This window comes from Protopterus annectens, chromosome 12.part0 (genome assembly GCF_019279795.1).
Source record: "Protopterus annectens isolate FY-2018-M chromosome 12.part0, PAN1.0, whole genome shotgun sequence".
NCBI lineage: Eukaryota > Metazoa > Chordata > Ceratodontiformes > Protopteridae > Protopterus > Protopterus annectens.
The window spans coordinates 979,836,796-979,908,884 of record NC_056746.1 but is presented as its reverse complement, the minus strand read 5'-3'; positions in this window follow the sequence as shown (position 1 = coordinate 979,908,884).

Here is a 72,089-nt window from a genome sequence, read left to right as displayed (position 1 = left end):
TTGACATAGCTTTGTATGTTAGGCAGAGATCGCCTCTGAGTAGGCAATATGCGACAGAGTAAAGCTGGAGTTTTTTGAGTCAGTCTGCGTAAGACATCTGTTTGAGGCCGGATGTTCATACATGATTTCAAGCACCTTCACTACTGTGTGTTGCTATGGCAGAGGCATTTCACAGACTAAGGCCACTTGTGTTTGATCATAATATAGCAGAAAATTGGAGAGTATTTGATTAGGAATATATTTTCATACAAGCAGTTTTTTCTGACAAAGATGCATGTACAAGGGCATTCATTTTGCTTAACTTAGCTAGGTCAGAGGCCATTTGTGTATGAACCAGCAGTATATGCAGAAGAAGGGGAACCCACCATATTGTTGCACTGGCTGAATCAAGGGAGGACCCTGAATGCTTGAAACATAAATTTAGAGAAATGTGCAACCCCCAGACAAATGTTACATTAGAGACATTTATTTTATACAAGAGACCAAAAGCCAGGTGAAACTTTTCCAGCTTATATCACTGACTTGAGAAATAAGGCTAAAACTTTCAGATTTGGTGACTTGAAAGATGAGTTAATAAAGGACAGGCTTGTGTGTGGTGTTAATAGTGCTGCACTGAGAAAGATTTTGCTTCATGACAGTGATTTACCATTAAGCAAAACCATAGAGATTTGTCATATCCATGAGCTTACAGAAAGGCACACAAGTATGCTTGCAAGTGATACGTGCATGGTTTTGACAGCCCCTAGAGCAAATGCAGACAGCATGCAGCACGTGGCAAGCATAAGCGGGCCTAAGCACATGGCAGCTGCAGCCCCTGCGAGTTTTCCTGGGAGAAGTAATAGCTTTCTAGCAAGTTCCAAGACTAGTTCAGTAAAAATGACACGTTCAGTGCAGTATAAGGGTGAGTCAGCAAAGTTGAGTCTTATTGTTAACTGTCATAATTGTGGTGCCAATCATGAGTATATAAGAGAGAAGTGCTTAGCATTTGGCCAGCAATGCCACAAGTATAAAAAATGGAACTACTTTCAAAAGTTTTGTAAATCAAGCAAGCCTCATTCAGTATTTAAGAAAAGTCACTCAAAATAGTAAGTTGATCATGTAGAAAGCTGCAACCCTACTTTCTATGTAGATGGTGTATCTGTGGTTGGTGAAAAGGTTAATACAGTAGATTTGTTTGCAAAGAATGAAGCATTTTGCACTGTCCTGATCAATGGCAAACCCACAGAGCTCAAAGTAGACACTGGTTCAAAGTGTAATGTGATGCCAGCAGAACATTTGCTAGAGTGAGAGCTGGAAAGCAACTTAATTTGGCCAATTGTGTGAGGCTTCTTGCTTATGGGGGTGAAGAGATTCAAACCGAAGGCTTAGTAGTGTTGTCATGCTATTCAGCTGGGAACAGTTATAGCTTGTAACAAACAAAGAAGCCAGCAAGTGTTGGTAGTAACCATATCAAAAAACATTTATTGTCAAGAGGGAAACCCCCCCCCCCTCCTGAAATACTGCTGTTGTAAATACCAATAGCAGGAAAAGCTTTTAGCAAAAAAGCAACAGTCCCCAAACCGGTTTCGGCTCCTCTGAGCCTTCTTCAGTGAGGTGTAAAATGGAAAAACAGAGTATCACAATATATGCACATATATATGGATGGGTCCAACTCAAGGGCCAATCCAAACACAGAATTCACAATTGGTCATTAAGACCAGGTGCAAACAAAGCTCCAAGTTTGATAATCCATTTTTTCTCCTTGGAGCTGAGTAATTCCTGCCAAAACTGTTTGTCATTACATTTCCCCCTGATGCAATCAATGACAACAAATTTGTATGAAGCAGATACATGTTGCAAACAATGTTTATACAAAGCATTGCTAATACGTTTCTTTTTTATGTCACTCAAATGCTCACAAATTCTGAAACGGAAAGCTCGGGAAGTCTTTCCAACATAGAAAGCAGAACAATTGCAGGTCACCAAATAGATGACCCACTCAGTGTTACAATTAGCCCAAAACTTTATGTCAAAAACTTGTGAGGTGTTTTTACTGGTGAATTCATTAGTACGTGAAACACGAATACAAAATGAGCAATGCCCACAGGGAATACATCCAACAATGGGTTTCCCTGAAATAGACCGCTGAATTTGTTCAGAAAAGTCCACACCCACTCTCTTATAATGACTCAATTTTGAACCAATGGTTTGTCCCCTTCTAAATGAAAAAGAACATTGATCTGGCAACATAGAATAAAGTTTTGAATCAGCTTTAAGAATGTTCCAATGTCTCTGTATGATATTTTTAAAGCCCTGTGTGTTACGTCCATATGTAGTTACCAAACGTAAAGGTTGTAACCGGTGACAATTGCTCTTATCTTTATATATTAATAAATCTTCCCTATTTAGACTGGACACAGATCTTTTGGCTAGATGTACCGAACCTGGACGATATCCCCTCTTAATAAATCTACAAGTCAAATCATCTTGGGCTTCAAGGAAGGATTGTTGGCTAGAACAGATTCTCCTGGCTCTAAGAAACTGAGATTTGGGTATGTTCTGGATGACATGTTGTGGGTGGAAGCTGGTAGCATGTAATATTGAATTAAATTCAGGAAATTTTCTGAACATCCTAGAAGATAGGGTATTATCCTGATTCCTAATGATTTCTACATCGAGAAATACTATCCTTGATTTATTATAAGTCAATTTAAATTCAATCCCCCATATGTTGTTATTCAGATATTCAAGAAATTCCATAAGATACTGTTCATCAGCTTTCCACACCAGCCAACAGTCATCCAGATACCGACGCCAGATATCCATCTCACACATGTATATATTGTGTTTAACATCATAAATCACAATCTCTTCAATGTATGCCATAAACAGATCTGCATATATGGGTGCAAAAGATGCACCCATAGCAGTACCCTGCTTCTGCCAATAGCAAAAATTATGAAAATAGAAAACATTGCTTGACAGCACATATTCTGTTAGGCATACAAGAAAAGTGTTAAATCCCGATGGATATAAACCTGATCTAGCCAACCAATAATCCAACGCTTGTAAACCCGCCCAGTGTGGAATGTTAGTATAAAGAGAGGTAATGTCCAGGGTGCATAATAGCCAATGAGGTTGAAGTTGGGAGTTATTAATAATATCCAAAAATTGGGTGGTGTCTTGAATCCTAGCTCTAATTTGACTCAATAACGGTTTTAAATATAGAGTCAAATATTCAGATAGTGGTTCGGTAAGGGACCCATGTCCCGAGACAATTGGACGCCCAGGTGGATTCGTGGCATGTTTGTGGATCTTGGGTAACAGATATAAATACTGTTTTTTAGGTGACCCAACCAATAGCTGTTCTTTAACATCTTGAGTAATGATGCCCTCATCCACTGCCTTAGTTAAAAAACCATCAATTTGGCACTTAAAATGGGGAGAAGGATCCACAAGCATCTGCCGATAATATTGTTTATCACCCAATTGTCTCATAGCCTCACTATCATAGGCAGTTTTATCTAGTACCACCACCGCTCCACCTTTGTCAGCTGGAATAATGACAAGGTTTTTATTATTGATCAACTCCTCCAAACAACATAGTTCCTCAGTAGTCAGATTATTATAAGTGACAGGAAAATCCTTAAGATGACAATGTATGTCCCGAAGGACATTTTTTTGAAATACCCCTACTAAATGATTCATAGGTGGAGTAAAAGTGGATTTTTTAAATCTAAAGTCACCAACTATATCACCAGGTGCATTAGAAACATTGCTATCAAAAAACACCTTCAAATTCAATATACGACAAAAATTAATAACATCCTGGGCCAGAGACTGTTCGGAGACAAAAAACCCTGGGACAAAATTGAGCCCTTTATTTAATAATTTGATTTGTACATTAGTTAAATCAACAGACGAAATATTGTGAACATTAGAATCGAGACTTAGTGCTGTGTCATGATCTTCATAAGTGTCTCCAAACTGTGTTTGGATTTTATGTTTCCTGTGCTTCCGCCCCCCTCGTCGGTATCTGAATTGAGAGGGTGTGATAAGTTGTCTCTTTTGGACATGGGTAGTCCCTCACATGAGTGTGAATCAAATTCTCCTTCTGTATTGGAAGAATTATCTTCCCCAGATGTCTCACTTGACAAACCAGTTTTTGTCTTTAAAATGGACCTAGGCCTTTTTCTTTTGGGAGTAGATGATCTTTTATCATATTTTTGATCATCCTGGGGTAATCTAAATGATACATTCTTAGAAGTATCAAAAGGTTTACCCCTATCATAGTCACCCACATCACGAAGAAATTTTTTAATTTTCCTGTCTTTGAGAGTGGTTTCCATTTTAGACAAATCTGTAGTAAGTTTCTTGACTTGTGTCGTAAAGGAATCACAAGCTTCGAACTTATTCGTCTGCAAACTTAAAGTGTCCAAATCCTTGATACCCTGTTGTACCTTACGCCCATAAAAATCGGCCAAAGCATCCACAAATTGGGATGAGGCCAACTGTTGAATATGACCCCAATCCTGGATGAGCTGGTCATCAATGTCAGAGACCAAAGGTTGTATTTTGACCCTTAAACCCCGTTGGGTGATATGTTTCTGCTGATATGCCTTGAATAAGCGTAAATGCCACACATTGGTCCTGACCATCTTCATATGTTTACCCAATTTGTTAAAAAATATATCACATTGTGCATTCAAATCAGACCCAACCACGTCTGTCACAGTTGATGAACTATTCTTGTCCAAACCAAACACAGATAAATCATCCATGTCAGATGATAGACCCTGTATAATAGGTGACAATGCCATATTCGTAATTTAAAAATTATTGGTCCAACCGAACCAACCAGATCGTGCTTCAAAATAAGAACACCTGAAACAAGAAAATCTTGCTTTGAACTTAATAAAAAGCTGGTGTCAACATTGACACACCAATGATCCAATATATATATATAAACCAAAAGTCACTCAATAGAATGTGATCCAAAACCAGACCATTATACTTCCAATAACAGAAAGCAAGTCATATATAAGGTAACCTGGTATATATGTATAAGTCTGATGGATCAATGACCAATCAAGTGGACCAATACAATAAACAGCCCAAACGACCTCCAGAAGAACCCAAGGTCATATTACTGTGTATAGGACTCAATATTTCCAAAAAAGCCTATATAGGCTATGGTTATATATACACCAATCAAAATATATCAAATGCAATATGTAATGTAATAAATTAAATCACATAATATTGATCATGGACCACCCTGTCCAACAAATGATCAATCAAAAAAATTTTCTGTCAGTAAAAAAAGACCCATCTAAACTAGACTGTGTTCACTGAAGCACGATTGGACAGGTCCAACTGGCCCTAAATATAATATTATAACAGACTGATATATGTCCAAAATAGGCCACATTATATCTGGTGGACAAAAATGGTTCAATTCAACACCCAACCAGTTATAGCTTGCAATTTTATGTAGTCAGAAGACCTGTACAGTCAATGCTAGGTCTCAGAGACAGTTTGAGAATGAAACTGCTTTCTTTTACCAAAGAAGTACATCATGTAAGCACATGTCCCAGTTCCAGATTTACTGATGCTATTTTCTCTGAGTATGCTGATGTGTTCGACGAAAGTTAGGCAACCTTCCAGTTGTGTACTCCATGAAAGTAGACCCAGAGGTCAGTCTAGGGGTCAGACCAGCAAGGACAGTTTCAATAGCTATGTAGGACAAAGTCAAGGTCCAGTTAGACAAAATGGTGCAGCAAGTTGTGATTTGTCCAGTCACAGAACCGAGTGGGTGTCTTCCTTGGTAGCTGCTCATAAATAAAATTTCAGATGAAATCAGAATATGCATTGACCCAAGAGACTTGAAGAAGGCATTAAAGAGACATCATCATATGCGTATAGCCGAGGCGATTGCTGCCCTTATGCCAAATGCCACTGCTTTTTCTGTCTTAGATGCAAAGAGTTCATTTTGGCAAGTAATGCTTGATTGCAAATCTTCACTGCTGACTACATTCAGTACCCCATTTGGTAGATACAGATTCCTCAGGATGCCTTTTGGAATAAATTTTGCCAGTGAAATCTTTCAGCATGCAATGGAGCAAATTTTTTCAGGCTATCTGTGTGCGATAATAGTTGATGATTTACTGGTTGGAGGCAATGGTGAAGCAGAGCATGACAGAAACCTCAGGAAAGTTCTGGATAGAGCACATGAAGTGAATTTAAAGCTCAATCTTCTGAAATGTAAATTCAGACAACCAGAAGTTACTTATGTAGGTCATTTATTTACCAGTACAGGCTTATGACCAGAACCTTCCAAGGAAGTAGCCATTCTTGAGATGCCAGCTCCAGACAAGGTTGAAGCCCTACAGCATTTTCTTGGTATGATTAACTATTTGGGCAAATTTATCCCTGACTTTAGTGAGTTATCAGCGCCTTTAAGAGAGCAGACATGCAAAAATGTTGCCTGGTCATGGTTAGAACAACACCAGAGAGCATTTGATAACCTCAAAAAGCAAACTGCCAACCCGGCTACATTAAGATACTATGATGTCCACAAACCAGTAGTTCTTTCCTGTGATGCGTCAAAGTTTGTTCTTGCTGCAGTTATTCTTCAAGAGGGCAGACCTGTTGCTTATGCATCTAAAACTCTTACCCAAACTGAGATGCAGTATGCTCAAACTGAGAAGCAACTTTTGGCAATTGTGTTCACATGTTTCAAGTTCCATGATTATATTTTTGGCCGAGATATCCAGATAGAAACTAACCATCAACCTCTAGTCACTATTTTGAAAAAGCCTGTGCATTCAGCTCCAGCAAGACTAGAAAAAATGATGCTCAAATTGCAACAGTATAATTTAAAAATGGTCTATACAAAAGGCAAACTTCTTTATCTGGCTGATACTTTATCCAGATCGCCCAGAAATACCACGAAACAGCTTGATGCAGAGAATTTTGACTTTGATGTCATGGAAGTGCGTCATTTTTCTACCACAAGACATGATGAGCTGAGAGATCATACAAAGACTGATCCAATTTTGCAAAAGCTCAACCACTTCATCAATGTTGGATGGCCATCAAAGCAATCCTGTGTACTGCCAGAAGTACAACCTTATTTTCCATAGAGAGATGAGATGCTGATGGAAGATGGTATCATCTTCAAAGGTCCAAAAGTTATTGTTCCAACTTATTTACAATGTGAATACATTCAGATTTTGCATCATGGCCACCCAGGTTCTGATTCTTCCAAAAGAAGGGTGAGAGGACTAGTAATTTGGCTTTCTCTTTTGAAAGGCATTGATAAAGTTCTTTCTTCTTGTTCAGTGTGGAACAGTATTAAGCAGCATTTGCAAAAAGAGCTACTTCAGCTAAGACAAATTCCTGAACTACCTTGGTCAACAGTAGCCACTGACATATTTGACTGGAAGAATCAGTATTACTTAGTGTTGGTAGAATCTTATTTGAACTGGTTTGAGGTTGATTTGCTATCTAACTTAACGTCCATTGCTGGTATTATTAAAATGAAATGTCTTTTCTTGGTCCATAGTAGTCCTCACAAAGTTATTTCTGACAACGGTACTCAGTTTACCAGTCAATTGTTTCAGAGATTTGCAAAAGAGTGGGACTTTATCCATGTTAGTAGTAGTCCTGAATACCCACAGTCAAACGGCCTTGCTGAATGTGCAGTACTTGAACTTGTGCTTTATAATAACATGTTTATGTTTGATGATAAGATTTTTAAGCAACATGAAGGCGTAGCAATGGGCACTCCTTGTGCCAACAGCTACGCCAACATGTTTCTAGCATTTTGGGAACAAGAAGTTTTGTTTAAAGAAAAGTTTTTTAAGGAATATGTCATCTTCTTTCGTAGATTTGTAGACGATGTCTTTTTTCTATGGAATGGAACAGTAGATAACTTAGAAAAGTTTTTAAACATCATGAATAGCTTGACAAATTGTTTGAAATTCACTATGCAATACTCCTATGAGAAAGTGGTGTTCCTAGATGTTTATGTAGAAAGGTTACACAATGGTCTCATCAACACAGGGGTATATCAGAAACCTTGTCACAGCAACATGTTACTACATAGAACAAGTATGCACCCACCCCACATTTTTAAAAATATAATTAAAGGACAATCTTTAAGATGTTCTAGGCTAAATCCGTCAGAAATAGGCTTAGAAAAGATCTGTCATGTTTACGAAATAGATTAAAGAATAGGGGCTACAAAATTAGTGAAATAGATCAATACACTACTGAAGCCCTCAATTCACGTGATGCTAGAGGTAAACCTTATTTTGGTCCAGTACAGGATATCATTAGAACTGATATTTCTTCGACACCCTTGAATGTCAAATTTGCAACAAGTTATACAACAGACTTATTTGAAGTCATGAATATCATATGTAAACATTGGGATATACTAAAGGCTGATGAAGAGATTTCTAACATAGTTGGCAAAGAACCCTCTTTTATATATAGGAACAGAAACAACTTAAAAAGACTCCTATGTTATCCTAAGAAAGCTATACAGCATGTTAGTTCAGGACATACAGAAAAATGTGGTCATTGTAATTTTTGTTGTTATATTGACAGCAATACCACATTTATCCATCCAGATAATGGTAAAACATTTTATTTTAGAACACATGCGAATTGTATGACACCTAACATTGTTTACCTGGCAGTTTGCAAAACATGTTCATCATTTTATGTGGGTAAGACGAACCGCCCACTACGTGACAGGATAAGAGAGCATATTTATAACATCAGAAAAAGTAATACACAGAATGCTTTAGCCAAGCACACTGTCTTACACAACACTCAACATGAATTTCAATTTAGGGTACTAGAAGTAATAGAACCTAATGCAAGAGGAGGTAACATAATGACATATACAGAGGAGAAGGAAAACAACTGGATTATTTTGCTAAGAGCAGATAGAGGCTCAGGACTAAATGACAAAGTCTCTATCAAACCTGTACTTAGAAAACGCAGACACATAAAGATATGAGAATATTTAGTCATTTTTAAATTGTAATAGATATATATAAATAATTTTTATAATGCATTTTAACAAGAAAACTTTTATTAAAGTTTTATACTATCATTTGTTGTATTCAAAGGATGCACTATTTTAAATGGAGTTAGTTTTTTATATATATATTTTTTATATATATTTTTTTTATATGATTAGTAGCAGTAATGAATGCACTGATATACTTTTGTATTTGCTGCTTTAAATGTTAAGTGAACTAATTGATGTGTGATGATGATTGGTTCATTTGAATTGTACTCACCATGTGCTTTAGTATTTAAACTGTCTATGTTAAGTAAACATTGTGATCCGATGAAGCTATTTTTTAGCGAAAGCGCTTAAACATTGTTTTACTAATAAAAGTATCTGGCTTTGAATATAAGATTTGACCCTTGCTTTTGCTCTTGTGCTACATTTTTTATTATATAAATACTGATATCTTCTTGAATTTACTTAATCTCAGAAATATAACCAGTGACAATCTACTTGGCTCACCTGCTCAGAGACGTCAGTCTAGGCAAACCAGAACAATCTTGCCTATTAGTTCTAGTTTGTTGGTGCCTAATTCTAAAATTAACAGAGCAATCAAAGCCCAGCTTTTTAAGAAGCATTCTTCTCAGAAGTCCAGCTATGATAAAATGAGCAGATTTCTTCATCCATTAAAAGAAGGATAGACAGTGAGGATGCAAACAGCAAAAGGGTTTGATCGAATTGGTCAAGTGAGAAATATATATGCCGATCCAAGAACCTACTTAGTGGAATCTGACGGTAGAGAATACAGGAGAAACTGCAGACATGTTCTTCCTGTATCAGAAACAATATCACAGAATCATAACTGTGATACAGACTCTAGATTTCAGAGCAACCCTGACAATGTTCATACCGAAGAACGTGTTTCAGTATCCATTCCCATTCCTGATGATGTCCCAGTTGTCTCCAAAGTTGAACATTCCTTGAAGGCAGTCCCCATTGCTAGATCCAATTCTGACTCTTATGTTACATGATCAGGTCATATTTCTAGACCTAGTGTAAAATACACAGCAACCTTAACATGATTGTTTTATATGTGTCTAATTTTGTATGACTGCATGTCAAAGAACTAGTTCTGTAAATTGCATGTCATTGAATACTGTCATTTCTCAAAGAGGGAAGATGCAGAAAAGAGCGTGTGTATGTACCTTTAAGAAGCATTTCCAGATGCAGGCACGTGCATATAAATAGTGAGGACATGCAGATAGCAGTGCCATTTTGAGAGAACAGCTAGAGTGCTAACATGTATGAGTGTGGTAGTCAGTCTGTTTATAAGTTTATTTAAGTTTAAGTTACAAAACTTCATTCCTGATGTGTTTGTGTGTAATAAAGCTGCTTGAACTAAACCCATGAATGTTCATCTGTTTTATCCTGACCAGACGAGCAACAGTAACGATCGACAACAACATGAGGTTTGACATCCATATTTCACAAGCTATTAAAAAAGTACACAAAAAACTAGGTTTACTTTATAGAAATAAACATTATCTAAAAAAGGCAAAAAAGCAACTCTAGCTCAAACACATCTCATCTTATCCCTCCTCTATGCCTCACCTATTTTCACTAACCTCTGTAAATCTGACTTAGTAAAATTAGACTCCTGCTACAACAAAACTGCAAAATTTGCCACAGACTGTCCCTACAGGTCACATCGTTGTACAGCTCTCAAGCAACTCAAATGGCTAGAACTTCCTCAGGTCCTACTCTATAATCAACTAACTATGGCCCATAAAATTCTCAACCAACCGCAGAAAACTCCCACCCTCCAAAATCTACTATATCCATACTCCAGTAACAGGACCCTTCACCCTAGCTACAAACCCCTACTAAATGTAACCAAATCCAGCAATGTCTCATGTGACTCTCTCTCTCTCTCCCTCTTCTCAAACTATATAGGTAAAATCTGGAATACACTGCCATATAATATAACCTCTACTACTAGTATATCTCATTTTAAAAAATACTAAAGTCTCACTTAACTAACTCATGACTATGTTCATGCACTACCCCTGACTAATACTTCTCTCTTCTCACAGCTATATACACAACTATGACATTTCTTAACTCTCTTTATGTCTCTGAACATAACATCTAGTATCTTAATCTACATATGGGTCAATGCCCACTCTTGAGTTCTACTTTTTCCCTCTCTAGCTTTCATTTCAGTAAGTATGCCTACTATCCTGTGTTTGCTTCATCCCCACTATGGCATGGGATATTCCTTTCATATTGTTTATATGTACCTAGAAACTCTGAATGTTACTCGTACATTATAAATTTGTACATTCTCTTGTATAACTATGTATGAATGCTTTATAACCTGTTATGTACTTTCACTCTGTGACTTTAGATTCATGCACACAGATTCTTTTCATTGTCATTATGTAATGTTATGTAATCAATGTACAGCTGCATATTTTATGTGGAGCTTTTCTCCCCGGGCCTCCGCTGAAAAAGGACTAGTTTCCAGTTAGACTTTCCCAGTAATCAAATGTAGAATAAATAAATAAATACAAATAAATGTCTGAATACTCTCCAGAGTTTCACATGTAATGTATAGAAAGAGGTAAACAAGGATTCACAGTACACTTTTTTAAATCCTTGCATCTATTTATACTTTTAGAGCCTGTTCACTTTCAGGTTTACATCTTGAAAGGGATTAAATAGATTTTATAGTGTATTTACAGTTCTTGTCTCCAAATCATATGGTTTGCAGTAATACGTATGAAGTGAGTAGAGAGTGTACAAACATTACCTCTTGTAGAATGAACTGCGGAGTAAAGGAAATGTGGATCAGAAAATCAAAGAAAGTAATCATAGTTTAGATAAGTGTTTTAGCATCTGAGAAACTATATTTGCAATCAGAAAATCAACACTGATGAGAAGAACTGCTTTTCTACTTAACATTGTTTCACAATCCTCATGTCTGATTTGAGGTGCATTTTGAAAGTGAATATCTGCTACACAGTGTTTTCAGAAAGTGATGGTAGTTGTAGCCTTCTTGATCTGCCACCTGTCAGTAATAAATTAATTTACTGCATGATGCCCACAAACAAAAAGGGTATTTTACTTTAAAATGTGATTTTATGGGAAGTTAGGGCAAGGTGACCAATGAGATTAGAACTGTCACTTATTTTGCCATTATAATGTTGCTTTTAGGCCATTCAGCTGGTTTATTAGAAGCAGATAAAGAATATGCATCCACTTTGAATGGTGGTACAGCTATGTTAATATATTTGTATTTCAGCTGGTTTGCATGCTGATTGCTATGCTCTGACCTGTGAGGATGAACTGCATTAAATGGAAGCTACGCTGGCACAGAGCACCTTTCCTTGGCATGCATATCAGTCTGCTCATACTGCTTCGCAGCAGATTCATATGAAAGGTGGTCTCTGACTGACGTGTATGCTGGGGGATGGGGCCTATGATGATGAAAATTTACTGAATGGAAGGCTAGGTTGGCACATAACATCTTCTTCTCCACATATGAAAATATGGTCACTAAACAGGTTATTTGTAGGGTCTAAATTAGAACACCGAACATTTAAAATGTAGAGTGTTCTAATATCGAACCCTATGAATTGAAAATTGAAAACATCGAACATTCAGAACAGCAAATTTTTTCCTAGGGAAAAAATTTGCTGTTCCAAAACACATACACACAACACAAGCACACCAAACAAACAGCAATCCACACACATACACCTAAACTCTTACACCTAACCCTACACTAAACTATACACACACCACTAACTATCCACTTACCTTAACCCAAACCCTAACACTAAGGCCCGTCACTATCGCACATTCACCTTACCCGCGCCCTAACTCACCTACCCCAACCTAACCCTCACATCCACACAATCGCACACTTACCTGACCCGCGCCCTAACCCTAACTTACCTAACCTGCCCTAACCCTCACATCCACACAATCACACACTTACCTAGGAAACAATTCGGTGTTCGGTTTCTTCAATATTTTCAGTGTTCGCTGAAAATGGGTCGATATTAGAACACTCGAAATTTTGAACGTCCGGTGTTCTAATATAGACTCTATTTGTATACTGCCTTGTCTGCATAGCTGGAAAAAGACAATGTTTTGGCCTGTGCTAATGCTGTAAAATTAAGCATCCTTTCCCACTGTGGACAGCTGACTGTTTGCACTGGGTTACCACACCGTATAAATGATAGCATTCATTAAAAAAATTGTTGTCATTGCTTAGGTGGTTGTGTATGGTTGGAGATTGTATTATGACCTTCATAATGACTCAGAATGAACATATGCCTCTAATGCCTTTAAGAATCAGTCCCATCATGTGTGATCTAAGAAATATGAATGTAAGCATTTAATTTTATTCTTAGAGGACATGTGATGGTCAGACATTCGTCACGTGTGTGTGTGTGTGTGTGTGTGTGTGTGTGTGTGTGTGTGTGTGTGTGTGTGTGTGTGTGTGTGTGTGTGTGTGTGTGTGTGTATGTGTATGGGTGTTTTTTATGAATTCAGGTAACACAAAAACATTTTTTGCATGAAAGCAACCCCCCTGCACCCTCTACACCCCTTGTACAATTATCCATACCGACTGGGAAATCGCAACACAGTGGAGAAAAAGTAAGCACCTAATCCCAAGAACTACCGACATTCAGAAAAAAGGTGTTTTGATATCTTAACTACAAACTAATACAGTTTGAGATTTTGGTTTATCAATCACCTGAGTTAGACACACATAGATTCATAGGTTAGTACTAGGCTAACTGCCCTTGCAAGCCATTTTAAGTCTAGTCAATTATCCCTTGTGAGACTCAAACCCTGCAACCTTGTGCTTGTAAGGCAAGCACCTTAACCATTAGGCCACCCTCCCAACATACAGATATAAATACAGATATAGATGTGTCTAACTCAAAGCAAAAAAACATTGAGTATAACATAATTAAACAAATGTGTTTGAAATCAATGTCATTAAAAACGTTCACAAAAAATAATTGGAAAGCAAACAAAAAAAATGGAGACTTTTTTCTTTGTTTAGCCTACATTTGAGGTACAGATGTATATTTTTCAATGATGTCTGCTGAGTACAACAGACCCAAGCTTCTTTTCTTTTCTGCATTTTTGATAGATTTTTTCTTTTTTTCTTTTTGTTGTACTTTTTTTATTTGCTCAGTTGTAATAAAGCTTTTGCCTACATTGCCTCTCATTTAATAAATCCATGACATTCATCTGGCATTCTAGAATTACAAAAGATTAAGAAGTCTGTTATTTAGCTTTAAGTTATTTGCCTATTAGCATTCATACTAGAGAAAGTCCTACAGACTGAAAAAATCATTAAACAATCAGGACCTTTCTCCCCAGTTGTCCATTAGTCTGCACATACCTTGGATAAGAGTAAAGATTGTTAAAGTGAAGCAAAATGGCAAGGTCCTTCACTCAGATTGTTGACCATTAGCAGATATTACTTCACCTGGAATATCATGTGGAAACAAAGCAGATTTCAGAACTATAATGACATTATCAATGGCGGTTTCACACAGCTGTAGACGTTTGTGATGTTTTGAAAGATACTCAGCATGCAGAAGATAATCATTTCACTTACAATAGGACAATCTTCAGCAACATTCATCCATGAAATGGTTGGCATTTCATGGGATAGGAATTCCTCACTGGTTCTGACTGTGAGAAACTACAGCTGTGTAAAATCTTTCCCTAACAATAGATGTTCTTGCCTTCACTGCTGCGGTATTCTTAAAATATGGGATTTCCTGTCATGGAAGCCTGAATACCTGGCCGGTCTACCAAGGATTATTTGCTGCTTTTAAAAGGTATGCTAGACATTATACAAATGCTCCTTGTGTAGCATAGGGCATAAAGTTGATATTCAGGCCTACCATAATCATATCTGAATGCCCCAGTAGGAACACAATCCAAGAAACCCAAGAGGTAACCTGTACATCCAAGAAGGCAAAAGACTAGGGAGATGGAGGGAGGGAGGGAGCAAATACTGCAGCAGTGAAGGCAAGAACATCTCCAGCTATGGTAAGATTTTACACAACCATACTATGTCCTTACATTCATTGTGGCAGTTTTATTAACAGATGAGAGAGGGCCAAAGCTCAAAAGGAAACTTGGAAGGGGGAAGGCACAGAAGACCCCCTAAAAAAGCCATGAAGAATGGCACTAGCAAAAGCAGCCCTAGCTCTAGAGATACCATCCAACTTGTAGTGCTTGGCAAAAGTATGCACAGAAGTCCAGGTAACTGCCTGAAGAACAGAATTAATAACTAAGCCCTTGAAAAAAGCACCTGAAGAAGCCACAGCTCTAGTAGAATTAGCCTTAACTAAAGAAGGAAGGCTCTTGCCATTAAAAGTATAACAAAAAGAAATAGCTTTAGAAATCCAGGAAGAAATAGTTTGCTTGGATCAGCAAGTCCCAAAGATCTAGGATGAAAAGAAACAAATAACTGATCAGATTTTCTAATAGCCTTAGTCTTATCCAAATAAATCCTGAGTTGCCTATACACATCCAAAGTATAAGGCACCATCTCACTGTCAGATTGCGGACAGGGGAAAAAAAGTAGATGGATTAATAGACTGATTCAGTGATAGCTCATTAACCACCTAAGGCATAAAGAAGGGTTAGTGCGCTAGGACACCCTGTCCTCAAGAAATATCAAAAAAGGAGGACAAGCCATGAGGGCCTGCAACTCAGACACCTGTCTGGCAAAAGTAAAAGCTAACAAAAGAACAGTCTTCCAGGAAAAATGTAGCAAAGAAACTGAAGCAACATGCTCAAAAGGAACCTGAGCCAACTTCTCCAAAACAAAATTAAGATCCTACAAAGGAGGAACAGGCTTCCTGAGAGGTATAATATTAAGGATGCCTTTAAGAAATTGTTTCACTTCAAATCTAGAAGCTAAAGGAAGAAAAAAAAGGCAGACAAGCAGAGATGACTGGAAAGTGGGCCTTAATAGAAGAATAGGCCAAACCAACATTGAGCAATTCACACAAATAAGAGAAAACTAAAGGAACATCATATACAGCTGAGGGAGCAAGAGAGGAAACAGAATCTGAAGGCACAACATCTGAAAGGAAGGCACTTTTAGAAAAGTGATTACATGACAGAGTTCTAGAAAATATCTCCAAGTGCCCTCTTTTCTGGGCACTAGAAACAGTCTGGAGTAGAACCCTTTCCCCCTTTGGGACACAGGCACCTCTTGAATAATACACTGAGTCAAGAGATTTTGAAGGACCTTTGAGAAAAAGGGAATTTTTTCCAGAGGAAGCTGAGCAATGCCTATAAATGAAGGATGGGATTTCCACACCATGAAGTACCCCTGATGAATAATCAACAGAACCCAAGAATCCTGAGTGATCTGAAGCCAAACAGAAAGAGTAAGGCAAAGCGAAAGAGGAATGTGGCTGGGAAGAAATGGATAGTCACACAGCACTTGGTTGTCTGGAAAGAAATGCTTTGGAGTCCCTAAGTACTAAGTAGCCTTAACAGCAGGAGCTCATTTGCCACTCTTTCTACCTTTAGTAGAAGAGCAGGATTCCCTACAAACAAAGGCAGGCTTAGCTGCACAGGAGGAACAAACATGTTTAAACTCCTGTAAGGCCTTACCCTTATCCTGAAGGGACTTAAACAAACCAGCAGCAGCTTCCCCAAACAAGAGTTTAGAATCCAAACGAGCATCCATCATCTTAGCTTTAATATAATCAGATAGAGGTTGAAGCCTAAGCCAAGAATACCTCCTCATCACTGAACCAAAAGCAGCAGCCCTAGAAGAGGCATCCGCTGCAACATAACTACATTTGATAGAATGGTGAATGACTTGAGAGGAAGTTCTTAGCAAGGAAAGAACAGAAGCTTTACCCTCAGAGTCTGGAAAATCAGAAATAAGGTGGCAGGCCTGAGAAAGAAGAGCTAATGCATACCTACACATATGGGTCTGATAACTAATAGCCCTAAAAGCTAGGGTAGCAGAAGTGTAAACCTTCTTACCCAACCTTTCCATAGTTCTGCTATCCTTGTCAGAAGGCAGTAACTTGTGCAAAGAAAGCAACTGAGATGGCTTATCAGAGGCTACAGACACAAAAAAAGGGTCAGCAGTAGGACATTTATATAGGAAAGAACAATCATCAGGCACCCTATAAAACTTGTCAGGCTTCTTGGGAGCCGGGGGAAGAGACTCGGGTGCATGAGAGGCATTGAAAAAAGCATCCAGCAAAGCAGCCAAAACAGGAGGAATAGCCATAGGTTTAGGAGATTCCAACTGCAGCAACTTATAGTGCTTCCTATGGATATCAGAGACCTGAGCACAATCCCACTTAAAAAAAAATAAAATCATCATCTAAGAGAGTGTGTCCCCAAAGGAAATTTCCTCTAAAGGCACATCTGGACTAATAGATTCTTCCTCGTCTGACCCATAGTCTAAAGGAGAAGGAATGTGAGTAGAATAAGTCAGGGATTCATTATCCAAGTCTGACTCATCCTCAGAAGAATCCTGTTTTCTAGGCCTTTTAAGAGGAGTAGAGGATCAAGAGGAGCAGGAACTGAAACCCCTAGATCATAGAATCATAGGATCATAGGAGGTTACTAGGCTACTGGCCCTGAGGCCCTTATAAGCCTAGCCAAGGGTTTAGTCCATAATTAGACAAATCAGCACCCAATGCCCCTGTCCAACATGGATACGGGTGGAATCCCAGGGGTATATTTTCTGTTTCCTAACCGGTTATCCAGGCTGCACTTAAAAAGGAGTAAAGAGGTACTCTGCTTGATGTGGAGAAGGAGTCTATTCCACAGATGGGGGAGTCTCTGGGACACAAATCTGTCCCGCCAACAAGTCTTGTTGATGTCACAGACCACGTTGAGATGTGCGTGCTGGTTGCTTGAGTGGAGCTTGACTTCTGGATATGCAGCAGTCCCATCAGTGTGGGGTCCATGATCACATTGTATGCCAGACAGAGGTCACCTCTGAGGAGTCTGTATGAAACTGAGTAGCAGGATAGGGCTTTTAGCCTATCTGTGTATGGTAGATGTTTGAGGCTCTGGATTCTCCTGGTGAGGAACCTCTGTGGTCTCTCCAGCTGCTGCATGTGCTTTGTGAGGTACATGCTGAAAGGGACATTGTACTCAGTAATGGGCCTTATAAGGGAAGCATACAGGGATGTTATGACTGTATTTTTTGCCCTTGAAAGAGCAGTGATGATCTGTTCCCTAGATATAAGGGGAAAGGAGCAGGTACTGGGGATGTCCTGATTTACTGATGGTGGAACAGAGGGGTAAAGTTTTTGCTGAATCTGTCAGCCAGCAACTTTGCTATAACTACGGTATTTGTATATGTGGTGTCTTTAACCACCAGTTCTGAACAGATCTGGATGCTTCCTTTGAGGTTGCGGACATATGTGACAAAGGTCTTATGATTGTCTCTAGTAGATGTGGCCAATTTGGACTCGAAGTTTGCTTTGGAGAATTTCACTAGTGCTCTTATTTGCTTGTTTAGGCTAAGGAGACATTGTTTCCAATTGGACACATGCTCCTTCTTAATCTTGGACAGCATTTTTTTTCCTTTTGTTATAGAATTTATTTATTGCAGATGTCCACCAGACAGGTTTACTCTTCCTTGCAGAGGATGAATTAGTCCTGTCAGGTATTCCTGATTCCATACAGCTATATAAATGCTCATATAGTGCTTTGGTGTAGATTTGGATATTGGTGCCAGTTCCTACAGAGGGGTAGGGGTCTGTGAAGCTGTTTATACCATCCCTCCAGAGGCTGTAATCAGCTTTGGAGAAGTTTTTATGTCTGATCCTAGCCAAAGGGGGGTTGGGGGAGATGGTGACTTCAAAAGTGACCACTTTGTGGTCGGATCTTACCAGGGAGGATGATACTATAGGGGTGCTGCAGTGGTTACTCATGTTGGTTAATACCAAGTCCAAGATATTATCTCCTCTTGTGGGGGTATTGACTAGCTGTTCCAAGGCATTTGCATTGGCAAAATCAAGGAATCTCTGGGCATTTGTGTTCTGGCATGAGCAGTTCTTCCAGTCTATGTTTGGGAAGTTAAAGTCACCCAGGATCAGGGTAAAGGGTTGAATCTTGATAAATTCAAACAGGGCCAAATAGGCGGATTGGACATCTTGAGTCAGATTTGGGGACTGGTAACTAGCTATGATATGAATAGTGGTCTTGTCAATGGTTAACTGCACCTGGAGTGTCTCCTGTGTGTCATATTGTATTACCAGCCTGGAGGTGTGTATGTCTTTAATGTATATTGAATCTCCACCTCCTTTGGCTTTAATGCCCACAGTTCGGGGTCTGAATGTATGATAGGATGAGTAACCAGGTAAGGCTGGGGTGCTCTCCACAGTCTTGAAACAGGTCTCCATGACTGCACAGATGTCAGCATTCTCCAGGGTTAGGAATGCTTGCATTGAGTGCAGTTTCATGTTTAAACTCCTAGCATTTAACAAATATAAACCAAAGAACAGCAAGGCTACCATGACCATATAAAAAGTAAAAAATGTATACTTACTCCTAGTGTTTAGCAGCATGACCTTTAATTTGTGTTTTGTTGAAATTTTTATGTTGGTATTTTTAACCTCATCACTTTTCCTAAAAAAAGCACTATAGGGGAGGCAAGAGCCTTTGCCAGAAGCCTGAAGCCCAGGTGAAACAGATGCAGGTCATCTCTGGCAAAGCATCATGGTCTGTCAATCATATTTTCCCAGGCTGTCAGGTACTGGATCCCCCTGGAATGACACCAGAAACTAAGCCAACTGTTAAAGTCAATCATTTTCTGTTTGTACTGAAGCATCATTCTGGGTGACGGTAGGATGCTGCTTAAGGCTAGGTACATACCTGCCTGGGACACATAATCAGTGAGCTCAATCATGTCTCTCTTCATATAGTCCAGAGAGATACGTCTCAAGTCACTCATGTCAACATGGACTATGACAGAGTCATAACAGTACCTGTTGTTGAGAGACTTGAGTGCGTGTGTGATATGGTGGATTCTGGCATGACTTTCTCCTTATCCAGCCTGGTGAGAGGCACATATGTGTGTCTCACAATGGAGTCTCCTATGACTAATATGTTGGGTTTATGGTGAATCCTTATTGGTTGTGAGGCACAGGTGTGTGGAATATGCATGGTATGTGGTGTGGAGGGCTGTCGAGATCGCGTGTGTTTTTGTCTCGGAGGTCTCCTTTGTTTGGGTATATTTATGCAGAGGACCTCCGCATATGTAGGTGTGTGTTGTGAGATGTGGTTGGTGTTTGAGCTGCAGTGATTGTGTTGAACTTGACAACCTTTTCAGTGCCAGATATACTGGCTTGAGGGGGAGAGATCTTGGACTCTAGGTTCCTAATGTAATTGCATCTCTCACAGATTGTGTTCCTTTGTGGTAGTAGTAGATGGTTGTCCGTATACATGAGGCAGTTGCTACACTGTCTCGGGATGCCCATATCAACCAGACTGGCAGGAGAAACTGTAGGAAATTGTCCATCCATATCTGTCAGAATCTGAGGTAGAAAGGCCAGGGAGAGCTATGGGGTGGGCCTAAAGCCTAAGTGCTTAAACCAAAGCTATGAGCTTAGAATAACACTTAAGAATAACACTTAACAATTTAGAGAGGCTATAAACAAGCAGTAATAAATGCAACAGAAAAGATGCAGTTGAACACTTTAGAGAGCAGGCAGCAAGTAGCAGGAAAAAGCAAAGTAAGATGAAGTAGCAGAGTAGTAGAAAGAAATATAAATTAGAAAAATATAAGCAGCTAAATAAAGTGTCTTTTTTTAATAAAGTAAAAACGGAGATAATTCAAAGTTAAGGGACTAAGGGGTTTGGCCTTCCCAAATGATCTCTATATTAGGTAGAATGAGTTAAAGAGATGGGACTGGGGGGAGTGTCCAGGATCATATTTACAGTAGGGGCAGGCAACTGCAAATGCCACCAACTTTAAGAACAGAACAGGACTAGGGTGAAAGGGTTGGAGACAACCAGTTTCAGAACAGATCAGAAAACAATGCCAGAAAATATAAAAATAATTCAGTCAAGCAAAAATTCAGATAGTGTAGAACTCTGAACAGTTAAAAAGTGCCAAAAAATATACTTATCAGCTCTATATTTCCAGATTGTTTGAGAAGCTCTCTCAGTAAGGACACAAGGAGATTCTAGCAATGGTATGCAGGAATTTACAAACAGGGACTATTTTTCTGCCAGCAAGCCTTGAAACAATCAGATAACACAAAAGCTGTTAGACCAGTTTTACCAACTTTAAGAACACCACAGAAATAGAGTGGGAGAAAACCAGTTTCAGAGCAGATCAGAAAACAATACCAGCAAATATAGAATGAATTCAGTCCAGCAAAAATGAAGACAGTGCAGAACTCTGAACAGTTAAAAAGTGCCAAATATATTTATCAGCTCTATATTTCCAGATTCTTTGAGAAGATCTCTCAGTCAGAGCACAAGGAGATTCTAGCAATGGTCTTATAAAAAAATGTGTTATCTTAGCACAAGGATTACTCATACTCGTCTTATTCTTTCCTGCCTAATACCTTTCACTTGAAAAAACCTTCTCTAAACTAGTAACTTGATAATGGCATTATTTTCAAATATTCCAAAGCTTCCCAAATGCATACATTTATTAAGACAACTGCTACGTTTTCTTTTTCCTAATGCCAGCCTATGGAATTCACTGTCCTGCTAAGGTTAAGTAGTCCCAAGTCCAACTGAGCTCAGGATCAGGTTATTACAATTACTAATTTAAACAATTAAATAAGTCAATTGAATCACTTTAACAATAAAACTATAAATTACAATTTGGTTTAATTTTGTGCTGTTCTACCTTATAGTGTATGCAGGTGTCATCATGCATTGTGGATGTTGTTTGCTCATATAGTTATTTATTCGATTATCCTCATTTAACTTACTCTGATTATTTTATTACATACTGAGTATAAGAGAGTGTCACTATGCATGTTTAGTTATTCTGATGAATTATCCCAATCCAGTTATTCTCTGTTACTGTTATCCTCTTTGCACACTTTTGAATTGTGCATGTTAACTTTTGTTTTATGAATAAATCAAAGCAAAAAGTCTCCTTTAGGCTTGCTCACTTACATGATTATCAAACAAATTATGAAAATATCTAAAAGCCACCCATCCCCTTTGCTATGATTACAGGTTCTATAATATTCAATCCATACTCAAGTGTTTAGTGTTGGTGGGGCTGTAACCTGCATAACACCCTTACAGTGTTCCACCACAGAGGAGCAAAATCTAATCTCGTCTGTGTTCTGCTACACTTGTGATATATGCTTCATCTCTGGCTCCCTACACATCAACAAAAAACATCTACTGATAAACCAGCTGCAGCGTTCTACTGTCATTACTGTAAAGAGATGACCTTCGGAGATTTATACAGAATCATTGAATGTGCCGTTTAGCTTCTCTCCCCCAGTTGCTCTGTCCAACTCCTGAATGGATCAAAGACATGTTTGCCTTTCACTTTTCCCGTTTTGTCATTATGGCCCACAACTTCAATGCATTGTCATCTGCCATGTCCAACACACAGAAGCACTGCCAGCTGTAATAGCAGATGCAACACTTTCATTTCCTGGTATTTGTGCTGAATTTGAGAATAAAAATGTTGGAATATAGAAGCTGTTTCTGGCAGTGAAGTCAGAGGGAGCAGGGCTAGGATAAGAGGTAGTTCTAGCTAGCTTGGTCCAGAAGTTGTTTCAGCACTGGCACAAGATTTTTGTCATATTAGTTGCAGTGGTTGGAAGGAGGGCCAGACAAGAAAGACAGCACTCCAGGTGACTACTAACTCTGCTCTTGACCCAAGTCTCTGTGACAAAACAGGAGAATAAGCATTAAAAAAAAAGGTGTAACCACTAATAATAAACCTCCTGGTTTCAGTACCTGTCACTATGCTCCTATTTAGGAAATATAATAATGTGATGGTTGGGGATGCCATAAATACAATGGAGATGCAAACATTCACCATATTAATTGTTCTTTGAAATGACACCCTGCAGTGAGCTGAAATGTAGGTATACACTTAGTGTGCTTCTAAGATGGCTCTTCAAATTTCTTAATTCCCCAGGCTCATGGAAGCATGCACCTACTGGCCCACACCTGTAACCAGGTACTGGGATTTTTTTTCTACCACAATAATTCACAAAGCCTTGACTTCTACTTGAATCAGGTTCCACTAGCAGGAATATATAGTAATCATAAAGTTATAAACAAGATGGCAGCAGGACATCAGTACAGAAGGGGTAATGGATTATGGAGAAAAGTTTGGCAGTGCAGAGAGCCATCCTAGTACAGTGACTACATCCACTTCTGTTATATCCTACTCTGGGGGAGCCCTGAGTGAAGGACTGTCACTTGTGTAAAATCCTAAGAGGCACTCTAAATTCCAGAACTGAAAGATAAGACCCAAATTATGCCATTCAAGGGATTCATGGAAATTATGCCTTGAATAATGATCCTCAAAAGTATCACCTGTTCTTGGAGTGGAGCTACAGGCTATAATGCTTAGTAAATCTGTGCTGACCATGCTGATATAACATCGGTGTTTACACTGAACACTGTCCCTGAAGCAAGCAGTACACATATACTTCCCCTAGCAGCGTAAACTTTGAAGACGTTTTTACAAAGGTTTTTGGGCCTTCTGGTGGAAAAATAATGTGCAGTGAGCGAGTCATGTTAATAAGGGATCTTTTTCATCCCACTCCAAATAAAACAAATACCTGGTCCATTTTCTTAAGCTTGTGAGATATTTTAAGATGAAACTGCAACTGCATGTGGCAATTATAAGCAGGGAAGAAACGTTACATACTGAAGACTTCCATAAAAGAAAGTCTGGAAGATGAATAAACTGACTAAGGGACACATATCTAACTACTTGCAGGAGAAAGCAAAGATTAGTCCTGAATATGTTGTAACAAAGTTGCATGCATCTAGTTTGAGTTAATATACCCTCCCCCAGATTTATTGTCCACAAAGGAAATAGAAAGAGTAGAACTGTCATCATGTCTCCTTTGTTCAGAAGAGACTGTAACACAGCCAATGTCTCCTCAGAGACTGATGCCACAAAAGGAAGGTAAAACTAAAGAGTATCAATCAGTTTTACATTGCACACTGGAACCACTTTTTATGGGTGATAGTTCTTTAAGCTGGGGCTGACATAGGTCATACTCCATCTATTAGCATACCAGGCAAGGGCCAAAAAATTGAAGCCATCTTTTAGGGAACTTGGCAGGAAGATAGGAGCAGAAATGAGATCCAACATTCAGCCTGCCACTGTTGATGCCTGTGACTTTCTTCACACAAGGAAAGTCAGTTTAGAGATGTAACTAAGGTGGAGTGAAGAGGGTAGCTACCTTGAATACAAGCTGAAAGGGGGTGTGACCTGTAGGTGCCATAGCGGATCTATGAAGGTGTGAGGATATTGGAGCTTCATAAATGAAAGCCATTACTGCATTTGCATTTACCTTAAATCTCACTGTATGCTAGTAACTGTAGCAAAGTGATTGTTACAGTTGCAGCAAGCAGCTTTTTTTCCCTTTGGTCTTCAACTTTGGCTTGAGGGGGCAATTTTGGGGGAACTGCCAAGAGCACCAGATGAGGCAGTTATGGTTTAATGATTTGAGGAATGGTATGCAAACAATAGATTTTCATAGAGATGACTGTTGTAGTAACCTAATCTATATGGGATGTATGCTGCCAAAGATTAGACTGCACAGCCAGTTGTTAAAGCTTTAGGGCACTTTCCGCACACCTTAGCCCGTGCAGTGTACGACTTGAAGAGAGCAGTGTAAAATCAATGGTTAGGGCACCAAATTTCAGAGCTTTCTTGTTTAAGAAGGAAGATGCTAGAGCCTTCCAGAGGGAACAGTAATAATAAAAATCCCAGGCCTAGGCATAACAACTGCAAAACAGAGGGGGGTGGGTGAGGGTGAGCATACTGCAACAGTGATCTATCTGAACATCTACTGTTATGGCAAGTTTACTTACACAGCTGTACCATGTTCATCATTAGATCACTGTTGAAGTAGCCTATGTTATAAGGGATAAATACCTGGTAGCCGAGAAAAAAATGGAAGATGAAGCAGGGTCAGAGTCCAGGAGCCCCTAGATTATAGTGCTGGAGAGGACTGCTCTGGACCTACAGAAGGAATATAGTTTGTAGTGCTTGGTTAAGGTTTGCACAGATGACTGAGTTGCTGCTTCTAGTATATTTCTACAGTCTACCAATTTCCAAAAAGTCACAGGATAGCTAGAGCCCAGTTAGAATGGCCCTGTCTTTGCCTGGAATTGTCTTGTTATGGTGGGAAAACACAAAGCAATAGCATGACGTAACCATTTACAAATTGTCTGTTTTGACAATGAACATCCCCTTTTCTTCTCTTCATAAGAAATAAACAGTTGTTGTTCACAAGTCCTACAGGTTTATTTCCTTTCAATGTTCTGTCTGAGTTGCCTGTGAAAACTCAGAGTGTGTAAAATTCTTTCTTCCGCATTTGTTAGGTTTTTGGGAAGAAAACAGTAAAATGAATTGCCCGGTTCAATGTAAACTCATAAACAACCTTAAGCATGAATGAAGTGTTTTTTTCCATATCTCTGTGAAAAATGAAATAGAAATGACTCACTATAGCTTGTAACTCAGATACTCTTTTTGCAGAAGTCAGAGCAATAAGTAACACTGTTTTCCAAGATAATAACTTCAAATCTGACACATGAGCAGGTTCAAAAGGAAACAGTATGTTTTTTCCAATATAAATTTAAGATCCCAAGAAGGAGCCACATGCCTTCTAGGTGGAGAGATATGTAAAACCCCTTCAAAAACTGTTTCACTTGAAGTATAATAAAAAGGGAGGGGGGTTAACGGCAAACAAGCAGGCATGCCTGTGAGGGGAATCTTACTATAAGATTAAGAAAGGCCAGATGATAATAATTCACCCAGATACTGTGAAACCAAAGAAGTCTGAGCCTTAAAATGATCACAGTTCTTATCTTGGCACCCATATATGATTTATGTATGATTTTCTAGTAACAGATTTCTTTGCCTCCTTTAATGTCGGCTGCATGTCCTCAGAAAAAATTGCCTAACGGTACTAAATTCTATCATCAAGGCAAATAAGTGAAGAAGTTGAAAACTGAGATGTATCAAACAAAAAACAACACCTGACCTGTGTGATTAAGTCCATTCTCTGGGGAAACTTGTGCTAATTGCCCTTGACCATTCTCAAAAGAAGGGAAAATCACTGTTGCCTGACCCAAAAAAGGGGTCACTACAATTATCCTTGGGGAATCCTTCTGTATCTTTAGAAAGACCCTTATGTATTATTAGATTATCAGAGGAAAGGGTGGAAAGGTATACAGAAACAATTACATTCATGGAAATGAAAAGGCATCTGTCTTCCAGGCCTGTGTAGAAGGAATCCTGAAGCATGATTTCTTTAACTGCTGTTATGGCTGGAGGCAAACAAATCTACTTGAGGAGTTCCCCGCAGATGGATCAATTCTTAGGATACTGCTGTGTACAACTTCCATGTGTGAGATCCTTTCCTGGTTCTGTTCAGCTTGTCTACAATGTTGTTTTGCTCTGATGGAATGGAAGAAGCATGGAGGGACAGATTGTGCTGAGTCAATAATTCTCAGGCTACCAAAGCTAGCTGGAAACGGGATAGGACCTGGTTTCCTCCTTTTGTTTATGTACCACATCACTATGGTGTTTTCTGTGATTACTAACCATGAGTCAGGAGTACAATGGTGGCTTAGAAAAAGCATTTTAGAGACATCGCATCTTTAACATTTATGTGTTTTGATTTGTCTTGCTTCTTACATAGGCACTGGACTTTTACTCCCTCGGTCTCAGCTCTCCAAGCAACGTCTGATGCATCTGTGATTACAGACGACTAGACCTGGACTGACAAACAATTAATTCACCCACCAGTGAAGCTGCTCTTTCTCAAACTCCAGCACTGGAATCTGAAATGACAGGGGATACTGATGTTGGGTCCAAATTGATTTGACAAATTGTTTAAAAAGGAATGTGTGGGTCTGAGGCACTTTATATAATTTATCAGACTTTTTGGGAGACGAGGCATACTGTCAGACAAATTGTTGGATACAAAGTAAGTATCTCTAACAGCTGCAGGTTGAGGAAAAGTCACCTGTAACAAATGATAATATCCTTGCTTGGATTCTGGCATTCATTTTGTTGCCATTGAAACAAGTCTTTCATTCTAATAATAGTATCAAAAAGATAACTCTTCAGGAGAATCTGAAAAATGACTTTCTTTAGAGTCAGCATCCCCATTTGTGGAGTGAGAATTTGAAAAACACAGTCTAATTTCTGCCCTTCGGACTGGGAATTAGAATCTGTAAATAAAATCTTTTCCTTTTTAAATGAGGGAAAGAGTCAGCATTTAATGACTGAGAATCTCTAAATAGATATTTAGCATAGCCCAGCCAACCCACCTTATCTGCTTTAGGTGAAGATAAATGTCTAACTGTATGTTTCTATTTTCTGTGATAACCCCCCCACCCCCACCCCAGAAAAATAGTGGTTTGAAGGATAATTAATTTGCCTGGAATGAAGCTCCTCAAAGCAGCTTAGAGAAGGAGCATCAGTCGGTCCCTTGCCCAATGTCATGAAAAGTAGGTCTCCCTTACCCAAAAAGGGCAACAATGCAGCTGCAGAGGATGTGCCTGCCTCTTGGTCCTTAATGGCATACTAGCAGGACCGAGAGACGGTGATGAGTACTCCAAGAAACACAAGATGGCCACAGCAGTGTCACCTATCAGTGGCTGAGCTGAATGTGAAACAAAGCATCCCAGATAACTTTTCTCTCCTTCTGGCTTGTGGAGAGAGTGGTTGAGTTACCAGCACCCAGGTCCATGTCCTTGCCACAAAAAGAGTCTGACAAACAGGTAGTGGGGCCTTGAGAAGTTCAGATAAATGTTTTTAGTGACAACCACCAGGTACACTAGCCCAGTCTCTAACAACACTTCTTGATAGAAAAGTAGCACTTTTCTTCACAAAGAATTATCGAATAGAAGGGAATCCCCACTGGACCAAGGACCAGTTGTCTACCAAAAAGAGCTTAGGAGAGTTAGTGAAATGCCTGACAGAAAAAAAAAAGTTTTCAGGTAAATATTTTTAATGGCAACATCCAAAACCACAAGTCATAGCCCCTAGCCACACGTTTTGATAGAAAAGTAAAACATATAACATTCATATCTCTCAACCTCTTAGAGCAAGAAATCTGGACAAAGCTATAAACAATGGGGAAACAAAGGCCCAAAAATAGGAACAGATTTTAAATATTGATCTTGCAAACTTAGAAAGCTGATAGAATGACAGGCTTTGTATTAACATGAACATTTTAAAGGATATAAAGTTTAAAACTCAGATTTCTGTCATTATTTTCTGACTTTACTCCTCAATGATTTGCCAAAAACTACAATTTTGGGAGAACCAGATCAATAATATGAGGCAAAAATCTGGATATTCTGCAAAAATCTGGAGAGTTGATAGGTATGATAACATTAATTATTTGAAAGGTATTTTCCACAGGTTCCATGAGCAAAAAAAGTGTGAATTTTGAGGTAACGTTTTTAGTGACAGCCACTAAAAATGCCAGTTCTAGCCTCTAGCATAAATTTCTTATAGAAACATTTTCTCTTCAAAACCTGATCAAGTGAAAGGTATTCCCCAATGGGGTACTTTTCTGGCAGCTTTAGAAAAGCACTAGTCGACTATTGATCAGTTAAAGCCCACAGGGAAGAGCAAACTTCAATAACAAAAAAGTTGTGGGATTTTGAAGGCATAGCCACTGATTTTATACTACTATCCTCATTGGCAGGATTCTTCCCATATAGTTACGCTATTGCAGTAGTGATCGAAATGAAGGATGCCACTGATTGATCATAAAGCTTTGGCATGGACTGCTGATAGATTGAGCTGCCGTAACCAGGAAGAAAATCAGAATCAGAAGGTGTGGCAACTTAATAATTCATGAGTCTCATTATACGGTGCAAACATGATTAAAATGTGTCCCTCTGTTTTGTAATAGACTGTATAGCTGAATATAAATGGATTGCTGCCAAGTTTTGTCAGCTTGAATATTTTTATGACACAGTGATACATTCATAAATAAATAAAACGTTGCTGTTTTAAACCTACCTTGTCTGTTCTTGTAATTTTATGCTGTATAACAACCCATGCATTTAAAGTGATACTTCTACTGTAACTAGTATCCATTAATTATAATGCTGCTATGTCTACTGAGCTATTGAAAGACTCACCTTGCAAGTGTACTGTAGTGAGTTTGATTGATATGATAAAGTGCATCATGCATGCAAAAAAGATATATCCGCTGCACAGGGTTCCTCAAAGTAAGGAGTCAAGTCAGTTGCATTGTTCCCTGACAGGGCTTCTGTGGTTTTCTTACTGTTCTGGAAGCAGTGATCTAACTTCTCCTATGTCCATAGCATACATTTGCCCTAACAAGCCTTGGAATTTATGATTGGCATCTGATAGCTTTTAAAATGTTATAACCAACAGACAATGGTGGTTTGGATATAGAGGGTGATTTATTTGTTTATTTATTTATTTATTTGCCCAGCCATTATTTTTCTTCCTCGACACTACATACACAAGCTAGTTTCTGAATGAAATATAAACCCTGCCACTTTCCTATTCTGTCGAATAATTTCACTACATTCTCCTAGCCTGAGTGTTGTCCTCATATCAGCTATTGTTTAAAGTATATGCTAAGACTAGATATTACAGCTATGAATTTCTCAAGCAGAAAAATTAAAACATAGATGCATACATAGGCAGTTTATTGCTTCTTTATCTGCTTTGAAAACACAAGAAGGTAAGGTAGAATGGACCAGATATCAGAACAGCACGTCCCATGGTCAGTAAAGCTCCAATCCCCTGCAGTTTCTCACCCTATGTGGCTACCTCTGTGCTTCCTCTCTTTACTTCACTTCCCTCCCCTTTCACCTTTTTATTTCCCTTTACAATTGTGATCATGCCTTATTAAAGCCTTTTGCTGCACAGTGGAAATCATCAAGAAAACAAGGCCCCTTAATTAACAGAATACGTCTACAGCAATGGATAGAAACATACTACGTTCTTGAAGGCCTGCTGTTGATTTTTGCTCGTTTAACATTCAGAAGCAAGAGCTGGATAAATGCACTGACACTACTCTAATTATGTGCATTGCATTAGCTAACCCAGCTGTGACACATCCCTGCTATATACTGCCTCCATGGGATTCATAAAATCTATAAATATACCACTGTTGCAGCAATGATATGAAAAGCACATCCAGCTTGTTCCTGGCTAAGTAGCTTTTTATTTCTTAATTCGGTAAAGTAGCTTATTTTTGCAGAATTTAGCCTTTGTTTAAAATTGTTCTTTGTGACTTTTCTTCAGCAGAAAGAGCACAGTTTTGGACAGTGTAGTGATTATTCAAGTGACAGTTGTGTCTCTCTGGATTCCCTGAGTTACCTGCAATTTCTTAGTTCTAAATCTTCAGAAACTGAGCTACAGATGCATATATTCAGACGTTGAGATAATTTACCTCAGATAATGGAATGCAGTACATTATCTCTTAAAAATCAGAAGTGGATGATATCTAGCTACCAGGAAGAACCTTACCCAAGGTCACACAGTATTCTGAGGTCAGTGCCAAAGGCTGTCAAAGGCACTGTAATGCAACAAAGGAGTCTGATTTGTGAAGTGACTTCTGATATTTATTTCTAATATGTACTTCGTTAAATAAAATTAGTAGAACACAGTATATTGAGTCTGGCAGAATGTTTAAGAACCCACCATTAAACAAATACTGAAGCTTTCATTTTGGTTTCCAAAGCAATCTGCCTGGGAAAATTTAACTGCAATGCTCAAATACAACATGAACCTACTAAATTACATTATCTATATGACCTTTATATGTAGTTTCACAGATAACAAAGAATGATTTATGATATATAATAAATAGCACACTAAACTATCTGCAGAGGCAATGTAAAATGGACCTACTATAGTATAACTCATATTCAGATACTAAATGCCAGACTGTACAACATAAAGGCATAAAGGCTGTCTAAACAAAATATTCACTATCTTCAGTAAGGGGTTACCAATGGAAAATCACACTGGTTAACAATGAATATATAGTTTAGACTTTACAAACTGGAGAAAGACTCACTAAATATAAGTACCTCTGTTCAGGGGGCAAAGAACCTGTTGCATGGTTAAGAACAAGAAGAAACCCTATATAAATCTTGAGCTGAGAAACTCACACCAGTCATAAGGTATTTTCCAATCCAATCCAAACTTTTTTAATCTATATTTACTGTGACATTAAAATTGTATTTTATTTTACCACAATATGTGTTATTCAAGAAGAATTAAAATAATCAATTGACTGAGAGATCATTAATAATGCCAGTTGGAACATAAAACACCTGCAAAACCAAAAGAATGGCAAAGTAAACAAATGCATATTCTAGAAAAAAAGCAATGCCTGTGCTGATGGAATAGACGGATAAAGCCCTGACATGACCATGCAGCCATTGTTTGATTAGAGGCTCAGCTGCTTGAATGCACAGGCAGGGTGGATTGTAGTCTGTTACAGAAGTGAGGGATAGTGTACTGCTGATACGTCTTGCACAATCCACCCATATGATGTAACTAGGTGGGCTGGGGTGTAGGAATGAAACACTATGTATTATGCTGTGCCAGGTACCTGCATCTCTTCACAAGCCCCAAACAAGGGTTGAACTTAGTCTAGGGATGTCTCATGTCTTTATGTACAGTGCTGCTCTTCCTACACTATAAGAAAACATTTGTGGCAAATTTAATTGTGAGTTAAACAGAATGGATAACACTTAACTACCAATATAACATTTTAAATAAACTGCAAGATTTAATATTTTCTTTTCACACACAGCTCTCAGTATTTAACTACAGCACAAATGCTTTTAATTTATTAAAGAATTATCAGACAAAATAACTTATGCAGTTTAGCTATCACACAATAGAAACTGCTGCATTAAACATGATTTCCTCTTATGTATGAAATACAGTTCTTCCATAACAGTAGATGTTCAAATGATCAGTGCTGCAGTAGCCATTCCCTCCATCTATCAATCTTGTTTTTTGTTTTTTTGGGGGGTTTTATTCATGGTAGGGTGTGGACATTTATTTTTTGTTGTGCCTAGCAATGTCCTCTCAGGGCTCAGCCTCCCTCTCTCAACTGACATGAATGCTCTGAAAGGCTTCAAACCCAAACCTATTTTTTTAGTCATCAAAGAGCTGACTGATGATTTGGATGCGTGGAAGCTTTGGAAGCTGGTCAGCTGTTCTATCCTATGCAGAATAACATGTATAATATATATGATTATATGATTTTATATATATATATATATATATATATATATATATATATGTGTGTGTGTGTGTGTGTGTGTGTGTGTGTGTGTGTGTATCTGTGTGTGTGTGTGTGTGTGTGTGTGTGTGTATGTATATGGTTCTACTTCTGTAGATCGAATTCACACATAACCAAAATTTGCAAAACAGAGATGAGAAGCCCAAACATTTAGAAGACCAACAGTGCACAAGCTCAGAAGTTAGAACATCAAACTAGCCATATATGTTTAATGCAGATTGCGGTACAGTGTTGATCAGGAAATCTACCCTTTTCCTCACTGCAATGCAAGCTCAGAGTTGGTATATATAATTTGTAGGGGCAGGAAGGATGCAGCCACCCACATGGGGGGTGCACGGGGGCTTGCAAAATTGTAAGAAAAGTGAAACATACCTGCAAATTATATATATGTACTCCGAGATTGCACTAGAATTAGGAAAAGGGTAGATTTCTGGATCCGCAGTGTACCACGATCTGCATTAAACATATATAGCTAGTTTGATGTCCTAACGTCAGAGCTTGTGCACTTTCAGTCTTCTACATGTTTATTCTTCTCGTCTCGCTTTTGTAAATTTTGGTTTTGTGTGGATTCGTGTATATATATATATATATATATATATATATATATATATATATATATATATAATGAATAACAGTACTATATTGCAGTATTTGTCATACAAACTCAAAATGTGATACAGACAGGTAGCAGACTACCTTCTGCAGCCAGCTCACCATTCTTCTTTCGATTCAGCTTTCTGTATTTAGTTACAATCGTTTTCTGAATCTTTTCTTTTAATTTCTTCTTATGAAAAAACACATTTTTTTAAATTTCTTTTTCAAATATGTTATTTTTAACTTACAGAGCTTCAGTGCCACAGGATTGATAAGGATCAGCCTTTGTCCTGCTCAGCTTGTATGCCACACAATTTTACTCTGACAGAAATTAGGGAGTCTGTAGAGTGAGGTTGTAAAGCTATATCCTATGCCAACATGGCTAGTCTACATAAACGGTAAGACCTGATTCCTGCTTACTTGCTTTTATGTACTACATCAGTGTGATATTGCCAGTAGCAACATGAAGTGGTCCTAGGGGACTAAAGGTAATTCAAAGAGTTGAGTGCCTTGATAAGCAAACAGATCCTTTACATTTTTTTGTGTTTGTGTTTGTGTCTTTGTTGTCCCAGACATCTTGCACTTTTATCCCAACTGACAATGCTCCCCAAGCAAAATCTGAGACATCTGTGATGACTGACTTAGAACAGGAGGGGAGAAGGGAGAAACCTCAGTTCGGGGCTATTTGATGTGTCTACCAAGTGATTTCTTTTCTCACAAATCCCAGAACTGGAATCTGAATAGATAATGGTTGTCGATGCTGAGACCAATGATACTTCAGATATCATTGTGTCTTTTTCATGTGAAGCCTTGCCAGAGGTAACGTGAAAATCATTTATTTGTTTAACATTTGTTTACTGGGAAAGTCCGACTTGGAACAAAGCCAATTTTCACCAGAGGCCCAGGAAGAAACTCTCCAGAAGCATGTCTTTGTAACATGGGAGGAAACCCATACAAATGCAGAGAGGACATGCAGACTCCACACAGAAGGCACTCCAGCCAAAAATCGCACCAGGGAACCTCTTGCTGTATGGCGACAATGTTACCACTGCACCACTGAGCCATCCATCCATAGATGCCAAGAGACCCACAATCCTGAGGTATTTCCTTGCAGTGACTGAAATCTAATTAAAAAACCTCTAGAATAGACCGTACTATAAATTTGCTTTTTCCTCTGGAAGAAAAGTTCTTTGTACTGAGGTGTCTACCAGATACCCCAGGAACATAATCCTGTGTGACAGAGTTAAAAAAAGACTTTTGAATGACCTCTTGGAATCTCAGCCTGCAGAAGAGATCTCTCACCCAAGTGAGAGTTTCCTGACACATTCTTAGTGTTATTCAAAAACTTAATATTGCCACTACAGTAACATATCTGCATTAATCACTGGCATGTGGCAATATGCAATAATCAGTGGCATGTCTCGTGGGTCATAGTGGGATTTATTCTCTCCAAGTGTGAGTATTTGGTTCCTTTAGGTTTCCATCAGGACCAGAACTTGCCAGTTGATAGTAAATTGCACAATTACCCCATACTTCTGCAATGAATTATTAACTCTGAGTACTTCTATGCACTCATTTTCTGGAATAATAATCCTTTGCATTTTGCATCACAGTAGAACTTCCACCACTGGAAACATGCATTTTCCATAAGTTGTTTCCTCCATCTGTCTACCTTTCTGCAATGCAGTAAAATTAAAAAAGAAAAATTCATATTAACCCCAGGGAGCAGTGACAAGGTGATTTCTAATCACAGCTTTAACATTTTATTGCAGAGCGGTCAAATAGAGTATACTGGGATGGAAGGGGAAAACACCTTAATTGGCTGACTATAAAGTAGTCAGATGGAAGTAAAATTATTTTTTACTTATCAATAATTATTTACTTACCAGTTGCTCATCTCACTCTAAGGTATTATTAACTTTTTTTACATTTCAGCATGCAATAACAATACCACAAAATATGCTAACATATTGAACTGGATCCTTACAGAAGCATATCCCAGCATTCCCCTTTGAACATGACACATTACCTGACACTCAGACTGATTGCTTGCTTCTACCTGCTTTTGGTAAACATTTGTTAAATATGTAGGGCAATTTTTAGAAGCTTGACGAATCTGTACCTGTGACTGCATGATCCGAAGGGGCGAATGGTTGTATGCCATCTTTTGATGGAGTATACATTTTCCTCCCTTGTGAAAAAATAACTCACTAAAGAAATTCTCTCAATGATCTATCATTATTTCAGTACCATTTTATGGCATTTGTCAAATTAGCATTAGCCACGTGCCCAAATTTCACATTTGCATGCAACTTCACCAACAAATCTCTTTTGCTTTATGCCAGTGCCAGCATAAAGCCGTAATCAGACAGCAGTCTCTGAATCTCTCAGGCTTATCACAGTGTGGAAATCATCGAAGTAAAGGCTCCAGTAGTGAGCCAAGGCTTTCTGAATCCCAGAGCCAGGAGTGGTGCACAAGCAGGTCATTGCAAATGGCAAAATCGACCAAGGGGGAGAGAGAAAGAGAGAGAGAGAGTGCATATAAACCCCCCATATGGCAATACAGGCACCCAATCCCTTTCCCAGTACATATTCCAGACATGTTTTAATCAGGCAGCTTTCTGCCTGGCCAATTGCAGTTTGAATAGCATTACTTCACAAAATAGGATTCAAATGATTGTAAATTCAAACAGTGTCCATAACCCATTCTGCCTACATGAAAAGTTACCATAATAATTTCTAGCGTCTGCTTCCATTAGTAGACTCAAGATTGCTAGTGTTAGTTGTGGTGTTTGTGACCTGAAAACATAAATCTTCATTGGCATTCTTTGTGATTTAACAGTGTTTGTTGCATGCTGTTTATGTTTATCAGTACACAAATGATCCACCGTAAAGACTTAAACTGCTGCTATAACTACTGATGAAACCATGATGTCAGCCATATTTAATGGGAAAAATAATTACTGTATTTGCCCTAGAAGGTGCTCTGGGCTCAAAAAGAGGTGTCAAAATATGACTGATGGTAAGAGAGGGAAATTGATGGTAAACCTGCAAAGGTCTGACTTAAATGTTTATCTATATTGCAAAAATGATTAAAACATATTGTCAAATCAGCAGCAATGACATAGGTTCATAGGCTCATAGGATCATAGGTTCATACTAGGCTATCTGCCCTAGGGCATTTATAAGCCTAGCCAGAGTGTGTATGGCTTTCGCCACCCATTTTAAATTAATTTTGATATGCCCTTTTTCGAGGTTAGTATACTGTGCCTCTGTCTAACAGTGACACAGAAGTGATACCCGGGGTAAACCTACGATCTCCCATCCACTCATCAAGATTCCTCTTGAAGACAGTCAATGAGGGACTCTGCCTAACCTGGACTGGGATTTTATTCCAGAGTGAAGGGAGCCTCTGGGTTATGAATCTGTCCCTCCAGCATGTCCTATTTATACATACATAACATTATTTATTTTATTGTTTACCTATAATACATAAGTGGTGCAGCAATTAAAGGCACATATAACACATGTTGCTAAAACAATCCCCCGGATTCAGCAAGCTCTGCACAGAGTACAGGAATAGTGCAAGAGCTGTTGCACGCAATATGGAGGACGAACGATCCAGGAACGAGCTCTCGGGACATGCACGAGCACTCCTACACTATTCCTGCATGGACACCACTACTATATGCTAATTACCCCATTTGTAGGTGAAAACCATGCAAATGAGGTGAATTAGTGATCCAGGAAGCAGGCAGGCATCTGTGCAGGAATAGTGTAACCTGCAGAAATGTATTTCGTTACTAACCGAAAACATTTCTGCAAATTACAAAACGGAGGCATGACAGCTCCAAAGAAACCATGTATTCGATATAGTAAGCATGCCAATGGCCAAATATATGGCCATTGGCATGAGAAATAGTTGCAAAATTATAAAAAATAACTTTTATTTATTTTTTGGTCGATTTCGGCCGTTTAAGAGTAGGACAGCAGTGCGCAAATAGGATTGGCCCAAAAATAAGAAAAAAGTTGGAAATAAGCTTTTAAACCCAAATCAGCATTTTCCATGATAGTCAATGACATGTATAAAACAACAATACCAGGGAATAGTGGTTGCTAAGGGGGGAGGCTCAGTGTGAGTGTGGTAAATATGAATTAGCATTCTGTTGTATGCAAATTAGGGAATTGATATTGAATCACAGATTTCCTCTCAGTGTTAGCTTGCACCCAACTGTGTAGGTGCAGCAACACCATAGTATAAGTATAAAAGATAGATGACCTCATAAGGGGGAGTGTCATGCATGCTGTAAGCTTAGTGGAGCTCTGTGGCCCGTGTTTGCTCTTAGCTAAGCACAGCTAAGGAAGTGTGTGTGTCTGAGGCTGCCTAGCAGTATTTACATTGTCTAAACGGGCATGGGCGCCATGCACCTGGTTTTAAACAAAAAAAGAAAACAGGAAATAGCAGCCCTGTTCACATCTGAGCACTGGGAATGTGCGCCGTGCCTCGGGGCTTAAACGGGAAGGCAATGGGAAGGGAAAACAGCCGTAGGATGGCAATCAAGGAGAACTAGCATAGCTGGCAGGTGAAATGTATCAGAATCAGCCAATTACACATGGAACAGCCTATCACACTACTATAAACTATGTAAATACCTTCCAGTCTGTTTTTTTCCCACAAACGCTACACCACTGGTGTACACAGATGGGGAAATTTTACCTGACAAAACTAACAAAATGTTAGGGGCTGCTGTTTCTCTCATACATCAACATGTGGAAGAGGCTGAGGGTGGTGAGGATGTGAATGCTGATGACCAACCCACAGTGAGGAGAAGGAGAAGAGTGCACAGACCCAGGGTAACCTATCAGGGGCTACATGAGCTGGAGATAGTGGAGCACTATAGGGAGGACAGGAACATCCTACAGCAAATTGTTGAGCTGTGCCAGCCATTCCTCATACACAGAACCAACAGAGGGGAACCCATCCCAGTGGATACTAAGGTATGTGTAAGCTTAAGAATACTAGCCACAGGTACCTTCCAAAGGGCATCTGGGGATATCATGGGGATCTCACAGGCATCAGCATCCAGGGTACTCCACCAGTTCTTGGATGCCATGTCAGCATATGCCGGTGAGCACATATATTTCCTCAACACCCATGAGGCGCTGACCAGCAATATGCATCTATTCCACCAAATAGCAGAATACCCTGAGGTAGTGAGTGCTATAGACTGCACGCACATACACATCGAAGCACCATCAGGTGAGCAGGGTAGGGTCTACATAAACCGGAAGGGCTACCCCTCCATCAACTGCCAGGTCGTGTGCAATGCCCAGGGCATTATCTTGAATGTGTGTGCTGGCAGCCCTGGAAGCTATCACAACTCCCACATCTGGCATATGACACAGCTGTACCAGTCATTTTCCAGTGGGTATATCCCATATGGCCACCTAGTGGGGGATGCTGGTTACGTACTGGAGTCGTGGCTGATGACACCATCAGAAATGCACACGCACCCAAACAAGAACTCCATAATGAGCCACATGCACAAACCAGAATCATAACAGAGCATGTGTTTGGGATGCTCAAGTCACGGTTCCACTGCCTGGACATATCCGGTGGAGCCTTGCATTACTCTCCAGCTACATGTATGGAAATGTTCATAGTATGTGCCATACTACACAATATCCTGTGGAAACAGCTGCAGCAGAAACAGCACAGGGCAAGGCCACAGCCCCCCACCATTGCCAAGGCCATCACAGGCACAGAGGAACTTGAAGGAGGAACAACCTGAGCCTGTCCATGTAGGCAGAAGGAGGCATGCCCAGTATGTCCAGGCTTTGGCAAAGTGGCAACACATAGCACATACACTGACACGGTAGGGACCCAGGGAATGACACCTCTCTCTGAATCGCACATACAGTAAAAGGGATGCCAAACATGACACTACCTGTGCTTTACCATGTATAGGGAGTGTACTATGTGCATCCAACATAGTCAGCCCTCCATCACCGTCCTCAATACTGGCACACCCACAAGGTAAGTCACTCTTCCTATCAATTGCTGAATGGAGTAGTATGATCTGATAGTTGTATATATGGTATGGATGTGAGCATGCAAGGGAATCAAGTGGCTGAATTGGATGGCAGCAGATAGTGGACACCTATATGGGCAGCATAAATGCCATAACAAATACTGGTGTCAGCATACTAGGCAGTATTAGACAAGGTGACAAATCCCACTACAGGACATGTGGTGGCCCAAATGCATGTCCATAGGACACACACATGCATGTCAGTGAGATTCACATACCCAACAGCAGCCTCAGCCAGCAGGACAAGTGTAGATGACCATAAAGAAAAGCTGGGCTAAGGCCTCCAATTGATGGCAATGGTGAACAGCCCCCGTCCAGACCTACACAGACAGACTACAACAGATCTGGCAGTTGTATGTTAGTTCTGAAGGGTAAGAAGTCTGAAACTGAAATGTAGGTCAATAAAACCTAAAATCTGTACTCTACTGATATGCCGCCAGTCTGCATGATAGGTCAGAATACAAAATGAAATGGAAGCCAATGGAGTACCTGAAATACCAGTACAGTCATAGCAAATGTTTAAAGTCGTCAGGTGTGCCCACCCAATCCTATGTAGAAATACAGTAACACATATGTGTGGGTTTAATAACAGAGGAGCACAGATTACCTGTGCTGGCCCAATTTACAGGATAGACTGTTGCATGTGTACAATATGCAGGGGTCCGTGTGTTAGGTTGTTGTGTGTTCAATATTGTCTGGAAGTGGTCAGCATGTAGGCATAGAGGGTTGTGTCTCAGTGGCCTATGGTCAGTACTGTTAATGACAGATCCATGTTTCGACAACTGCAGTGCCAACCACAATGCTTCTCAGCTATACCCATGTCAACAATCATCCATACTCAGTGTCCAGATGTCAGTATCTGTCACCATCTGAAAGATGGACATGCCATGAATGTGGGCCCAGACATACACACAGTACACAGGTGGAAGTACCCTAGAGAGAGTACATAAAATGCAACTGTCAACTGCACACATCTTTGGAATTGTACATACAGGTTAGCAGCACATTAGCTGTCTGTGTAATATGGAATACTGATGTAGTCTGGCCAATCAGTGGCAGACCACAAAAGCCACAGTTATGAAGTAATAAGAGATTGCCTATGTCTCCACACAAGGCAGTATAAGGGGAATGTCCCAGGTATATCTGTGAGTCAGCTGCAAGAATCTTCCATATCACACATGCACTCAGCTCACCCCACCATCAGCCACAGGTTTATCACAGGCCTTATCCTTGCTGTTGGGAATCAGCACAGTATGACCCACACTTCTGTATGGGAATACCCACAGAATGCATCATGCTGAATAGGTGTCCCATGCAGGTGTGTCCCTAGCTGTAAGCAGCACCCTGCCAGCATCCAGACCAATGGATTAATATGGACAGGAACTATTGCCATTAACACCTCGCACACTTACCCGGTCACCCCAAGGGAATCCAGTGGCTCACAGCCTGGGAATGTAGGAATGGCAGAATGTACTGGCCTGCTACAGATGACCTGCATCACTACCAAATGGCCTACAGTCGTCAGTCAAATGCCTGTGCCTCACCCATTGTGCCAATGTATGTTATTTCATGGCATCCCAACTAACAACATAACACAGTCGACAGAACACAAATGCAAGGCCATGTTGACAAATCCCAGTAGCATGCCCACCATGTCCTATTGCATGAACTGTGGACCAACCCCTAAATACCGCTGGGATGAAGGGACAACTATAGGGATACTTCTCAGATATCACTCACATAATGTTAAGAAGAGGATAGAATAACAGAGTGGGGGGATGTAGAAGCATGGACGTCATGCAGTGTGTGAAGTCTGAAACTTTGATGTGTGCCCATACTACCCCTGCCTGCAAACCCAGTAATAGGTGGCTACAAACCTGCTCATAAACCAAAATGTGAAGGGGAACTGACCAGATATATGAGCCCTGCCTCTGGGTAACCTGGGTGAATCTGTACAGCTGAGAAGTATGGCCACAGCAGGATATGACCATTCTGTTATGTCAATATATGTACAAGAAGGGGATCCTCAGCCACCACAGTGCCAAGGTGCTGGACCATTTACACAGACCCATCAGCAAGTGTCTGCAGCTACCCCTCCAGAATGGCATGAGTGTGCAATAATATGTAGGCTGCAGACCACAATACTGGACACAGCTTCATTCATCTTGTATTTCCCAGGAAATAACTGTGAGCAAATAAGTATATCTGTCAGTAGTTGATGACATAATACATCACAGGGTAAAATAGTACATATGTCTGAATATCTCTGCTAACATCACCCATGTAACACAATCAGCACAGACACAATTGTTACAGTACCCCACTATCTGTCGCCCATTCTGACTCCATATTGTCAACCTATCTACTTATATCCTGCAGAAGCAGGTTGCTAGCTGTAGGTGTAGAACACCAAACCCTGGACTGAAGTACAACCTACCTGGAATGGATTCACACACTCAATACAGAAGGTCATACTGGGCATGCTCCTACACTTAAAGAAATGAAGCCCATGTCTGATAACACAGTGGACTATACATATCTGTCAGTCGCAAATGTCTGTGCACACACACCACATTGTACACCATGAATACAATATCCACCCCTGGGGACCATTCCAGGGACTAAACCCCTGAGCCACACTGGGGACTATTGTCATGTGGCCTGATACCAAGGTATTCCCTTGGCCTAGCCTTGTACAGCCTTCAGACCCATTCACCTACTACACACCTGTGAAGCAATAAACCTATGGATCTCAGTACTGGAAATGTGTGTGTGTGTGTGTGTGTGTGTGTGTGTGTGTGTGTGTGTGTGTGTGTGTGTGTGTGTGTGTGTGTGTGTGTGTGTGTGTGTGTGTGTGTGTGTGTGTCTTTGTTGGCACCTGATTTTGTGGACATTCACACTTACTACACTTCCCTTACCCCTCCTTTAGCACTGCTGCTGATGTTACTTTTGGACAACTCTCCCACATGTAAGCTCTGTGGCATGTGCAATAACTGCCTAACACTATAATAGCAATACATAGTCTGATAGGGGTTTGAAGCTCAGTACTGGTAAGTGTGTGTCTGTGTTTGTGTCATCAATATCCTGTGTGGGTGTTGGGGTGATTGCATAATGACAGGATCCATTGCAGTGCGGGTTTTGCTACATCATTATATTGAGGACCTATATGTCCCAATGTCCACATTACAAGGCCAACAGTTTTCAAACACTGTAGAGGTTGTTGTAGACAATCCATAGCCATAAATGTGTACAGCCATGTGCAATTACTATGTGACAGTATGGATTAGTAAACAATATAGGCTACCGTTATAATACCCAGATGCCACTTTCCACCCACGGATCATACACAAACACACTTGGCTCTTACTCCCTTCCTTTCTTACTTTCCCTCTCTCTGTCTCTGTCTCTGTCTCTCTCTCTCTCTCTCTCTCTCTCTCTCTCTCTCTCTCTCTCTCTCTCTTTCTCTCTCCCTCTCTGGTGGATGTGGAAAAGTACATCTGTTTTGCATAGGTAGCAGCTTGACTTTTGTAGGTAATGATCATGATCAGATGATGGCCTGTGCACGAATTGGAGTCCCCCACTTGCTAATTGCATGTGAAATAGCTGTGGTAACATTCCTATAGTCAACTGCATGGAACCACACTCCTATAACTAAGCACTTCATGTGGGTGTTGGCCCTTTTCCTTCACTGTGAGCAGGACTTCATGTGGGTGTCTGAGAAACAGCATCACAGAGGGTAGTTGAAAATACTTCTTACAACATACACTGTGGAGACAGGCCAAGAAACAGGAGGGGGATATTCCAGACATGGGGACAGAATGTAAGTATTGCTGTTCTACATTTGGAGTAATGTTGGTTTAACAGGGTTTGTGTGGATATGACTATTCTACATGATTTAAAGTCTGGAATGACAGTGTTATGTGGTCTAGGAAACTCTTACCTGTAGGGCTATCTGCAGACTGGCCAGAGTTTTGAGTCTTAGATGTGATGTGTTACTCACACATTTCCTATCTTTAGAAATGCAGTAGCATACTCTGATGATTGCAGTCAGTACATGGTGACATCCATGTGTGTTACTGACTTCATATCCCTCAGAAGAGATATGTCACAACAAATCCTGTTACACCAGAAATTTTCTCAGTTTATCACAGCAAAATTTCGCAGTTAGCATTGTCGCCTCACAGCAAGAGGTTCTCTCATTTGATTCTCGGCTGGAGCACCTTCTGCGTGGAGTCTACATGTCCTCTCCATGGCTGAGTGATGTTAAAGACATGCAGGTAGGTCTGTGCATGAATGGGTGTGCCTTCTTCAAAGGTTGGGCATCGGGCTGGCAACTCGGCACCATAAAAAATCCACTGCCAAGCATTAGCAGACTGGAGTTCCAATGTGGTGACCCCTAACTGGGAAAAGCCGAAAGACATTACTATCACAACAATATGTCAATATTGGCCCTGTGTTTGTGCCTCTGTCACCCTTTGTCTATATGCCATGCAGTAAGAGGTGCATATGTGCAGTACATCATTATTTACTGACATCATACCTGATAACAAGCCAGTGAGATATCAGACTGCTAGACATGTTATGTATAGTAGGCCTTATATTTGAGGACAAAACCTGGACATTATGTTGTAGTGTGTACAGTAGTGAGGTCTGTGTACTTATGGTGATTGTTGATAGAGTGTCAGTATTGTGTAGCAGTGTATTGTGAAAATGTTACTTGGCTTGTCTACAGACTGTGGTAGATGTCAGTGTTCTTTGTCCTGTTCTATCTGATGATGGATGTTGCTCCAGTTTCTGGTACCCTGTCAGCATATATGCTTCTAGGGCCAGACTGAGACATGTCCCATACCACAGTCAGGCATCAGACTACACTGTGAATTGGGCCAGTATATGTAGGGTTATTGTGTGAGTGGCAAATATGATAATGGTTTTGTTAACACAGTCCATATACTGTACTATTAATTAGGCTGACCATAATGTGACTGTGACTGTGTTGAGATTGGTTGTGGATATGCACTTTCACACTGGTGTCTGTTACTCTGTGCTGTTACAAGTCTGTACTGCCTGCTATATTTGAAAGTACATGTGTATTCCCCCATAGGAAACTTGGGTCAGTGTTGTGGCAGTCTGTCTGTAGTTTACACAGTGTGATGCCTAGCAGCTCAGTGTATTTACCTAGTATGGTGTTATGTCCAGATGTTTGTCAGATGTATTGTTGCCTGGCCACCATATGTGTTGTGTATTTCTGAAAAAGCAGTGGGATTCTGTGAAGATGTATGTCACTAACTAGTGGGAAGTATGTGGGCTTGGGACCTCTGTTCCTTTGGTTAATATGTGTTAGGACAGACAGGAGGGTGTGAATGCATCAAGTGTGTGAGCTTATCAATTCCAGTATTTGTACGATATCACCATTTTCATGGCTGTAAACATCTCCTTTGTCAGGCTTGGTCCACATGTCTTGCACTAAGGAGTTCTGTGTATACATCTGGACTGACCAGATTGTTTTAGACTGTCCACGTTTATTGATCATATTTCTTCTGTATTCCAAAGGATCATTACTGTGATTTGTGTGGTACTTCATTATGATGATGGTATGATGTCTGTCAAGTAACTAATAGCATACATGTCAGTATCAGAAGTGACTTCCTACACATGTCTGTTGACACAACCCCTGTTACTGTAGCAACATTCTACATTTATACCTGCAGTACTTACATTGCATTAAGAGGTTGTGACTTATGGTGCTCAGGTATGACTCCACTACATGTTATGGGCATATTTTATATATATATATATATATATATATATATATATATATATATATATGTGTGTGTGTGTGTGTGTGTGTGTATGTACATGTATACACACATATATATATATATATATATATATATCCATATCCTTGTTATGTGTAAACATGAGAGTTGTATATACCTTCCCAGATGCATCCCACCATATTTTATCTGATATGTGTATATTTAGATATAAAACCATGACTGGTTCAACACTATTTTCACTGACAAGTACTAAAAATTGCAGTAGTTAAAGCAGTTGTTCACTACTATTCAGTATCTGTACTGAATGATATAGATGAAAAAGCAGCAAACATCTTCATGGCTTAGTGGTTAATTTCTGTGACTATAGTGTACAGGGGCCTTGGTTCAAGACCTGCAAGGGCTGTTTATTTTCTTGATAGGCAGATCAAGGACTGTTGGATACAGAGTGGTTAAGGCAGTTTTGAGCAGTTTAAGTGGGTTTGGTGGGTTTGTATGATGGTAAGAGGTGCTAACATACAGTTAAATGAATAGGTGCTTACACCATGTAGGCTTCACTTACCAGTGCACAAATGTGCTTAGCATTTACATTTAAGCAATGCTTACACCTGCTAAGCATAGCTCAGCCATGGTAACCACTGATCACATTCCAGTCTGATAAAATAGCAGGGTAATGGCATCTTTAATAAGTGTATTTAATTATGTGTACATAACATGCTTCTTTGTACTGTTATTACAGTAGCAAAGGGTGTGAATATACTGTATGGGACACCTGAGTATACATGGCTAGTACAACAATCTTTTCTCTTTGTATGTGTTTCATACATGGGTAGTATCCCAGGTCCTATGCAGTCACACTTGCATGTATTGTATCATTACATTACTACTTTTAACACTGCTTTTTCAAGTAAGAGTAGATTGCAGATTGTAGTACTAGAACCATACACCCTGCATGCAAAGCTGGACTCTGAGTACTGACTATTGTGTTCTTGGTGTGTGAGCTGTATATTATTAAGTATCTCCTATTGGATATTGATCTGATATGTGGATATTAACTGTAGACTACTATGTGTTTAGGACATGTCATTGAGGGCTGATGTCATGCAGTAATGGCATACCTATCAGTGTCAGACATCTATCTGTCAAAACATTCATCCTAATGCATAACCTGTTAGCTAGATAATTTCTGTCTGTCCTCTGTACAGATGTGCAGATGTCAAGTATCCATCTTGGCTGCTTACAGGCAATCTATGATTGACTGACACTAAAATGTCTGCCCAGCTGTGTTATGAATGCCACAGCTAGGAAACCCCACCCTGTATGCACCACATGCCATGGATACCTCAACCAGACTACCACAGTTAACAGAACATGCTTGGGTACAGGTCTCTAACCCAGACACTAGCCATGTTATGTAATATATGTTGCATACATGTCAAATGGATCACCTCACTGGCCCTCTGCAAGAGAAAACCAGATGACTGGATGTTGAATTTAACTGTTACCCTAGGGATCACTCAAGTTGCATTGGTTGATAGATGGCCTGCTGACAAATGTCAGGTGACATGATATCAGTGTACCCACATACCTTACTCTTCTCATCTCTCCATGGATATTAGCCTGGTACACACCAAGGAACATCTGCACCTATGGACCCCAATACTGACAAATGTGTCAGTGTGTACTACTGAGAATAACAGTGTCTGTGTTTTTCTAAACTTGCAGTTGACAATACTCTCAGGGTCTTCACACCCACTACACCCCCCATTGCCATACTTAGAAATGGATGCTGCTGTAATTGACATTAAATGTACCTTATTACACTCTTCACCCTAAGGGCTACCTGGAGCTTGCAGTACCAGCATAACACTGTTCTACAAATGGGTAGATAGGCGTGGGTTACCCTCTGAGTCCTGGTAAGTGTGTATATGTGTGTGAGTGTGCATATTTATAGGAGACAGCATTCTGAGGCCACATTCTCCAAATAAAATAAACCTTGCTATACATTATAAGGGATAGTGATGTTGCTGTCATTAGGAGAGCCATGACAAACCCTCCCCCTACTATCCCTGTGTCATGTGCAATAAATGCATATCACTGTAGTACCACTGATTAGATAGACAAGGGGTTGTATTGCAGTCCTGATCAATGTTTGATTGTGGGTATGTCAGAGCATTATCATGGGTTTCAGTGAGTACAATATCCAATGTGGGGTGTAGGTGCTAGGTATACTGTCTTTACACCATGGTACCCCCAGTACATGTCCCAAGGTCCACTGTATGAGGACCGTTGTCACCATCAACCATACAGGTAACTGATTACACTATCCAGCCCAATGGTGCATGTGCAGTATGCAAAGTCTCTGTAACAGAATGGACTGACAAGGTAGTTAGCACTGCTAAACCCATGTCTGTCAAATGTGTCTATGACTGCATCTGTTTGTCAATGTGTATATGACAGTATGTCATACTGTGTATTGTTCATTAACACCCAGTACATTCCCCATTACCATACTGTACAAGGCCTGGTGATGTTCATCACTTAATAGGAAAGTCGGGACACACCTCAGCCTAAAAGCTCTGTGGTGTGTGCAATTAAAGCCAAACACATTAGTAGCAATAAGTACCTAGGTAGGGGTTCTACTCTCAGTGTTGCCAAGTACGTGTGTGTGTATGTGAAGGGATCTCCTTCAGTTTACAGAAAATACATGTCACAGGAGATCATTTGTCCGAGAACTAACTGGTAAAAGGCAACATTTCAAAGGAATCATCTTGTGGAAATACATTCAAGCAAAACTAGTAGTGGATGCGTAAATGCCCTCTTCCCCACTGTACAGCTGTACAGCAATACAGGAGTTGGTATCTATACATGGGTGTGGTTGTTGTGGCCACAGCCACCCACATTGGGGTTATTGTTGTGGGTATCCTCCAGCTTAGTGTGCTGTTATACTGTACAGTTAATGAACTGGTTAAGTAGCTGTTATTCACACTATGTGTGGTTCTATGCCACCCCACACCCTCCAAAGTGGGGGGCTGTGCCACCCACACCAGCTCACCTATGTTTACCAACTCCAGGACTGCACTACATTGGGGAAGAGGACATATACCCTGCCAGTACCATCGTCAGTGACATTAAACTGGCGAACTGATTATTTCCTGATGTGATGTTTTGGCAATTTGATCTGGGTGGAATTACATAGGCCAAAATGAGTTCACTGCAACATGAACTAGATCAGTGTGAACAGTATTCTCTGTGTATTGCATCAACACCAAAGCCACTGTGTATGTGTGTGTGTAATTCACAGACATTTGATGTGTGCCACCCAGTACACTTACAATTGTCCACTGTAGAAGAGCTGCTGATATCAGCCACCATGCACTCACCTGTATACACCCCTCAGACCTATCAGCCATGTGGAACATGCAGCAACTGTAATACAGACCTGTTACCTGTGTTCAGCTGTACCCGGGATATGACACATTCAAAGTGTCACCACAGTGCTAGACCCCTTGTAGGATAGGACAGCAGACCAACATCCTGCTGACACATAGACACAAAGAACACAAACAGAATACATTATGGAGACCACAATCAGTCAGTGTTTATAACAACTATAATGCATCATGGCTGGAGAGCTGCACACCCTGATATGTAAGCATTAATCATTCCAGCTGAAAACACATTAAACAGCATTACATTGCTAAACCTTAGGACATTCACCCTGTGCATCAGACCCATATCAGCATGTCCCTGCATTGATGGTATGGATGACAGGGATGTGCTACAGGTATCATCATATGCACAGCGTGTGTTGCGGGTTTGCCAGAGGTCTAGGCTAAGACGTTTGGTTAACATCATGTGTGTGGGTTAGGGGGTTCTTTACTAAATGGGCTGTGCAGATGTGGTGTGTGTAGTTATGGGGTGTGCCCTAACTGTGTTGGTGAAGTGTGTGTGTGTATGTATGCACACATGTCTGCCATCTGGCTGCCCTATACAAGGGCTTGTTGGACAGCTGCAGACCATACATGGCAGGGTATACAGTTCACTGTCTCCAGCCACAGACATAGGACCTGTGCCTGCCAAGGGTTTCATGGGCACTACCAGGCAGAAGCCCAGATATGGTACTCTCCCCTGATGATGACAATTGTCCACTGGATCCGTGTCCCTGATGGGACTGGCCAGGACCATGTGCATGTGGCCTGCTGTGTTGTGGTGCGGAGAGCACCCCCCTGCAGTGCTGGTGTTGGTACTGCTACTACAGGAGTGGCCATGAGTTGTTGCACATCCACGTAGACCTCCACCTGTTGGTGTTGCTGATCTACATCTATGTGGCCACTGCCCTACTCCCACCACATGCTATACCATAGACACTACATGGTCGAGGATTCCTACCATCTCACCCAACCATCTATCCAGGACCTCTGCAAAATAACGGTGTGCACTTGCAAGATAACGGATGTTGTCAAGTACAGAAAAATGAGTAGCTCTTTGGAGACTAATATTTCATATGTGCCTGTGCCTCCATGATGGCCCAAAACGTGCGTCTGGTGACACCTGCTGTGACACGTCTGTCAGGGGCATGATGGCAATCAGCCCTCCTATGAGCAGCCCTGTACATCTGCCTGTGTGGTACCTTGCCAGTCATCCAGCTATGGCTGCTGTGTACAGACACACTTGCCATAGTCCCCACACTGTCCTGTCTCATGCCACTACCCGCCAACTGTCCCTCATCTATGGCCACTGGTGATGGATTATGTATGGGCATTGAGACTGTGTGCGGGGATGGGGTGGATAAAAGTGGGATGTCAACCGATGACACAGCTTCAGCCCCTGACAACCCTGCCTGTGCCTCAACATGCCTATCATCATTGTCAGAGTCTATATGGACACTAACATCGGTTTGCCTGCAGGAGGGACACTGACCCACCCCGCTACCTGTGAGGGGCAAACAAAAAAATGTAATTTAAGACCTGTACATGGTGCTTTGCCTCTACACATACTGACACACACACACACACACACACACACACACACACACACACACACACACACACACACACACACACATACACACACACACACACACACACACACACACACACACACACACACACACAAACACACTTACAGGTGAGGTGGCACAAAGGGGTCTATATTAGAAGATTGACTGTTTAGGTGATCGAACACCTAAACATCTATCTTCTAATATCAAACCATACAATGTTGAACATCCCAGGGGAAACATGTCCCTCAGCCACAACACAAAAAACATTAATTTACATCTAAATTAAGTGTGGGGCTTCACCCACACCCCCCTAACTAAATATACCAACTCCAAGATCGCTCAACAGTAGGGAAATAGCAAACTCCAGTGAACGGCCAAGGGAAATCTTTCCCTGCGTTAAATCGGCCATTCGCCATTTTTTGCTTTCAATATTAGAAGATTGATGTTTAGGTGTTCGATCACCTAAACATTCGGTCTTCTAATATAGACCGGGCACAAAGATATTACACAGATCTCTCATTACCCAGCAGTCAACATGCGTGACATATGGCACTCAACAGCATGCACTGCAGCCATACTCAATCCTTGTTACCAACATTATACATCTCTGTGATGCATGAGTTGTGTTAGTAGGTGATGTCACTTCCCCTGGAACACACTGCACCCATGTACACAGTATTGCTGTGCACCTGTACAGCACACTGGCATGTACTGTGCACCATACCTCACGAGTATACACACATTGCTGAATGTGTACATGTGTGGCAGTTATGTTTGCTCTGTTGCTTACAGCCTCTATGTGTTTTTCTGACACATACCTGGAATGATATGAGGACAGATATCAATAGTGAATGCCTGATTTGCAGATCTCATCATCAGCAGTGCATGCATGAGCAATAAAATCTGATTACAGTGACAGCCTTCATAGCCTAACGTGGATATGAGGAGTGTTCACATCCTTGTTGACATGCCAGCCTCTTCCATGATATGCAATTGGGCCACAATACTGCATATGTTAACATTACACACACCTGATATGTGACATATGACTGTATTCAGATACAGCCATTCTTAGCGAGCTTTGAATGTATGCTTCAGTTCACTGCTGTGTTTCAGGATGACACCCCTCCCCATCCTCAGCCTTATTGCAGATGCTTGACAACTATGGGCCACACATGAGTGTTATTTTGCAGTGTTCCAAATTCCAAATGCCATGTCTACCAGCCTAGTTCCTGCTAATGAACAGCAAACCTAAAGGTGTACACTGGCACCAGCAAGTTAAAAATGGGGATGGTGACCCTGAGGTGGAGAGAGGTGTTGCTTATGCACCACATGTAATTTTATGAATACTGTCTGTATGTTTCAGCCTTGGTCTTATGACACCATCACACTTTGCAACACATGCCTTTGGAAGACTTGATGTTATGCATATGCTATCTGTAGAGAGCCCTGGATGATGTTTCCTGTGGAACAACTTTTCCGTCTGATTATCCTAACCCATAGGGCTCACTTATGCAGATTCCAGGTTATTGTCAACACAGGTACTGCACAGGCAGTACTTGCTAGACATTCCTGCAAGTCCCTCAGTGTTGCTGAATGTTTCTGGGCAGCCTCCATGACCAGTTTGCAACATGTGCTGTCATCTGTTTTAGATGGGCATCTGTTTATTTTCTACACTACTTCATACACACATGTATGACTCTCTGCACTGTTTGCCATGGTATATGCAATGGTGAGGTAAGGCTACTTTTCCCACTCCTAAGTACTACCTTTCTGATATGGGATCCATTTTATGGTTTGTAAGATGTGCACAAGCCACAGCTGCCTCTGTTGCAGGTGAGTGGGCAAATGTCATGGACATACTTCTTGGACAGCAGACCATTACTTGGTGTGACATTGAGGTTCTGTACTTGATGGAAGGTGTGTACTCAAGAAGAGTGAATGCTGTCAGTACCTCACAAGCTGCTTCCACAATATGTTATTTGGAGTGTGTGTACACATATGCTTCCAGTGTTTGTTAAGGTATGTATTCCCCGTATTTGTTGACCTAACACAGGATTCCATATTACACATTCAATGTTCATCTTAGGATCACATTGCAGGTTGTAAAAGGTGTGGAATGTGGTATTTTGATTTGCCGTTGTTTAGATCAGGAACAGTTGCCATTGTAATAGTGGTGTATACACTGTTGCAGCCACTGTATAAGGGTAATGTTTCAGACATGTCCCTACTGTAGGTCATTTGTCCTATCATTATGTTCATCTCTGTCCACACATCTTGGACTGACAGGTTGTTAGGTATAACTGCAGGACTCTTACATACCCTTCAGATATGCCACCATGGTGACCACTGTGATGCAGTGCAGTTAACAGCAACAATAAGTGAACATGTACAGCATGCATTATGGGTAGGTGTGTTAAAAATATGTGCATGGCAAATAGCATGGTCATAACATGGTCGGTGTATTGGCAAACCTGAACAAAACAACTCTATACTCACCAGCTACAGGCTGCTGCCCCAGTTGTATACCAGAGGGACCTAAATAGTTGTGAGAGAGATGTAGCTACACCTGTGGCATTGGTAAAGGGTGGGAGCAGCATTTCAGCACATCAACAGTACAAACCCACAATGCTAGAGATTATTCACATCTGTTCATTACTACACTGCAGCAGCAGACTATCTTATTTGACATATGCATGTAGATACTTTACAGATGAAAATGGATAAGCAACAGTGGTCTACTAATGTGCACTGAGGCCTTACCTGCACACTCCTCATCCATTGTGTGGGTGGCACCCACCTCTACAATGGTGTCTTCAGCTTGCTGGCTTGGCTGGTGGGCAGGTGCTCCAAGGCTGGCGAGGAGCTTCTCAGCATATGTCAATGGGGGCTGGATGGCATGACCCCACCTGTAGCTAGCTGGTCCCTCCTAACTGCAGCGGCATGCTGACAGGTGTGGCGGATCAGATCTGTGCAGCGATGCTGCACCTGCTCATAATTGCTGTTGTGCAGGCCGACATCATTTACCCTGTGGATAAGCTCATTCCATAAGGTGGTCCTCTCCTGCAGATCCTAGACCCTACACCTGAAGAAGATGGCATGATGGACTATGAGGAACTGGATTATAGCATAATTTTCCAGGGATGTGTATGCAGGCAGGTGTTCCTGGGACATTGTACCTGGAAGACATAAACAGGAAAAAAGTTCAGAGGACCTCATACACTTGTTCACATGTACATCAACAGTGGGTATTACTTGCAAATAATCCAGGCTATACCATAACACTGTAAGCTATCATGGCTTGTACATTTTGCATTACACTCCTAGCCCAGACCTGTTCAGTTCCCCCAATGTTGGACACTTAATGGCATAATCCACTGCACACCATTCATTTCTGTGTAGAGGGATGAGAGTGGCCATCTTCCATGTGGATGGTGTGTGGATGGAGGCATGAGTGTGTTTGACTGTAGTGTGTGATGGGACTGTGCGCACATGTCTGTGTTCATGTAGGAGGCAAACTGTGATGTTCTCATACCCCATGGAGACTTGCTGTTGTTGCCATCAGACGGCATTATGTCCATGCTCACCATTGATGTGGGCAGGAGTGTGGGTGATCTGCATATCCCCCTGTACTACTGTTGTGGACAGGGTGCCACTGTTCCCGTCTATCCTGTCAGATGCAGGTTGTCTGTATCTATAGCATGTGTGTATGAGGTGTGCTTTACCTCCAGTACAAGATGACTTGTGTTACTGGCTTTGAGATTGCGTACATATGTGTAGACATGGTTGCAATTGGCCTTGGTGGTTTGCATATGTCTGATTTCTAGTCATAGTCAGCCTTACAGGAGGTCACCAGTGAACCTACATGCTTGCTCAGATAGAGGTGCACTTGCTTCCAAGTTGTAGTCTACACCTATGTGTCCCTGTACAGCCACTATAGCAACCCATTATGTGCTTTGTGTCTTGGTGGTGTCCACCAAGGGGGATTACTCTATCGTTGGTGGAGGATGGTTGTACAGCTAAGGTACTGCTGATTCCATATAGCTACAGTGGATATGAAGTGTACACACCCCTGTTACAATGCATGGTACTTATGCAATTGGAACATGATCCCACAAAAGCACATGTCAACACAATCCCCACCTGTGATGTGTCATATAGCCTGCTCAGTTCAATAGGGAACATAATCTGTCCTGTGGAAACATACAGGTTCATAGGTTCATATGTGTGTACTAGGCTAATGGCCCTGGAGCCTTTACAAGCCTAGCCCATGGGATTAACCTGGCATCGTGCCACCCGACCTTAGTTCACAGTACCTCTGTCGAGTAAAGCCACTGGAATGATCCCTGTGGTGAGTTTTCTATTTCCCATCCACTCATCAAGATTTCTCTTAAAGAGAGCCAGTGAAGTGCTCTGCTCGACATGTATGGGAAGTCTATCCCATAGCATGGGCAGTCTTTGGGCTATGAACCTGTCCCTCCAGCATATGGGAAGTAATACTGAGTACAGTAAATCAGTTGAATGCGTGTGCACACCCTTACACTGGTATGTTGTGTAAACACCTGGTGAGATGATTACAGTATCCATTTGTCTTGGTTTGTACTCTAACGTCATATCACATCTTCACTTGGCAATGGTTGCTCACCTTCCACGAAACAGCTTTATTTCTTTTTAAATATAATTTTACAGGCTATGGGTCACATCTGAGGTGAGAAACACTTTGACATGACTTCCTGTGGTCTCATTGGATACAGCACACAGACCTGGCATTCCAACAAGGGTGTGTATACTTTGATATCGAGTGTATATGGGTGTTGATATAGCTGTTAGTGGTAGGCATGGACAGTGGGTCATAACACAGTTGTCCACTTCTCTGATTACTACGTGATAAGCATGGCTACTGTAGTACCCATATCAGTGTTATGGCAATGCAACAATCAGTAGCAGCACACATTTTATTTTGTTGTATGCAGTGACAGTGATATTACACACGTGCAACATGCACATCCTATTTTCCGAACTGCTTGTGACTCATGTTATTACTTTTGTGCCTTTCAGCTGAACATACGCATACATACACATGCTCAGGGGATACCTGGTGCACATTTGTGTTCTATGTCATTATGGAACACTGTATTTACAGTCTTGCAGCTCAATCATACGTCTCAACCTGTTATACCAGGACTTCTGGTCATTGGTTCACCTCACTGGGTGACAAAACAGGGAAGTCAATTTTGATAACGTATCAGTATAGCTGCCATAACACAAGTATATGTGTAAGTGATTACAGATATCTGTTACAACTGTGAACTTTGTCCAGATGAACACTGTACAGTTGAATGTTAACAATTCAATATATCACATGCAGTTTAACACACACATCTGCAACAGTGCTTTACTATGCTCATGCCATATATAGGTATCCTAGATTTACAATACAAACATGTAGAACACTAATATTCACAGGTAACATATGGATATGAGCAACATCCCATTAACTGGCCTAGCAGTGGCACAGACAATACTGTTTGACAGACACTCCAGTGGTTGCCATATGTGAGCTGTCCTTTCCCAGGGTGTGTCAGGCTCCTCAGCTGTGACCCAATCTATCCAGCTCCTAGAGCATCACATGTGGACAAAGCCTAATAGGGGGGATATATAAGGACAGTTTGTAGATATGCCTATTACAAACCTATGAAGTTTGTGCATGATACATTTCACATTACCATGACTGTTCTGAAGGTGGTGGGGTCTGAAACTCATGTGTCTGTCATGACTTCATTACTTCCACCTTCAGCTATTTGCCAGAGTAATATAGGTGTTTGGAGGAACAGAACAAACACTATGATGGCTAAATCTTGACATTCTGTGCAGATCTGCACAGTTGACAGGTATGGCCCACTGCAGACAGAGCCAGATGCTATGTCCATAGCATTTGTTCAGCAGGATATCATTACAGCAAGTATTGATGGCACATTTACATCTTTCATAATCATCTATCCCATGTTTACAGACCATTTACTACATTCAATTGCATGTTTACATGTTACACATACCTGGTTTATCTTCAGGTTCCTTCTGTGTACAGGATGTCTTCCTGTTTCGTAATTCAAGGTTTTGTTTAGGTTTGAGTCTCTCTCACTCTCTCTTTATCTCCACTACTGGGATCAGGCTTGTCTGAGTAGGTTGAAGCATGGCTTTTGTAGGTGATGCTCATGTTCAGGTGATGGCCTCTTCACCAATTGCTGTTCCCCACTTGCTAATTGCATGCAAGCAGCTGTGTAGGTTTTCCAATAGTCAATGTCATAGCAACACACTACTATAAATAGCTAAAATCATGTGGGAGTTGTCCCTTTACCTTTCCTGTATGGAAGACATCCTTCCTATGTGTGGGCAGCAGTGTTACAGACAGCAGGTAGCTATACCTCTTACAACAGGACTTGTGGACATAGGCCAACTATATATGTATAAGGTTCTATACCTAGGGACAGTGTGTGAGTATTGCTATTATATGCATTGCTAGTTTTACAGGGTTTGTGTGTATATGCTAGTTTTACATGGAATGCAGTCTGTCTGCATAGCTCTCGACTGTGGGGCTATCCACATGATGGCCAGAGGATTGGCTATGTTTTGTCTGTTCTCAACACAGGTCTTGTCCCTGACATATCAGTGGCATTCTCTCTGTTGATTGCTATCAGTACATGGCTATCAGTATATGGCTGTACATTTTCATATGTTTCACCATAGGAACAGTGGTGGGCTAGAGCTTACTGTCTTGCACACAGTTCTGTTTGTCAGTGTGATAGTGACATTTTAAGTTAAGCATTGTTATGTAATGGATACATTTACATTGTGACAACTGATACTTTCCCCCCTAGGAGGTTGAGTACAGAGTGTAATTGGAGACTTTTGAAGGTTGGCTTAATGGTTAAGGTGTTTACCTTACAAACACAAGGTGCAAGGTTTGATTTTCACTTGTGGCAATTGGCTAGACTTAAAATAGCTCACAAGGGCAGTTAGTCTAGTATGAATCTGTGAACCTGTAAAACTACATCTGTAATTAAGTGTTGATTGCTTCTTATCTTCAAGGCAAGTGGGTTTTTCACTGTTGTACTACTTGAAGGCTTTAGCCTAGACAGCAAAGTATGTTATGTTTTGCAGATTACTGTATCATGTTTTCTTTGAGAGTTGCATTAATCAGTTATGTATTTCAAACATCTAAATGCTATAGGAAATGACATAAACAACTGAAATAGTACACACATAAACATTTATATGTATGCAAACTTTGTGTGGTGTCATGTCCTTTGCATTGTGTGTGGGTATATGTTTCATGCAATAATTCTCATTTGCAGGAAAGAATCAGACACTAGCCATTTGAAAAGGTGGTAACAGTAGGAATAATGGCTGTTTGATATGCTGCAGCCTCTATATATACTCTCTTTATGTATATCTATAAGTATTTATATATTTATATATGTATGTGTGTGTGTGTGTGTGTGTGTGTGTGTGTGTGTGTGTGTGTGTGTGTGTGTGTGTGTGTGTGTGTGTGTGTGTGTATGTGTGTGTGTGTGTGTGTGTGTGTGTGTGTGTGTGTGTGTGTGTATATATATATATATATATATATATATATATATATATATATATATATATATATATATGTATCATTAGAATGTTTAGTGCTTTCACGTTGTACATTCCCTGTGGTAGACTGACTGTTCTGCATGATATGTTAGAGAAATCATCCCAACATTTTACAGGTGAGATGGCTTACTGGCAACTTGTTGTGGCTATGTTGTGCAGGATCCTGGGTTCAAGACTAGCAAATGTTGGTTATTTTGTTGGTGGGCAGAACAAGGGCTGTTGGATACAGAGTGATTAAGGCACTTTTAAGCAGTTGTAAGTGGGTTTGTGTGGGTTTGCGCGGTGGTAAGCAATGCTAAATTCTGGTTAAATATGCTTACAGACAGCCTGAAAAGTGCGTAATCTATATATGCATTGCTTAGTGCCATGCAAACAGGCTTAATCCCGCTTACTACTGCTTAAAAGTGCTTACTCCCACTTACCACCATGCTAATGTCCTTAAAAGGAAAGAAAAAGGGATGATAGGAAAGTGGTGAAAAAGGGGGCACAAAGAGAGAAAGACAATTGTGAAAGTAGCTAGGAATGTGCAAGACTGGTGTAGAGAAGGTCCATTGCTGTCTATTTCTTCTACAGCAACAGCTGCACATATATAATGAATTTAGAGGTATATTTGGGGTGAGGACAATAATAATGTGTTGTAAAGCCAATTAGACCAGATTACATGTGTCCATTGAACATGTGTGTGGAATGGACAGCTATGTGTGGGGCGAAATTTTTTTTTTTTGGGAACAGATTGCCCTTTTTTTAAGGTGAGAGTGGAATGTTGGGGAAGGACAGTAGGTATATTTGGGAAGGTAGACAGACAAGACAACATACAGGGACGGTATATGACACATGTGGGGGGGTAAACACCTTGCCCATGAGCCCCCAAATGGAAACAGTGGGACTGAGGTCCCCACCCATGGCAGTCACCACTGCATCTTCATGTCCGCGAAGGCAGCTGTGCTGGGGGCTGAGCAGGAGGGGCAGGCTGGCCTTCTAATTGCACCATGCAGCCCTCAAGCTTGTGTAGCAGATCTCCAAACTTCCTTCGTAGCTTGCTACGCACCAATCCCAGGACCTGACTTTGGGTGACAGGATCCTGTCCACAACTGCTTTCAGGGGGGAATGAGCCTCATCCCCTGAGGTGGTTCCACCTGAAGGTGGTGTAGGACCTGCAGACGAGGAAGTCCCGGGGTGGGTCCCAGACATGCTGGGGCCTGGTGCCATGGCCAGATGAGGTGGGAGAGGTGGGTCCGCTGGGACCGGCCTTCCCAAACGTGCTATGGTGTTGCAGTTTTAGAACATATGTGGGTTAGTAATAGTCAACACAATCCAGGATTAGTTATAACAGCATGCATAGATATTCCCATTAACCCAAAACTCCAGATTTGGAACAGTTGCATAGCAAAAAGAACACATACATATATGGAACCACAGTGGCCATTACAACAGCATGCAGGTTACATTGATAGCAACGGGCCACCAATAATAGTATTTCAACATGGAACATTAATAGAAACACATTTCAATATGTCCCAACAGTAGGTTTGGTGTAAACATACCCATTGATTTGTGTGCTTAGATTATTGTTGCAGATATGGTGGGAGGGAGAGAGATGTCAATTAAATTATATATCCTTGCAGTACTCACAACTTGAATGATCATTGCTCTAATCATTATTCTACAGGTATTATTACAATACCCTATGGCCTTGGTTTGGGCAGTGATATGTTTCTACACAGTGTATACTCCAACTGTCTTATAGCTAAATTCTTACATCTCTTACCTGGTAGACCTGTGGAGGGAATGTTTGTTAACACTACCTGACTGTTTCTACACATATTCCCAGATTCCTAGTTGTAATTATGCATATACCTCTCAATCTCTTAATGCACATCTGGACAAAGCTTGACAAACATGGGGGTACAAATAGGGACATATGTTGAATATTGCTCTTATAAATGTAGACAGTTGCTACAGTAACATGATTTGTTTTAATATACATTTTCTGAAGGATTTGAAGTCTGACACTCAAATGTATGTCATTATTTGGTGACTACAATCCTGAGATCACCCCACTGATTTGCCAGGAAAAAAGAGGAACAGGCCAAAAATATGAGCCAAATATCTGGACATTCTGGGAAAATCTGTACAGTTGAGAGGTATGATTATGCATACAGCTTACTACCACTCCCAGGATTTGAACCATGGCTGTGTCTGCTAAAAATACAACAATTTTAGTTTCATCATAGTGAGCTATTTAGACACCGGTGTCTGTTCTTTCACTGTTTTCTAAGTCTCTCTCGGTTGTACAATCTGACCTTGTAATTACAACAGTCTTATACAGACATTCCTAGACACATTTTTATGTAGCACAGTGTGAGAAACAGTGGTTGACACAACAGTACTATTCTGATATCAGATACTGGTGAATGCTACATGTCAGGCCATACAATACCAGAGTAAACACTACCAGTCCAGGATTTAAAACTTTATTGCCAAGCAGTTACAGTTTTTTTATCTGAAAGACCTGTGGAGGGAATGTTTGTTAACACTATTGACTGTTTCTACACATATTTCCAGATTTCTAGTTAATATTATGCACTTACCTCTCAATCTCTTAATGCACACAGTCTGGACAAAGCTTGACAACATGCGGGTACAAATAGGGGCATATTTTGAATATTGCTCTTATAAACTTGGAGAGTTACTAGAGTAACAGGATTTGTTTTAATATACATTTTCTGAAGGATTTGAGGTCTGAAAATCAAATAATATGTCATTATTTAGTGGCTACAATTCTGAGATAATCCCAGTGATTTGCCAGGGTGACAGAGGAACAGGCCAAAAATATGAGCCATTTATCTGGACATTCTGCGAACATCTGTACATTTGAGAGGTATGATTATGCATACAGCTTACTACCACTCCCAGAATTCAAACCATGGCTGTGTGTGCTAAAAATACAATAATTTGAGTTTCATCAGAGTGAGCTATCTATAAACTGCTGTCTGCTCCTTCAGTGTTTTCTATCTAAGTCTCTCTTGGTTGTACAATCAGACCTTGTACTTACAATAGTCTCATACAGACATTCCTAGAAATATTTTTTATGTAGCGCAGTGTGGGTAACAGTGGTTAACACAAAATTAATATTCAGAGATTGTAAAACTAAATGCCATACAATACCAGAGTAAACACAACCAGTCCAGGATTTAGAACTTATTGCCAGGCAGTTACAGTTTTATTGAAATATCACCTATATGGGTCTATTACTGTCATATTGTCTGGTTTATTCAGTACAACCCATACACAGTTTTTATACTGCCAGGTGACTTTCTACTATTTTATATTTATTTGGTATGACTACTACAAGTAGGATTGTTACTCACCAGCCTCACGACGCAGCCTTTGCAGCCTACTGGCATGGGCTTCCTGATTCACAGCCCACTCAGCTGCAGCTATAAACAGAATAGAGAAATATTTAGGCATACCTATCCATCACATACACAGGCTGGACTTTGGTAAACAGTTATTGACATGAATACTTACACACTGCTGGGACATCACCCCTCGGCCTTGCTTCTTGGACCCACTCATCCAAGAGCTCCGTCTTCCTCCGCTTCAAGTCAGCATAGTGGTGCCAGACCTGCTCACCAGTCCAAGAGATACCAGTGGTACTGGTGAGATCATGGACGAGACGTTCTCAGGCTTCTGCTTTATATTGGGAGCCATGGTACTGGACCTGCAGCAGTCTTTCATCATGGTTATTTACCAGGAGGCCTACCATGACCTTGGACTCCAGTATGCCCCAGAGCTGCACCCAGAAGCACATGCCCTCACCAACACCTGCCATACTGCCTACAGTGGGAAACTGCAACCAGTTATGAGCTGTATTCTTGCCTGCAGGGTTTAAATACAGCTGATTGCACACCCTTTGCCATGATTGGACGGTTTTGAATATGCTGATCTAAGCTAAGCTATGGGCAAACCTGCTTAGCTAAGGTTGGCAGTGCTTAAAGGGACAGGTTCAGCACTGCTTGCCAATGGGCAAATCCACTTAGCTGGGCTACTCATTGCTTAGCAGTTATATTTACACAATGCTTACACCTGGTAAGCAGAGCTGTGCAATCTGCTGTATGGGATTAATTCATCATTCATTACATATTATAAATTTGTTTACTGTCCCTGACATTCTCCAATGGGCTTTCATTACATTTGTTCATGTGTGAGTATACTGTATGGGGCACTTGTGTTTATATGGGGGTTTCACAACTGTATTAAACTGACACCTCACATCTGGACCTACTACAGTACTCTGGTTAACAAATATATGTTATTTAGTAGCTAATTATAAAAAAAATGTTTATGTACTGCTTTCACGTGTAAAATACAAATTGGTAACAGTGGGGATCGAACCAGAAATGGCTGCTTGTAAAGTGCACACTCTAACCACTACACTATTACAGTAATGCTTATATATGCTTATATTGGATGTCTCTTGCTATTTAACTTCTTGTGCTGTTTAAGCTGGACTAAACGTAGCTAAGCAACGGGCACACCTGCGCAACTACACTTAAACTTTATTCTTCTCTTTCGGCTGTTCCCATTAGGGGTCACCACAGCTGATCATCTGTTTCCATTTCTTCCTGTCCTCTGCATATTGATCTGTCACACCAACCACCTGCATGTTCTCTCTCAACACATCGATAAACATGATCTTAGGCCTTCCTCTTTTCCTCTTACCTAGCAGCTCCATCCTTAGCATCCTTTTCCCAATATACCCAGCATCCCTCGTCAGCACATGTCCATACCAATGCAATCTCACCTCCCTGACTTTGTCTCCAAACCGTCCAACCTGAGCTGACCCTCTAATATACTGATTCCTAATCCTATCCATCCTTTTCACACCCAGTGCAAATCTTAACATCTTTAACTCTGCCACTTCCAGTTCTGACTCCTGCCTTTTTGTCAATGCCAGTGTCTCCAACCCATACAACATAGCTGGTCTCACTACCCTCTTGTAGACCTTCCTTTTCACTCTTACTGGTACGCGTCTGTCACAAATTACTCCTGACACTCTTCTCCACCCTGCCTGTACTCTCTTCTTCACCTCCCTTCCACACTCACCATTATGCTAAACTGTTGATCCCAAGTACTTAAACTCATCCACCTTCACCAACTCTACTCCCTGCATCCTCACCATTCCTCTATCCTCCCTCTTATTCACACACACACATATTCTGTCTTAGTCCTGCTGACCTTCATTCCTCTCCTGTCTAGGGCATATCTCCACCTCTCCAAGGTCTCCTCAACCTGGTCCCTACTCTCACTACAGATCACAAAGTTATCTGCAAACATCATAATCCATGGGACCTCCTGTCTGATCTCATCTGTCAACCTGTCCATCACCACTGCAAATAAGAAAGGGCTCAGAGCTGATCCTTGATGTAATCCCACCTACATCTTAAATGCATCTGTCACTCCCACTGCAGACTTCACCACTGTCACACTACCCTTGTACATATCCTGTACCACTCTTACATACTTCTCTACCACTCCTGACTTCCTCATACAATACCACAACTCATCTCTGGGCATCCTATTATATGCTTTCTCCAAGTACACAAAGACACAATGCAACTCCTTCTGACCTTCTCTATATTTCTCCATCAACACTCTCAGAGCAAGCATTGCATCATTAGTGCTCTTTCCCGGCATAATACCATACTGCTGATCACTAATCATCATCTCCCTTTTTAACCTAGCGTCTACTACTCTTTCCCATAACTTCAAGCTGTGACTAATCAGTTTTATCCCTATGTAATTACTACAGCTCTGCACATCACCCTTATTCTTAAAAATAGGTACCAAAACACTTTTTCTCCACTCCTCCGGCATCCTCTGACTTTCCAAGATTTCATTAAACAATCTGGTTAAAAATTCAACTGCCATTTCTCCTAAGCACCTCCATGCTTCCACTTGTATGTAAACTGGACCAACAGCCTTTCCATTCTTCATCCTCTTCATAGTTGTCCATACTTCCTCCTTGCTAATCTGTTTCACTTCCTGATTCACTATCCCCACATCATCTAATCTTCTCTCTCTCTCTCTAATTCTCTTCATTCATCAGCACCTTAAAGTACTCTTTCCATCTGCTCAGCACACTCTCCTCACTTGTGAGTACATTTCCCTCAATATCCTTTATCACCCTTACCTGCTGCAGATCTTTCCCAGCTCGGGCCCTCTGTCTAGCCAATTGGTACAGGTCTTTTACTCCCTCTTTAGTGTCCAACCTTTCATACAACTCTCCATATGCCTTATCCTTAGACTTCGCCACCTCTCTCTTTGCCATGCTCCTCATCTCCTTATACTCCTGTCTACTTTCTTCATCTCTCTGACAATCCCACTTCTTCTTCGCCAGCCTCTTCCTCTTTATACTCTTCTGTACTTCCTCATTCCACCACCAGGTCTCCTTGTCCTCCTTTCTCTGTCCAGATGTCACACCAAGCTCCTTTCTATCTATCTCCCTTACCATCTCTGCTGTAGTTACCCAGCTATTCGGTCACTCTTCACTGTCCCCCACTGCCTGTTTTAACTCTTCCCTGAACTCCACCTCACAATCACCCTTTTTCAACTTCCACCATTTGATCCTTGGCATTGCTGTCACACTTGTCTTCCTCTTCTTGATCACCAACGTCATCCTACAGACCACCGTTCTATGCTGCCTAACTACACTTTCCCCTGTCACCACTTTACAGTCTCCAGTCTTCTTCAGACTGGCCATCCTGCATAAGATATAATCCACCTGTGTGCATCTTCCTCCACTCTTGTATGTCACCCTATGATCCTCCCTCTTCTTAAAATACATAGTCACTACAGCCATGTCCATCCTTTTTGCAAAATCCACTACCATCTGACCTTCTGCATTCCTCTCCTTAACACCATACTTGCCCATCACTTCCTCATCCCCTCTGTTCCCTTCACCAACATACCCACTGAAATCCATTCCAATCACCAGTCTCTCACCCTTGGGTACACTCACCATCACTTCATCTAACTCACTCCAAAATGTTTCTTTCTCATCCATCGCACACTCAACTTGCGGAGTGTATGCACTAACAACATTCATCATTACACCATCAATTTCCAGCTTCATAAACATCACTCTATCCAACACTCTTTTCAACTCCAACACAATCTTGGCATACTGTTCCTTTAGGATAACCCCTACCCCATTTCTCCTCCCATTCACACCATGACAGAACAATTTGAACCTGCCTCCTATACACCTGGCCTTACTCCCCTTCCATCTAGTCTCTTGCACACACAATATATCAACCTTCCTCTCTCCATCATGTCAGCTAGCTCTCTCCCTATACCAGTCATACTGCAAATATTCAAAGTTCCTACCCTCACTACTACACTCCTAACCTTCATCCTCTCTTTCTGCTTTCAGGCATGCCTTCCCCCTCTTCTTCTCCTTCGGCCAACAGTAACCCAATTGTCTGCCAGCACCATGTTGGCTAACAGTTCTGGAGGAGGTCATTGTTAACTCAGACCTTGATGATCTGGTATGGAAATCTGTATTGTTATCCGCATATGTTATTTGGCAGAGGTTTTACACTGGATGCCCTTCCTGACGTAACCCTCCCCATTTATCCGGGATTGGGACCGGCATGAAGAAATGCACTTGCTTGTGCATCCCCACTGGCTGGGTTACACTTAAACTTTATTGCATGTTTAAAAAATAATATTTGTTGTGTTTTTTTATTTGTACCCTTCAGAATATCCCTGCTAATGCTGAACCTGTTATTCTATCAACTTTCTGCTTTGTGGGGCAATTGACCCTTTTGGCTTTGTCCACATTCCTTACTCTGATGAGTTGGGAGGTGTGCGCTATGTGCTTATGCTAAGTGTGTTATTTTATCAACTTTTGCCTTGGTAGGGACGATTGTCCCTTATGGCTTTGACCAGATTTCTTGTCCTGATGGGTTGGTGGTGTTACCAGCATTCTCACTCATTTTAAATTGCCGAAAGGCAATTCTGGAGTGCAGGGGATGTGTGTATTGTGAGAGCTCTGCTGCCGTGCTGAACAGAAACGGTCCCTGCCATGCAGGAATAACTTATTCCTGCACGTCTACTTGCTGAATCCGGGGGTATATTTTTCATTCTTTAGAGATGCGTTAAGACTATTAGAGAATGTCTTACACCTAACAATCCATTATTCATTCTATTGTCCTGAGTATAAAAATTACATAAAATATATATTTTTCATTTATGGTAGTTAAAAAAATTACATACTACTTACACTGTAATTATGCATTTCCAACTATTTTTGCCATTGCAATAAACAATTCAAATCAACAGTAAAGAACATTACCACTCCCTTTCTCCAAAGTGAATTGACCCCAGAAGTCATTAAATTTATTTTGGCATAGGACAAAGCCCAACACAGTAGTTATGCTAATATTCTTCATAACTAAAAAGAATATTATTTTTAATGATAAATAGTTCCATATCACTGTTAATTTAATGAAATATAATTTCTTACAATGGCATTCTGCATTTTTCTTTAGGCATTATAGTGGCTTCCCAGTAAGATAAGTTAGTAAACTGAACATTCAAAGTACATCGTGAGAGAAATCCTAAGGAACTCTTTAAAAAATAACAATTGCCTATTTGATAAAAGAGAAGCCATATGTACAAGTTACAGATTCAAATAAAATGTGAAGCAAATCTAACTCATAAAATGATGAGAAAAGCAAGCTTTACACAACAGCAATGGATTTTGTGTTTAGATAAAACTAATCATATTTTAAAAGTGTGGAAATATGCAATGTCTCTTTCAGCACTATTATGTACAGAATTAACTTATATTAATGATTCATTCCATGCATGTATATGCTGACATGAACGAAGCTGGTAAAAATTTCTAGGGCTGTAATCTTTCAGAGCATTTTGCACATGCATTACTTATCATAATGCATTTTGCAGTAAAGAATGGCAACTATGTTGGATATTTCTATTTTTATACTCCAAAATAGCTATGAGTTATTGAGCTGTTTGAGTTCCCCATTCCAGCCTTACCTTCTCTACCCATTAATACTGCCTCATCACAGATGGTAACCCTCAAATAAACTACACTTGGAGTAAAGATGATGTACAACTGATAATATGCTGGTAGCTTAAAAATTACAAGCTAAAAGGCTGAAACTCCTTCTTCCACGCAAATGTCATAAAGGAAGGTACAATAACTGTCATTCAAGACTGATGATGCAAGATCACAGACAGTACACCAACTATACTGTTTGGCTGCAAAATTGTCTGAGATGACACAAGCTCAGGTTGTGAGGAGACAGTCCCCCGGATTCTCAAAAGCTTGCACAGTGTGCATGATTAGTGTTAGATTAAATTTTGCCAATATGGCGGCCAAGCAATCCACGTACGTGCACGTCTGATGTGCACGAGCGCTGTAGCACTAGTGCTGCACGTCCCCAGGCCCCATATGCAAATCACCCCATTTGCAGGTGAAAACCATGCAAATGAGGTAAATTTGCCATCCAGGAAGCAGGAATCAGGGAGTGCAGGACTAGCGTAATATGTAGAAATGTACTCGGTTAGTAACCGAGTACGGTACTGCAAACTCCAAAACAGCCCAATGACAGCTCCAAATAAAGGCTGCATATCACTGACGAAGCATACCAATGGCCAAGTAGTTCAAAAAATAAAAAAAAAACTTTTATTATATTTTGCCAATCTCGCCTGTTTAAAGCATAGGGCAGCAGCGTGCAAATGGGATCGGGGGGGAATAATAAAATAAACCTAAAATGAGCATTCTAACTAAAAGCAGTAGTCTGCCATGCAAATTAATGGCAGGCAGAAGACAACCTGGCCAGTGAGTAATGGTTGCTAAGGGGGGAGGCTCAGTGTGGGACATGTCATTATGCATTAGCAGGTAATCCTATGCAAATGAGGTGAAGGGTAGTGAATCCCAGTTTTCCCCACGGTGTGCGGCAGGTCCCAAGAGTGTAAAAGTATAAATAGCCGGGTGCAAGACCAGGATATAGGTGACATCATGGGTGTGTGTGACAGGCATACTGTAAATGGATTGGAGCCTTGTGGCTTGGGATTGCTCCTAGCTTAGCACAGCTAAGCTAGGGATGTGTCTAAAACTGCCTAGCACTCTTTCCAAAGTGTAAGTGGGTGTGCGCACCACGCACCGGGTTTTACAGGAAGGAAAAATAAGTTAAACCAGAAAATAGTAGCAGTATGCACATCTGAACCCTCTATTTGTGTGGTGCGCACACGGGCTTAAACAGGGAGGCAATGGGAAGGGAAAACAGCAGTAGGAAGGTAATCAAAGAGAACTAGCTGAGCTGACAGGTGAAATGTATCAGAGTCAGCCAATTACACAGGCAGCGACCAGCCCAGCCCAGAACACTACTATAAACTAAGCAAACACCTTCCCCTCTGGTTTTTCCACACTCTGCACCAGACACCACCAGTGTATACAAGCGGGGAAATTTTAACAACAAACCTACAAAATGAGAAGGGCTGCAGGAGGTCACATAGAACAACATGTGCAAGAGGCTGAGGGTGGTGAGGATGTGAATGCTACTGAACAACCCACAGTGAGGAGACAGAGAAGAGTGTACAGACCCAGGGTAACCTACCAGGGGCTACATGAGCTGGAGCTGGGACAGAGATCTCCTACAGAAAATTGTTGAGCTGTGCTGGCCACACGTAATACACCAAACTGGCTGAGGGGAACCCATCCCAGTGGATACCAAGGTATGCGTAGACCTAGGTATACTAGCCACAGGTACCTCCCAAAGCATAACTAGGGATATCATGGGGATATCACAGGCATCAGCATCCAGAGTATTCCACCAGTTCCTGGATACCACGTCAGCACATGCCAGTGAGCATGTATATTTCCTCAACACACATGAGGTGTTGACCAGCAATATGCATCTCTTCCATCAAATAGCAGAATACCCTGGGGAAGTGGGTGCTATAGACTGCATGCACTTACACATCAAAGCGCCACCCGATGAGCAGGGTATGGCCTACATCAACCGCAGGGGCATCCCCACCACCAACTGCCAGGTTGTATGTGATGCCCAGGGCATTATAATGAATGTGTGTGCTGGCTGCAATGGAACCTATGACAATTCACACATATGGCATCTGACGCAGCTGTACTACAGATTTGCCAATGTGGACATCCCCTACGATCACCTAGTGGGGGATGCTGGGTACCCACTGGAGCTGTGGCTGATGACACCCATCAGAAATGCACACACACCTGAACAACAATGCCATAATGAGGCACATGCACAAGCCAGACATTTAATAGAGCGTGTGTTTGGGGTGCTCAGGTCACGGTTCCAGTATCTGGACACATTCGGTGGACCCTTGCAGTATTCACCAGCTGCATGTACCCAAATTGTTATGGTATGTGCTACGCTACACAATATGATCCTGCGGAAACAGCTGCAGCAGGAACAGCATGGGGCAGGGCCACACAGCCTCCCACCAATGCCAAGGTCTGTACAGGCACAGAGTGACTCGGAGGAGGAACAACCTGAGCCTGCCCCAGTAGGCAGAAGGAGGCGTGCCTAGTATGCCCTGACCTTGGCAAAGAGGCAACGCATAGCATATGCACTGACACAGTAGGGACCCAGGGAATGACACCTCTCTCTGACTCGCAGAGACAGTAAAAGGGATGCCAAACATGACACTACATGTGCTCAACCATGTATAGGGAGTGTACTATGTGAATCCAACATAGGCAGCCCTCCAGCACCAGCCTCAAGTCTGGCACACCCTCAAGGTAAGTCAATCAACCTACCAATTGCCAAATGGAGTAAAATGTATTGTTACCTATAGCTATGGTATGGATGTGAGCATGCAAGGGAATTGGGTGGCCAAATGTTAAGGCAGCAGACAGTAGACACCCTTAGTGGCACCATGACATCTGTAACACATACTGGAGTCACCATAGTAGCCAGTACTACACAGGGTGACAAAATCCACTGTAGAAAATGGGCTGAGGACATGTGTGTCCATAAGACCCACGCATGCCAGTGAGGAAGGTTCACATACCCAACAACAGTCTCAGCCAGCAGGACAGGTGTAGACAAACACAAACAAATGCTGTACTATGGCCTCTGAATTAGCCCTATGGGTAACCCCTCCCCCAGGCCTACACAGACAGACTACAGCAGGCCAGACAGTTGGATGTAAGGTGTGAAGGCTAGGGAGTCAGAAACTAATATGTAGGTAATTAAAGCTAAGATCTGTAGTACACTGGTATGCCTCTAGCCAGCATGATAGGTAAGACTACAGACAAAAATGGAGTACCTGACATAACAGTACAGTCCTAGCAAATGTGTACACATGTCAGGTGTGCCCCCCCATCCAACGTATACTTATAGTAACAGTCAGGTGTGCCCCCCCATTCCTGTGTAGAAATGTAGAAACAGTCAGGTGCCCCCCCCCCCGCTATGCAGAAATGTAGCAACAGTCAATGCCAAATGACCGATCTATACCCTGCAGACACAGCATGCCACCTGTCGGTGTACAACACAAAGGTCAGCACCATGGTACAAACTACATGGACTTGATCCACACATGCAATACAGATGGCCATACTGGGCATGCTCACACACCTAAACACATGAAGGCCATGTCTGCAAACACCAGTGGACCAGACATATCTAGCAGTCGCAGTTCTTAGTGCAGACACATGTCAGTATGCACCACTCCCACCTTGCACACACACAGTGGATAGGAATACAGACATATATGTAAGGACAACATAGTATAATAAGCCAAAGGTAGATAAACATAGATGTGTTGAAGAGGGTGACCGTGACAAGGAGCCATCCAGGCCTGTCCCACCCAGCACACAGCCAAAGGGCCCCAAACACATGAGGTGCAGATTTCACTCACTGCAGATACTAGCCACCAGTATCTGTCAGCATGACAGACTATGTGGTGCACGTGCCAGCTGTCCAAAATGACTGTATAAGGAAGTAGTCATCTAGTAGCTGTATACATGTACCTGTGACATATGACCCCATGTGTGCCCGCATGTGGCATGTCAGCCCCAACATGAATGGGTTATGGCCTGCTGAGGTCATCCAATGTGAAATACACCTTTGGGAGAGCTGTAACTCAGAAATCTGCATGGTGCATCCCATAACTGCATACTGTTGTAGTGATAAACTAGTTAGGTAGTAGTTCTAACCCCAGACTTGGCAATTGTATGTGTTTGTATGTGTGTCTGACTGTGTAAAGAGCAATGCTTTTTAGGCTACTCACACTCCGTACAATTCCTATACTCAACCTTGGCAAGGCTGCTGATGTCACTCACCTAGAAATACACCTCTGGGAAAGTTATAGTCCAGTAGTCCACGTAGTGTGTTCTGTAACTGCGTACTGCTGTAGTGTGATAAAGTAGTTTGGTAGGTGTTCTAACCCCAGACTCTGGCAACTGTGTATGTGTGTGTGTGTGTGTGTGTGTGTGTGTGTGTGTGTGTGTGTGTGTGTGTGTGTGTGTGTGTGTGTTTGTGTGTGTGTCTCACTGAGTAGAGAATAATGCTTTTTAGGCTACTCACACTCTGTACAATTCCTATACTCAACTTTGGCAAGGCTGCTGTCACTCACCAAGAAATACAACTCTGGGAAAATCATAATCCAGTAGTCTCTGTAGCATGTTCTGTAGCTGCGTACTGCAGTAGTGTGATAAAGTAGTTAGAAAGGTGTTCTAACCCCAGACCTGACAATTGTGTGTGTGTGTGTGTGTGTGTGTATGTGCATGTCTGGCTGAGTAGAAAGCAATGCTTTTTAGGCTACCAACACTCTGTACAATTCCTATACTCAACTTTGGCAAGGCTGCTGATGTCACTCACCTAGAAATACACCTCTGGGAAAGTCATAGTCCAGTAGTCTCTGTAGTGCGTTCTGTGACTGTGTACTGCTGTAGTGTGATAAAGTAGTTAGGTAGGTATTCATACCCCAGACCTGGCAATTGTCCCCATAGTGCATTCTGTAACTGCGTGCTGGTGTAGTGTGATAAAGTAGTTAGGTAGGTATTCTAACCCCAGACCTGGCAATTGTGTGTGAATCTGTGTGTGTCTGACTGAGTAGAGAGCAATGCTTTTTAGGCTATTCACACTCCATACAATTCCTATACTCAACTTTGGCAAGGCTGCTGATGTCACTCACCTAGAAATACACCTCTGGGAAAGTCATAACCTAGTAATCTATGTAGTGCGTCCTGTAACTGAATACTGCTGTAGTCTGGTAATGTAGTTAGATAGATGTCCCAACCTCAGACCTGGCAACTGTGTGTGTGTGAATCCGTGTGTTTCTGTCTGTCTTTGACTGAGTAGAGAACAATGCTTTTCAGGGTACTCACACTCCTTAGAATTCATA